This window comes from Orcinus orca, chromosome 3 (assembly GCF_937001465.1).
Source record: "Orcinus orca chromosome 3, mOrcOrc1.1, whole genome shotgun sequence".
Taxonomy (NCBI): Eukaryota; Metazoa; Chordata; class Mammalia; order Artiodactyla; family Delphinidae; genus Orcinus; species Orcinus orca.
The window spans coordinates 11,845,903-11,914,110 of NC_064561.1; the positions used below are offsets into that span (position 1 = coordinate 11,845,903).

The 68,208-nt window shown below is 55.9% G+C and overlaps 3 protein-coding genes and 1 non-coding gene across 12 annotated transcripts; 1 reads left to right on the forward strand and 3 right to left on the reverse strand.

The window, feature by feature from the left end:
* Positions 1–2,150: 2,150 nt before the first annotated feature.
* Positions 2,151–9,618, reverse strand: ARRDC2 (arrestin domain containing 2). 4 transcript variants are annotated; one of them, XM_004277556.3, is made up of 8 exons: positions 8,948–9,609; positions 5,701–5,767; positions 5,323–5,470; positions 4,690–4,792; positions 4,345–4,601; positions 4,035–4,197; positions 3,610–3,767; positions 2,151–3,329 (listed from the first exon to the last, which is right to left on the reverse strand). In XM_004277556.3, the coding sequence occupies exons 1-8, from the start codon at positions 9,207–9,209 to the stop codon at positions 3,276–3,278; spliced, it is 1,212 nt and encodes a 403-aa protein (XP_004277604.1). In that variant the 5' UTR covers positions 9,210–9,609; the 3' UTR covers positions 2,151–3,275. The 4 variants fall into 4 exon arrangements, with proteins under 4 accessions (XP_004277604.1, XP_049563486.1, XP_033257352.1 ...); XM_049707529.1 differs by lacking the exon at positions 8,948–9,609 and adding an exon at positions 5,859–8,931; XM_033401461.2 differs by having other exon boundaries at positions 4,035–4,601; positions 8,948–9,618.
* A 1,267-nt stretch (positions 9,619–10,885) lies between these two features.
* KCNN1 (potassium calcium-activated channel subfamily N member 1) lies at positions 10,886–42,699 on the reverse strand. Of its 3 annotated transcripts, XM_049707528.1 has the most exons (10): positions 42,577–42,699; positions 40,717–40,836; positions 29,930–30,412; positions 29,163–29,258; positions 26,479–26,897; positions 23,509–23,650; positions 19,482–19,592; positions 18,785–18,912; positions 14,210–14,279; positions 10,886–11,491 (listed from the first exon to the last, which is right to left on the reverse strand). In XM_049707528.1, exons 3-10 carry the CDS (start codon positions 30,329–30,331, stop codon positions 11,237–11,239), a joined length of 1,623 nt encoding a protein of 540 aa, XP_049563485.1. In that variant the 5' UTR covers positions 30,332–30,412; positions 40,717–40,836; positions 42,577–42,699; the 3' UTR covers positions 10,886–11,236. The 3 variants fall into 3 exon arrangements, 2 of the variants coding, with proteins under 2 accessions (XP_049563485.1, XP_049563484.1); XM_049707527.1 differs by lacking the exons at positions 40,717–40,836; positions 42,577–42,699 and adding an exon at positions 34,798–37,326; XR_007476323.1 differs by lacking the exons at positions 40,717–40,836; positions 42,577–42,699 and adding an exon at positions 34,798–37,326 and having other exon boundaries at positions 11,353–11,491; positions 18,810–18,912.
* Positions 21,073–21,145, forward strand: TRNAD-GUC (transfer RNA aspartic acid (anticodon GUC)). Its single transcript has one exon. It is a non-coding gene; the product is annotated as a tRNA-Asp (tRNA).
* A 6,761-nt stretch (positions 42,700–49,460) lies between the features above and the next one.
* On the reverse strand, positions 49,461–58,924 carry CCDC124 (coiled-coil domain containing 124). Of its 4 annotated transcripts, none has more exons than XM_004277559.3 (5): positions 58,844–58,924; positions 54,701–54,870; positions 50,689–50,878; positions 50,027–50,141; positions 49,461–49,910 (listed from the first exon to the last, which is right to left on the reverse strand). In XM_004277559.3, exons 2-5 carry the CDS (start codon positions 54,857–54,859, stop codon positions 49,703–49,705), a joined length of 672 nt encoding a protein of 223 aa, XP_004277607.1. In that variant the 5' UTR covers positions 54,860–54,870; positions 58,844–58,924; the 3' UTR covers positions 49,461–49,702. The 4 variants fall into 4 exon arrangements, with proteins under 4 accessions (XP_004277607.1, XP_033257356.1, XP_033257354.1 ...); XM_033401465.2 differs by lacking the exon at positions 58,844–58,924 and adding an exon at positions 58,571–58,755; XM_033401463.2 differs by lacking the exon at positions 58,844–58,924 and adding an exon at positions 55,905–56,085.
* Between the last annotated feature and the right edge of the window lie 9,284 nt (positions 58,925–68,208).

A 68,208-nucleotide genomic window follows, 5' to 3' on the forward strand; every position in this document is an offset into this window, starting at 1 on the left:
GAGTAGCAGCCAGGGATGGAGGGGGAGCTGGAGGGAGAGGTGGGTGGGTGGTCTTAGGGGACCAAGGAGGGGAGGGATTTTATCTTAGAAGAACATTTGGCCACCCTTCTCTACACTCTGTGGGCCCCTCTCTATGTTCAGGGAGTTCCCCAAATTCTGGGCTGCCTGGGCCAGCTCCATCCTGGTGGTCATTTATCTGAACCAGAAAAATCTGCCTCCTTTAGGGATCAGGTTCCAGACAGTTGCAGACACAGGAGTCCTGGGGTCATGAGGTGGCTTGTCCTCCCAAGCCCCCTGGGGGAACCTTTCATAGAACTGTACCCACACCCGCTAATGCAATAAACACCTAAGACTCTTCTCAGTTTGGGAACATGGATCTGGAAACTGGGATCTGTGTCTCCCACAATCCAGCTGAGGGGAAACTCAGCCCCTCCTGAGGCTGCCGTCTTGGATCTGGGTGACTGTGTTAAGGGAACATCTCCTCTCTGCTGCCAGGCCCCAAGGAACCCCAAGTCTGACAAGCTCCAAGCTTGATGGCAGACCAGCGGCCCAGGGTGGATGGAACTAGGAGGGCTGGGTGAACCCCACGACTAGGAATCACTGGGAATCAGCGCCCAAATTTAGACTGGTGGAGAGGAGGTGCTCCAGAGTCTCAGATGGAGAAACTGAGGCTCAGAAACAAGTGACCGGCCCATCATCACACGGAGAGCAAACCCTGACCCCAGAGCTCCCAGTGTCCACCCCTTGTCTCTGCCCGTCAGCCCTGCCCATGGCCACTCTGGGCTGCTAGTTAATTTTCACTACCTTGGGCAGGCTGGTGGGCACAGCCAGGGCTCTCAGAGGGTGGTCTAATTGGGCCCCGCCCGTATGGGGTGTGGCCTAGGGTCTGGGGTGGAGCCCAGGCTGTCAGGGAGTGTCACGTGGGTGTCACATGGCCTGTAGGGTATGGATTCCAGAGTTCCAGGGGCAGTTTTTTGTTGTTGTTGTTTTCTTGCGGTACGCGGGCCTCGGGCCTCTCACTGTTGTGGCCTCTCCCGTTGCGGAGCACAGGCTCCGGATGCTCAGGCTCAGCGGCCATGGCTCACGGGCCCAGCCGCCCCGCGGCACGCGGGATCCTCCCAGACCAGGACACGAACGCGCGTCCCCTGCATCGGCAGGCGGACTCTCAACCACTGCGCCACCAGGGAAGCCCCAGGGGCAGTTTTGAGTGGCAGCTCCATCAGTCCTTACTGTGAGACCCTGGGCGAGTTACCTCATTCCGTTAGACTCACTTTCCCCACCTGCAACTCCAGAAAAATGACAACCTCCACACCGCTAGGGCTGCCTTAAAGTGCTGTGAGTATTCAAACCAACCCTCGTATGAGCACGACCACAGCAGCGTGAGCCACAACCACTAGGAGGTGGGAACGACCCAAATGTCCATCAACAGGGTGTGAGTGGATAAATAAAATGTCGTTCGTCTACACAGTGGAATATTCTTTGGCCATAAAAAGGACTGAAGCACTGCGTCATGCTGCAACAAAAGGGGTTGAACCTCCAAACATGCTAAGCGAAAGAAGCCAGACGCAAAAGGCCGCGTATCCTACGATGCCATCTACACGAAATGTCCAGAACAGGCAAATCCAGAGACAGAAAGCCGATTAGTGGCTGCCTGGCGCTAAGGGAGGGGGAATAGGGGCTGCTCATGGGGACAGGATCTCCTTAGCAGCTGATGACAATGTTCTAGAACTAGCTAGAGGTGATGGTGGCCCAACACTGGAAAGGGATGCCAAGGAATTATACACTTTCCAATGGTGTATGAATTGAACCACAGTAAAAGCAAAACCAGCCCGGACTGCATAGATAGGCAGGCTCCTCCTGCCTTTGGCACCCCTCTGCCCCCTCATCTCCATTCTGTGGGGACAGATGAGGCCTCTGCCTGCCCTCCACCGTCCACGGTCCCAGCCTCTGCTACTGCACGAGGTGAAAGCATCCGGCGCCAGCCCGAGCTGTCTCCCTATGTGTCCCCGGGTCTCACCTTCACCTTCTGGACAATGGGCCCCTCAACCCTCCTCAGCCTGGAATTCCATCTGAGATCCAGACTCAAGATGGTGGACAAGGCCACCCCAGGTTCCTTGGCACCTGAGGGCAATAAACCACTAAGCACAGTCTCTTCCTCCGTGCTTTTATTTTTAAAAAATAGTTGTACAAAAGAGAACAATTTAAGGCTTAACGGAAATGCAGAGTCCCAGGCGAGGGTCCTGCCTCAGCCTGGGCTGGGACTCTGCACTTGGGGGCTTGTCCAGCTGCCCCATTATGTTTTGTCCCTCCAGGACACAGGGGGTGCCCAGAAGAAGCACACTGGCCCTGCTGTGTCACCCCAGGCTGACCTCTGTCCCCGCAGCCTGGTTTAATGCTCTGCTGTCCCCGTCTTGAAATTCTGAATTATTGAACAAGGGGCCCCACATCTTCATTTTGCAAGTGATGGAGCTGGTCTTGTCTGTCCCACTCCGAACCTGGGTTTCTCGGGCCATACAATACCCAGACAGCTCTCACGTCCTGGAGTGTGTGGAGGGGCCCCCAGGAAGCCTAGCCTGGGCCAGGAATCTCTGGCTTTCAAAGGTTTCAAAGGCTGGAGTCGCTGCCCTTGTTGCCCTGTTGCCCCACACAGCTCTGATAACCTGCTTCCCTGAATGCCTCATTCCTGGGCCCTCTCGCCTGCCGGACCTTGCAGTGTGGCCTCGACAGAGGCACTTGCTCTCTGAGCCCCAGTTCTAAGATGAAGGGGGCAGTCTCCACACATCACTCGGCTCTGACCTTCTTCGACTTTTCCTTCCCCTTGCTTGCCTGCCCTCTGAGCTCTTATTCATGCACCAAAGCCTCAGCTAAAATGCTCCTTCCTCCAGGAAGCCTTCCTGCTCCCCCTTTGGACTCTCCCAGCTCTTGGTCCCTTCCTCTGGTCCTGTGGGCCTGGAAGTATTTATGTCTGGCTCTGTCTCTCCCAGACTGGAGGCTTCTGGGGGACCACAGGCTGGCAAAGACAGGTTGAACAGTCTCTCAGATCTTATGGTGGGCATTTGATACCTTAAGAGAACCAGTCCAGAGATGTCAGACTCCAGACTGGCTCTTCCTCTGCTCTGTGTGATGCTGGAATGGCCCTGCCCCATTCTGAGACTCGGTTTCCCCAACTTCAGTGCAGTCAGGCTGGTCTGTTCTTGACCCAGCCACTCCTCACTCATGTCCACGCTGATGGAAGCATGTGTACAACCTCATCCCTTGAAGTTTCCACTTGCCACTCAGCAGGTCATGCAGCGGGGCCTCACGGCCTCTGAGGGTGGGTTTGGATCCTCCTGCGGGGGGGGGTGGGGAGGAAACGATCCCATCAAGTCTCAGGAGGCCCTGGAGGCTCAGAAACACCCCTCCCCACCCTCCTCATCTCCACTCCCACACTTGGCCCGGGGGTGACACCCAGGAACAGACTAAGGTGCAAGGCGGGTTCAGGCCCTCGCACCTGTATGGGGATGTATAGGAGTTCCATCATTACTTAAAACTCATCTGTGGCTCTCTACCCTCATCTTGGCTCCCAGGGCCTGGAGAGCCACAGGGGCTTCTTGAACCCCCCAAGCTCACCTCAGAGTACAGGGGTGGCGGGCGGTAGCGGAACTCCTGGATGTAGGCAAAGAAGGGGCCTTCAGCACCCATGTCAGGGTCCTGCAGTAGTCGCAAGGGGCTCTGCTCCACGGCCGCCACCTCCTCATTGGCCACCACATCCGAGTACTCGGGAGGTGCTGGAATCGACAGACAGGGTGGTGAGGCTGGTAGAGGAGGCGGGCAGCCCCAGAATTGGGGACAATGGCTGGGAGCTGGCTTGTGCCAGTTCCGGGGCTGCTGAGCTGTGTGCCCTTGGACTGGGATCCTGGGGGAATTCATACTCCCAACATGACTGTTACTGAGCACTTTTACAGATGGGGGCATCGAGGCTGGGGGAGGGAGAGTCAGCCGGGCACCTGCCTCTCTGCCCACCCATGCCCCTCACAGCAGGATGGAGAGCTCACCTTCAGGTCGCTCTGGCAGGACGCCCAGTCCCCAGTCCAGCAGGAAGCTGGCATGGCTGCCCACGCTGGACGAGCGGCTGCCGAAAGGATGCAGAGGAATGGTGCCGATGACCAGCGGCAGCTCCAGGAGCAGCTTGGATGAGCCCGGGATGTCCACGCAGACCTGGAGGAAGGAGCCATGATAGAGGGTGCCCAGGCAGCCTCGGCCACACACTCCTTCTATGGCAGGAGGTCTTGGTGGGGGGCGGGGGGAACCCCAGCCTGGAGGACAGAGCAGACGCAGCCACCCCAGCCCCCGAGGATACTCTACCTTGAGGGTGTAGTCCACATGTAGCACGCGGCAGTGCAGAATAGAAGGACCCACAGGAGGGATCCGCAGCGCCCGGCCCTGCCACAGTGCCCGCCGCCCAGGGCCCACAGGCTCTCCTGAGAGACTAGCCACCACTGCTCGTTTCTGTTTGCGGGCACCTCGCGCCATGAAGGTCTGTGTCTGGACCACGGCCGCCCGTGGCAGTACTGGGCGCGTGGAGCCGTTGTCGATCTCGGCAAAGACGGGGATCACCTCACCTGTAGGGTGGGACAGCAGGGCCTCAGTTTCCCCACCTGCAACCCTGACAGGGACCTTCTTCCCAATCCAGCCCCTCCCACCTGCTACCTGGTGTGTAGCCCTTGCGGTCGATCTTGGCTGAGAGAGAGACAAGACCACGGTTACTGTACCAGGATCGGGCGATCTTCTCCCGAGCTCCCGCTTGAGGGGCCTTGTGGGGTGGATGGAAAGGACATAACATGCATCCCATTGTGCCAACCACAGACCCCCTGAAGCCTCTAAACCACCCTCAGCTGAAGGAGGATTTGGGGCAGGGCCTAGTATCCTGGTTTCCTTTTAACAATCTAGAAACTATTTGTAAAATGGATCCAGGAATATGACTCATCTCGTTAAACTGAAAACGAAGTGAACAAGCCAAGCACTTAGGGCGTAATGAGCGCTTAGTAAGCCATTATTATTGCAAGCTCTGACTGAGTCCCGTTTCATGGGGGAGGCACAGGAGGCTCAGAGAAGGTGAGACACTCAGCCAGAAACACACAGCCAACTGGTGCTCCTGGGACTTGCACCTGGCTCCACTGGACTCCACAGGCATTCCCATGCCTACCTCCCCCACTGCCTCCCTCCCTGCCAGGGCTCAGCTGTGACCCCCACTTTGAGAAGGGAGTGAGGAGCCAGTCACCAAATAGCCAGGACCCTGCCTGTGATGCTCCCATCCTACCTTCCCCAAGGGCAGCAACTCACCAGCAGAGCTGGTGTGTTGATGTCCACAGGCTCGATAACAGTAAACACTTTCCTTGCCCGGCGGGCAGGGACCCAGGGCCGGTGCAGGGTGGCTTTGATGCAGTATCGGACACTGCCGTGTTTGCCTTCAAATGAAGTCACTAGCGTCCTGGGGGTGGAGGGAAGTGGCTTCAGTGGGTGAGATCCACAGACTCCCGGGTGGGAGATTCCCAAAGACTTACGGGGATGAGAGACACGAGGCACTCCTGGGCACCCCCCCCCCCCCGGAGACAATCTTGCGGCTCGGGGGTCCCCAGATACCGAGCAGTGGAGTCCCAAACCTGGAAGGGGCTGCAGACTTAGGGACTCCCCTGCAATCCTCCACCCCATTTGACTTACGGTGGCAGCTGGAAGCTGAATGGGAACTCATGGCGTCCAGGAGGCAGCGTTGTGATCCCTCCGGTGTCTGCAGGTAGGAGCAAGAAGGGGAGGCTCAGTGGCTGTGAGGGGCTCCCGGAGCCCGCAGCACGCGCCGTGCAGGGGTCCCCAGGTGGTACCTGGCGCGAGTAGTGTGGCATGGTGGCTCACAACCTCCACGCGCTCGCTGTAGCTCTGCGTGTACGCGGTGCTCGAGCCCGCGCTGCGCGACTCGGTCCAGTGTACGTGGGCGCGACCCCGCGCGCGCAGCTTCAGGGCACCCACGCGCGCCGGGCCCGCCAGCTCCAGCAGCACCCGGCCGGCCACCGCCTGGCCGCCGCTGAACACGGGCTCGGCGCCTGCGTTCGCACCATCCAGTTGCACCACGAAGGCCTTCACCTTGTCGAACAGCATCGCGGCTGGGATACGAACTCGCGGCGCACGGTCCCTGGCTTCGAACCCGCGACCCGGAGGCGCGAGATGCGGACGCTGCAGCCTGAGAACGCAAACCCACCAAGCGCGCGCAGGCGCACTCGCTGATCGAGCCAGAATCTCCTCACTGCCTGCGCCGGCGCCGCATTTATACGGCAGGGAGGGGCGGAGCGAGACGCAGGTCCCGCCCCCGGAGAGGAATACACCAATGGCGCGGCGAAAGGCGTGGCCCCGCCCACGCGTGGAGCAAAATAACAAACGCCCCGGCTCGCGACCCGCTGCCCTCTACCCTAGTGGACCCTGGTGTGAGGCTGAAGCACTGCGGGACAGAGCAAGTATCTCAGACTCCGGGGGTCAAGAGGAAGAACTGAGGCCTGGAGGACTCGGGCCTGAGGTCACCCAGCAAGATCATACTGCCGTCGGTTTAATCATCAACCGGCCGCCAATTGCAGACGTGACTCGATGCACGTCCAGCCCGATCTGGAGGGGTGTGTTAACAGCCAGGCCCCAATCGAGGCCCTGAAAGCCTAGGACTAACTACCTCGGGCCTCAGTCTCCCCCGCTCTGTGCAATGGGGGAGGGAGGAAGAAGTGGATGGGGCCTCCCTCCACTCGGGCGCCTACTGCCCCCTCCTCTGATTTGAAACCCGCTCAGCTGGCTGACCCGGGCTAGTGACAACCACTTGGAACCTGAGTTTCCACGTTTGTAGAGCCAGAAGAAAATCATTCCCGACCTCAGAGGGTTGTGCATGAATCACGGTGTAGCCCCTACTCGACCCCTCCCAGAGCCTCTCTCCCGAGTCATCAGCCCGCTCCTGACACACTGCCACTCGGCTGCGCCTCAGCGCTTTGGCCGCGACGTTCCTTTCCAAACTTTCAGCACCTGCCCTCCCTCCTCCGCCTCCGCAAACTCCTACTTGTCCTCTAGGCCTAGCTCTTCCCCTCACAGACAGAGCCGAGTACCGGGGAAGCTCACGGAATCCCCTGATTCAAGGCTGCGGTGTGCCTTTGGGGCGGTAACCCGTCTCTGGACCTCAGTCTCCTCGGAGAAGAACCACATACACGGTTTCCTAGTTGGGAGCTCACTGATCGCGATTTGCGGAGCGCCTGCGCCCTCTGGTGACAGAGGGACGCACTGCTGCTTGAACCCACCCCCTAGTTTGGCCATCCCCTTTGAGTCTGGCTCAGGCCACACCGGGACCCCCTGAGGCCAAGGCACACCCAGCGGGCCGGCGGCCATAAACGGACACAACCAATCAGTGATAGGGGTAAGGGCAGGCCGGAAGAGAGGGGTAGAGGCTGTCCACTCAGTGATCACCCTGGGGGGGGTACCCGGAGGAGGGGGCTCTGGGGCTGAAATAAGGGACCGGGACCTTCTCCCAGGGCCAAATAGAGCCTAGAAAGAGGACAAGAGGCTATAAGCCCAGGAGGAGGTGGGGAATGGAGTGACCCTGGGGGGATGGGAAGGCTCTTTCTTTTGGGTTTTTCGTTTTGTTTTTTCTTTTGGCCAAACCAAACTCAGCTCGAGGGATCTTAGTTCCCCAACCAGGATGGAACCCGCGCCCCCTGCAGTGGAAGCCCAGAGTCTTAACCACTGGACGGCCAGGGTAGTCCCAGGAAGGCTCATTCTGAGCCAGTGCCCTCAGTCCGCTTCACAGATGGGTCCCCAGAGGCCCAGAGAGGGGCAGGGCCTCACTAGAGGTCACACAGCAACTCCACAAGCTTCACCCCTCCAGTATCTTAAGGAAGCTACCAGTGAGTGGGACCAGGAGGACTGTAGGGTGAGACCAGCCCCAATTTCCCTCGAGTCACAGGGAAAGGGAAATGACTACAGGGCCCCTTCCTGCTTCACCCCTTGCCGGCTATGCCTCGGTTTCCACAGCTGCTCAGGCAAGAGTCCCCACACCTGGGGGCCGTTGGGACAAGTTTGCAAGCCTGTAGGCAAAGCATCTAGTGTGTGCACTGATGGAAAAAAAGGGGGCTGCGGGTGGGGAGCCAGGTTCGAGCTGCTTCCTGCTTCCGCCCATCTTGCAGATGGGTATGGTGAGGTCTGCCTTCCCCAAGAGGAGGTGGCCAGGGCAGCCCAGAGAGGCCAACACCCTCCTCAGCCACATAGCACGGTGCTGGGGCACAGACTTACTCTTTCTGTTGGCCCTGTTCTGCTCCCGACTGGCTGTATGGCCTGAGGGTGGGGGACTGAGGTTCAGAGCAAGGTAGGGACATGCCCAACACCTAAGACTCCCAGCCTGATGTGACCCCACCCCAAGTCTTCTCCCTGCCTGGGATGCAGTCCCACCCGCTCACCTGCAAACACCACCAGAACCCCCAACCCAGCGAACAACCCTTCCTGTAAAAACTGGTAAGGGGCACTGGCAGGGAGTGAGACAGGGGCCTTCTCTGGGAATCAGAGACACCAGGCCTGGGGCTAACGTGGCATCCTAGGGTCCAGAGAGGAGGAACTCCCAGTTCCACCAAGGGATTCCCCCAGACTCCATATGGGGGGGTCTCCCCCACAGCATAGCCTCTAGGTCGAGGGCGTCCCGGCTCTGGAGGCGGGGGGGCGCGCCCAGACCCTAGGAGGAGTTCCTGGAAAAGAGGGTTTTGGAGGGGGGTAAGTAGGTGGGTGTCCCACCCTGTAGGAGGGTCCACAACCTGAGGAGGAGGTCTCCACATCTTGAGAAGGGTCACCCGACCACACAGCCTCTAAGTTGAAAGGCTGGCTTTGGAGAGGGGCGCCCAGACCTGGGTAGAGGGTCCCGGGGGATCCTGGCTCGGGGTGGGGGGGATGAGCGGCTCACCTAGGAGCAGCAGCTGCCGCCGCCGCCGCAGGTATGTCTCGGCGGCCGCGTAGTCGCTGGACACCGCATTTACACCCACGCTTCGGCCCTCGAGCCAGTGGGTGACCGCCCCGCCGTGCGCCGCCACCTCGAGAGCTGTCACCCGCAGCGGTGACGCTGCCTCTAGCAGCACCCGGCCGCACAGGCGCTCCCCGCCGCGGTACGCGCCGCACGGGTCCCGCGCCAGCTCCAGCGCGAAGCTGCGCACGCCCCCCGGGCGCATGGCTCGGGCCGGGGCGCACGGCTGGTCTGCCGCACCCGGCGCGGGCCCGCCGGGCACCCGGCGACCAGGCGCACAGCTGGGGCGCGTCTGCAGACCTCCCTGGTCTCAGCGTTGGTCTTCGCCGCACCGGGCGCCCCCCCGATCGTTCTCTTGCTTCTGCGAACTTTGTGCGGGCGCCGCCGTACCCGGCCGGCGCGTAGTTGGCGGACTTCCTGGTCCTCCGCGTCGGCTCCCGTGACGCGCTCGGGCCTCCGGGGACGTGCCGCCCGCGTGTCCGTGCGGCTGACTTTGCTACCCCCAGGGCGGGGCGGGCCCTGTTTTTTTGAGTCAGAGGCGGGCGGGGGCGGCTGTGGCTGGCGCGGAGCGGAGGCAGCCACCGGGCTCTGTGTTGTGGACTCATTCGTCCCCTACACGGCACCTTTGGACCGGGCGCCGCCCCAGCCTCCATCTGGTTGTTCCGCAAACACACCAAGCTCGGGTCTTGCTTCTTAGCCTTTGCACTGGCTGTCGCTGCTAGGAACGCCCTTCCCCAGATCTGCTCTCCACCCACCCACGCCCAAATGTCACCAGAGTCATGCTCTGGACTTATTTCTTTACGGCTCTGGTCGCTGTGTTTGTGACCGCTGTGTGTTTACTATGCCTCCTCCGTCAGACTGGGTGCTCCCAAGGGTGAACACTGTGCCCTATTTTTGGCATCCAATCTTACAGAAGAGGAAACTGAGGCCCCCAGAGGGGCAGCCACCGCCTAGAGGCATCCACCGGTGTCAGAGTCAGGACTCGAACTCACATCTGACCACAGCCCACTGACACCTCCCCAGACCCTTCTTGCTCTTGTGCCCCACCTATCACTTCCAGCCAGGTGGCCCATGGCCTTATCGGAGGCTGCCAGAGCCTGGGCTCTCAGCTGGACCCAGATTAGCCTCCCTCTCCACCCAGGGCCCAGCATCTGCCTGCCTCCCCAACCTGACTCCAGCACTCCGAGCCCAAGGCCTGGAGGGACCCTTTGATTCTACTTATGTCTAGAACCTTCCCCTCCATCCTGCCCCAGAGGGGCCCCTCAAACGCCAGGATCACACCACTCCCCTCCCCACGGAGTGCCCTCCACCAAGTCCATTCTTCCCTTTGGCCTATGGACCCCTGAGTTTAAATCCTGGCTCACCCCTCCCTCCTCACTCTGTAGCCCCAGGCAGGTGGCTTGACTCCTCTGAGTCTCCCCATCCTACCCTGCTCAGGTTCTGGTGAAGAGTCAATGTGATAATTTACATTACATTGCCTGTATACAGCAGGTGCTCAATCCATGTCTGCCGAAGACTGAATGGCCCTCCTCACTCATGTCACTTCCCCCACTGGACCATGACCCACAGCTCCGCTGGCCCCTAGTGGGTGCTCCAGCAAAACCAGCTGGAAGGAAGTCCTGACTCTCTGCTGCCTCCTGTAGGCCAGGGCTGGGCCATGCTCTCTGCAGGGTCCCTCAATCGGTGTCAGGTGGGACCGGCGCAGATGTCCTCAGGGAGGTGTCTCTGATTGAGTTCAGGCCCGGGAGACAACCTGCCTAGGATGGGGATGGGGATGGGCTCACCTTGACCCCCACATCTGGTCTGGAACCCCAGGGCCGGGTATCTACTCCCCATGTTGTGATTATGAGTGTCCCCCAGCCACGCACAACAGGCAGCAAGTGGGTGGGTCCTGCTTTATTTGGAACTGGCAAGGACCCCTCTCCTGGCTGCTCCGCACCCACCGGGAGCCTGGGGAGAGCCGGGGGTTGGGGGCGGCAGAGGACCAGAGGAAGCTCCAGGCTCTCCCAGCTCCAATCAGGGAGGAAGCCAGTGGTGGCCCGCCCCTGCCCTTGCCTGCCGTATGGCCCTGCCCTCTGCCCGGACAGTCTGGCGGGCCCCAGTCCAATCAGCCCAACTCGGTTTCAGCTCCTTGAACTCCAAGAGGCGCCACTGTACAGGGCTTCTTGGCTGGCGTGGAGGTGGCGGCCACACGATGGCCAAGATTGAGGAGTCTGGTGGCAGGCAGAGCCGTCACCCGCAGTCTGAAGGGGCCGTGGGTGGCCGCCGGTGTGGGGGACTCCGAGCCACCGGGTCCAGTGGGCCGGAGCCAGGCCGGGGAGGCAGGGGTGGTGGAGGCAGGCGTATGGCTTGGGCGATGAGGCCCGGCAGGGCCTGCAGGGAGACGCCCAATGCATCCAGGCGGCTTTCAAGGGCAGCCAGGCGGGCCTCAAGCTCCTCGTGCTGGGCGTGCAGCTCGGACATGAGGTTGTACATGACATTCTGGGTCTGTCAGAGACAGGGAGGGTGGGAGAGAGGAGAGGCCAGGTGAGAGAGAGGGAGGGGTGGTTGCAGAGAGATGGCAGACCAGCCCCGGTTGGGTGGCGGCCCAAGTGAGAAGCAACTGAGAGCGCACCCCCAAACCAGCCAAAGGCATCTTGCTGGGCCCCAGGGAGCGGTGGGAGGATAGGCGAGGGGAGCGGAGACACAGGTCTTGAGTGCGAGGCACAGAGCCAGCAGACCAGGGGAAGGTCAAGGGAGGTCTTGGGGCCCAGCGGATGTGACCAGAGTTGCCATGAGGGGATGAACTAGCTGCATGGCCTGTGAGCCAGAGGGTGGTCTTGGGTGATTCTGGACTGGTGTTGCTCCAGGCTGGGGACACGGTCGAGGGGGAGGAGGCTCGGTTGTGAACTATCCCCTGCTTTCCACATTCGACTGGGGAGGGGATAGAAGTCTGGGTGGGGGGAGAGGTGACCACCCCAAGAATCTGACCCTATCACAGACCGGGCAACACAACAGCCACAACAATTACATTACAGCAGGTCGTGGGGCATCCCTGCCACCTCGACTGCTCCCCACAACCCAGCAAGCAGGGGCTGGTTCTGCCACAGTCCAGATGGGCCCGGGAGTTGCAGTGGGTAGGCGGGACACGCAGAACAGCCCTAGTTGCAAATGCAGCTCTAACCACCAGGTGGCGCTAGATCACCGTTCCGAGTCTCAGCCCAGCTCCGCGCAGTCTAGACGCCCAGACAGACCGCAGCTCACCGCCCGTCCTGGGCCTCAGATGCGAGGGCTGAAGGGGCTGCGCCACACCCTACCCCACCCCAACCTCTCGATCTGTGTGAGGGAGACAGGTCATCCACCCCACAGCTCCTTCTTTGCGCACTGTACTTGCAGCCTCTCCCTTCCAGTCCGAAAGCCTTTACCTGAGCCCTGCCTTCCACCCTTTCCTGTTACTGGTAGGCCAACCCCATCCAAGGATGAACAAATGCCTCTGCCCGCTTCCCCCCACCCCACCCCCGTAGGGCTGCAGACCCTCACCCCAGCCCGCCTCAAGGGGTCACACAGTCCCCCGGGGCCAGAGAGTAACATCTGGAGGCATCCAGCCCTTGGATGGTTCTTTTTTGGCCCTCTCTGAGGTTTAAACTTTTATTAGAATATACATTTTGTTTTTGTTGGAGAGATACAAATTAAATCAGCAACCTTGGAAAGCATTAAAATTTAATATTGGAAAACATTTTAACCTCGTTAAATTAAAAAAAATTAGAAACCCTCTAATCCAATCCAGTGAAAGGCTTATTTCGAAGCCTTCATTAAATGTATTTGGAGCGGAGTATACTGCTGTAATTAGAAGGTTTAAATAACTTTTATAAATTCACATTTTAATCATCTGTACTAATGAAGGAAGTGTGATATGGATAATCCAAACTATAATATCTAGTACCTGAATTTTTCAAAGGCATTCGATATGTATTTGGAGCTGTAATCTCATATGACATCAAATTAGTTGGCCAAGGATTTCTACATGCTCTTAGGATTATGTTCTTTCTACTACCGATTGAATTATTTCTTCAGGGTTCTAGAATATGTTTTTTCCTCTGTAATGTTCCCTTTCAAATTAAGTTTATGTGGGTTAGTATTAAATTATTATTATTTTTTTTATTTTTTGGCCACTCTGTGCAGCATGAGGGATCTCAGTTCCCCAACCAGGGATTGAACCCCTGCCCCCTGCAGAGTCCTAACCACTGTACCTCCAGGGAAGTCCCCCGTTAGTATTTAATTAAATTGCATTGGAGCCAATTTGCAAAGTTCACACATGAACTATTTATGAAAGGGCAAAAGGGAGTTCAGAAGAGTGTGACAAATATTCTAAGAGCTTGCCCAACTGAAGTTGAGTCAGTTGACATATCTTCTAATGGATGAATAAAAAGCGGGAAATTGGATGGGACCTGACATTAGAACCAACAAATAGATCCATTTATAACACACACCGATCTTACAGAACTCTTGCAATCAACGTTAATTTCCTGAAAGATGTTTAATTGCTATACAAATAAGCTTTCTCCTGATGCTATAATTTGAATTTATAGCCCTAGCAAAAGAAATTTGTTTTTCTCTTAGATTTTAGAGCTTGTATGTAGATGACATTTATAAATACGAAAGTACCACTTCACCAATTTAGCCCACTAATTACATATTCTTATTAAAACTTTTTATTAGCTATGAATTAAAAATATAAAATAGATGCCAAAAAAAAAAAAAAGGCTGACAAAAATTGGGACTTCCCTGGTGGTCCAGTGGTTAAGACTCCACACTTCCACTGCAGGGGACATGTGTTCGAACCCTGGTCAGGGAACTAAGATCCCACATGCCGCATGGCGTGGCCAAGAAATTAAAAAAAAAAAAAAGGCTGATAAAACAGCCGCCAATATTAAAAAGTAAAGATTTTACACACAGATGTAGATTTCTGGCATCACTCTAACAACTGAAGCCTCTGGTCACAGTGGACCCCTGCAGACAGGGCTCTTATTCCCTGGTGGCTGGTCCCTGCCTGCCCTGCATCACTTGCCTGGGTCACCTGTCTATACTATGGGCACCAGCCCTGTCCCTCCCTCCCTGGCAGGAGCTGGGCCTTGTCCTTTACGGAACATCCCTCATCCTCCTCTGAGGGCCTAACCAACTCCTTCTGGACCAGGGGGCTGCCCCACCTCTCCCTGCCCTGCTCACCTTGGCCAGGTCTGCGAGCGTGTTGGTCTGGTCATTCAGCTTCCCTTGCTCAATCTTCACACTCCGGAGCCTGTGGGACAGGTGGGAAGGTGGGGTTGTGCAGAGGCTGCAGTGGGGTCAGGGTTCCTCCATGCACCCACCCCACCCAGAGTCACCTTGTGGGATATGCAGTGGGGGGTGAGGGGCAAGTTGGAGGTTAGCCCCCTTGCAGCCCATTCCCTCCTGGCATGCAGGGGGCAGCAGGGCCTGGAGGGCGGTTCAGCTACCACCCACAGTGCCCACATGCACTAACCCCCAGGAAGAGACTTACTTCTGAGCTCTGGCAGGACCCAGCGGAGCAGGGAGAAACCACAAGGCAATTTTAATCTCAGCACACCTGGGCAGCCCATGCCCAACCCTCCCACGTGCGCCACCCCAGGGCCAGGCTGGGGGCCCTGGACGGCGGAGGGGCTGCTGCCCTTGCTCTAGGGAGAGGTCCAGCCTCTGAGGGGGTGGTACCAGCCCTCAGGGATGCATCCTCCCTCTGCCCCCTCCCTCCAGCAGCTGCCTCCGGCCCTGCAGCCCCACTGTATGCCTGCCTGTGCCAAGCTCCTGGCCCTGGAGGGGACATTTAGTCCAGAAAACTATGTCCATACCATTTCCCAAAGGGGAAGTCAAGGCTCAGAGGGGCAAAGCCGGTGCCCACTGGCATCCTAGCAGGATTTGCACCTGAGTCTGCCACTCAGCCTCTGAGACCTTGGCCCCCTGGACAGCTGCCTATGGGGCTGGTGGGGGGGTGTTGTCCTCACCCCTTCTCTCCACCCCTTCTGTAGCTAAACCAGCCCAGGGAGACCTTTCCAGGTAGGACTCTCCTTTCCTCCTCACTAGTCCAAACTCAACCCTTGCACACCCACATGTGATAGATGCTCGGAGAGGCCCCTTGGGGCCCGCCTATGCTGGGTGTTGCCAGGACGCCTGAGAGGACCCAGCCCTCGGTCTGGAGAAGTGGAGGTGGATACAGACACCCCTAGCCCTGGAAGTTGGCAGGGACTTGCTAAGGAGCCACTGACATGCCTGCCCTGGGCAAGTCATTCCTGGCATCTCTGGAACCTTCCTGTTACAGGTTGAATGGTGTCCCCCCAGAAGATATATTGAAGTCCTAACCCCCAGAACCTCAGAACGTGACCTTCTTTGGAAATAGGGTCTTTCCAAATTTAACTAGGTTAAGATAACTGGTGTCCTTATAAAAAGGGGGAAATTTGGACAGACACATACAGAGGGAGGACAATGTGAAGATACAGGGAGAACATCATATGAAGATGGGGGACTGGAGCAATGCTTCTATAAGCCAAGGAGCATCTGAGGCTACCAAAAGCTAGGAGAGAGGCCTGGAACAGATCTTCCCCTGATGCCTTCAGAGGGAGAACGGCCCTGCCGACACCTTGATTTTGGACTTCTGGCCTCCAGAGCAGTGAGATCATAAATTCTGTTTTAAACCACCCAGTTTGTGGTACTTTTGTTAAAGTAGCCCTAGGAAATGTGTACGCTTCCCAAACCTATGCTGTGTTCCTCAGTTTGTCCTCTCCAAGACCACTGTTTCCTTTTCACTGGCTGCTCATACTGCATTCCCATCATGGGGACTCTCCAGCTCAAGAAGATGCCGTGGCTCCCTCATACCTGCAGGTGGTACCTCTGGTCTCCCTGGCACTGTGCTCATTCCCACCTCCCCGCCTTTGCCCAAACTGTGCACACTCCCTGGTATGCCTGCCCGCCTCTCGGTTTCCTACCCAAATCCCATCCACCCTTCAGGTCCTAGTTCAAACTTGCTTGATTTCACCAGCTGTTCTCATAAGGCCACTGTTTTTTTGGAGGTGTTCAGGGGGACCTAAGGGTGAGCGAGATAGTCCTTCCCCAGAACAAAGGGACAAAGGTCACTCACAGAGCAGGTGCCTTCTCCACAGACCTAACTCTCCTCAATTCCTACCCTCCGACTTCTCCCAAAGAACCTTCTGGGACATCCCTTGGGGCAAGGTCCAGAGCAGAGCCATGTCTGTGTCCCCCATGCCTGGCACACCAGCTGGTGCAGGAAATGTTTGTGGAATGACCAAATGAACATATCGAGGGTGGTAATAACAACAACAACAACAGTTCCCATTTTCAGAAAATACTGTGTGACAGGCAGGTGCAGACAAATCATCTGGTCACCCCAATTGTTTGATCCACACTCCATTCCTGGAGAAGAGGCATGTCACCATTGTCTCCACTTTACAGATAAGAAAACGAAGCTTGGACTACTATAGTCACTTGCTTAGGCCCCACAGTTAGGTGGCAGAGACTAGATTGGGACCCAGTGGTCAGTAAACAACTGTTGAAGGGTCAACAAGGAGGGCCTTGGGGTCTTATGAGGAAATAGGACTAACACCTGGGCACAGTGAAGTCAAGCAGGTGGGGCACCAACTCCCCTCCCTGCTTCACAGGTGATAGGTGAAGCAGAGGTTGGGGGTACCATGTGTTACTGACTGCTTGCTCTATGCCAGGAGCTATGCCAGGCATTTCTGCACATCACTCCATTTAGACCTCCCCACAGTCCCATGAAATAGGGACTGTTATCATGAGAAATTAATCCAATCATAACAGTAAACACAATAAATGTAAATGGACTAAACTCTCTAGCTAAAAGACAAGGATGCTAGGGGCTCAAGGAGATTTTAGAGTGATGAATCTGTTCATTATCTTGACTGTGAGGCTAGTTTCATGGATGTATACATATGTTAACACTGATCAAACTGTACACTCTAAATAGCTGCAGTTGACTGTATGTCGATTATACCTTAATAAAGCTATTCTTTTAAAAGAAGCAAAATTATTAAATAGGATTAAAAAATTAAAGTCAAGCTGACTGAGCTTCCTCTCCCATGGCCTGATCTCGCTATGGTCACACTCCATTACCCTCTTGTGCCCCAGGAGCTGACCGTCCCAGCCACACCCTGGGGTCTCCCCACAATAAGCTTCCTGGCTCTACCGCTCACACCAGGGTTCTCTGTGCTGCCTCTCATCTCTGTTCCCTATGGGTGACTTGGTTGCCTTCCTGTTGTACTAGTTCAGACCCTAACATTGTTTGCCTCGCTTTCTGGTTCATCAGCCCCTGAGTCTGGCCTGAGAGTTCTTGGGGCAGGGATCCATCTGATTTTCCTAGGGAAGCCCAATTGTGAATGAGGTTTTCCAGGATGTAAGAGCTGGGAATGCATGGGCCCATTCTGAAAAGTGCTTAAAAACACGTTGTTTTCTATTTTAAATCAGCTACTATGTGACTCAACTGTAATTTACACGTGAGTGCCCAATCCCACAAGATTTGGAACTGTTTAAATTCTAGACTGTGTACTGTCCCATACATCCTATATGTAGCTACTGAGCATTGAAATGTGGCTGGTCTGAATAAAAACGGGCTGTAAGTGTAAAATACATACCGGACTGCAAAGATTTAGTATAAAAAACTTTCTAAAATAACTAATTAATGATTTTTATATTAATCACATATTAAAATGATAACATTTTGGATATATTAGATTGAATAAATATATTAAAATTAATTTCAACTTTTAAATTATGTATGTGGTTCACATATTTCTTGTGGACAGTGATTGGCATACTATGGTCTATAGGCCAAATCTGGACAGCTGTTTGCTTTGGAAAATAAAGCTTTATCAGAGCATAATTACACCCACTCATCCTTGCTGTCTTCCTGCTACAACAGCAGAGTTGAGTAGCTGTGACAGAGACATTTTGGCTCACAAAGACTGAAATAATTAATATCTGGCCCTTTACAGAAAGTCTGCCAACTCTGGCTGCACATTGGACTCACCTGAGGAACTTAAACTTGAGCTCAGGCTGTATCCCAGACTCTACTGTAACTGGTGTTGGGTATGGCCTGTGGGATTTTATTTTATTTTTTAAAAATTTTCAGCCACACTGTGCGGCTTCTGAGATCTTAGTTCCCCAACCAGGAATCAAACCAGCACCCTCAGCAGTGAAAGCATGGAGTCCTAACCACTGGACCACCAGGGAATTCCCAGCCTGTGGGATTTTAAAAAGCACCCCCATGTGACTCCAATGAGCAGCCAAGATGAGAACCACTTGATTAAATAATTCTCAGGAAAAAGGGACAACAGAGAAAATTAAGTAATCTCTAATTATCCCACATGATCACATGAATCAGGCCACAGATTTAATTCTGAGCTTCCTGGCAGCCAAAGCAAAAAGGGGAAATTGCTTCAGTGTCCAAGGGGAGAGTCATTTTGGCTATTTCAGAGAATAAAATATGCTACCTGCCACTATGTTGGGTGGTTTGCAGGATTTATCAGAGGTGACTGTTCTGGACAAGTGCTGGGTCCATCACCTGCCTCCCTCCGACCAACCCACTATCCCACCCAGCACAGAAGCTGCAGGCCCCAACCAACTGACCACCTGGCATGGGAATGGCCATGATGTGGCCATGACGAGCTGTCTGGCCTAGTCTGCAGCCTCCTCCCCGGGGGCCAGGGCTGCCTCCGTGCCAGGTGGACACAGAAATGCAAGTGGGAAAGGTGTTGGACTTACTGATGGATGGCTTGGAGGAACTTACGCTGGTGTTTCCGAACCTGGGCGTGGTCTGGCTTTTTCACCAGCCTGGTGTGTTTGTAGATGAGCCACGTCTCCCTGAGAACGTTAGCAGCGGCGTTTTTTACCTGAGGCCAGAGAAAGAACAGTTCCTTAGAGTAGCACAAAACTATGGAAGGCTCTGGAAACCTCCAGAAACTCCTGGAAATGCCCCTCTGGGGTCCTGGGACTGTAGGTCAGGACCATGTTTACACATCCACATCTGTGCTGTGTGTGTGCACGCGTGTGTCTGCCTAACACACATCACTCACCATGGGCCAGACCCTTTCTATACAACTTGCAAATGTTAACTCAGTCAATCTACACACGCCGGTATCTCTCTCATTTTATATGTGAGGAAACAGAGGCACAGAGAAGCTGACCTGCTGAGTTCATCTGGCTTATAAATTGCATCTGGTTGCCTCACCACGAATCCCTGACTCTTGCTGAGGGGTCCGTGACTGGGCTGTGACTGGGCACAGAAGTGGACACCTGTGCACAGCTTAACGGTGTTCACATGGTGGTACAGCCCAGGGCAGTCTGGGCACACACAGGCAGCGCGGCATGACCCGTGGGCATGTGTGCAGAAGTAAGGTGAGGAGGGTCTGCCCTTGAGGACCAGAAGGCGAAGTGGCTGTGATGGGGCTGGCGTCCTTACCCGCTTGGTGAGCTGAGTGTCCATCATGAAGTTGTGCACGTGTTTCTCCGCCTTGGTGAGCTCCAGCTTCCGGGCCACCACGGCCACCACGAGCGCCGTGCAGCCAGCCCCCTGCATGAAGAGGGCGAGGGGGCATGTCAGGGTCCACCTCGTATGGGTTGCAAGTAGGATACCCTCCTTCCTCCAGGAAGCCCTCCTGGTTCCTCCCCCTCACATTTGCCCTCCAAACCTGCAGGGTTGGCAAATCCCATCTTCTGAGTTCACTGACTCCCAACCCCACTAGCTTAATATCCATCAAACGCAGTGAGCCTGTGCCATAAATTAGTTCATTTGATCCCCAACAACCGCGGGAGGTAGGACCGCTCTTATCCCCATTGGGCAGAGGGGGAAAGTGAGGCGCGGAGATAAGAAAAAGCACAAGGAACAGGCAGGATCTGCATGTACATTTGGGGCTGAGGCGCACGGAGGTGGGAGGATTGGGAAGCATTTCCATCCAGGCTTTGGGGTCTGGATGATGGGGACAGAGACCCGGCTGACATGTTGCTGACCAGTCATGGGGGCGGATTCTGCTGGTAGGGTCAGAAGGGTGGCGAGAAAGAAGGGTCAGGCCAGCTGCCTGCGGTGGGGCATTTGCAGGAGGAAAGAGGCAAAGTATTGGACCCAGGATGCGGGGAAGTAAAGGGAGGGGACATCTCCCCCGTGATGGGTTCCCCGCTCTAGCAACCACCCTCCCTAGTATGTTCTGAATGGCAGCCAGTCCCCCAGCTAGGGAAAGAGGCCAGAGAGGACTTGCTTGTCCACTTAGGGGCCACTTGAGAGACAGAAGGGCAGGAGCGAGGACCCGAGGGGGAGGGCAAGGCTGAGAGGTAGGGGTGGGGGGCAGTGAAAAGTGATGCAGAAGGAGGGCGGGAAGGGGGACCTTCTGCCACTGAGAATCAGGAGACAGGGAGCCCAGGACATCCAGGTGTCATCAGCCCCAGGAGTGGTGTGGAGCAGGTGGCAGGGGCCAATGAGGGGGCCAGAAGGTGGCTCCCCACCTGCGCTGGAGGCGGTCTTTGGCACCGCATCCACCTGCTGCTTCCTCCTGCAGCTACTGCATACAGGATGGAAGGAAGGAAGAGACCTGGGCTCAGCCTCTGAGGGCCAGGGGACTGGCTAGTTTTTCTTCCGAATGGAAGGAAACATTTATGGGGAAGGGTGGGCACCAAGTCGCCCCCTGAGGAGACCCCATCATGCGTTCCTGGCCAGGACGAAGGTCTTGGGAAGACTCAGGAGTCTGTGTTCAAGAAAAGCCCTGTCAACTGGGGCAAAGAAACATAACTGGAAACCTCCATGTAGAATACTATGCCCCCAGGAAAAGGACCAGCCAATGACTCCGCACAATAGCATGGATGCCACGTCCGGCAAAAGACACGGAGTTCAGAGGCCATGCTGGGATGCCTTGAAGTTCAAGAGTGAGCAAATGTGGCTATCGGAAGGGGGTGAGTCCGTGGGGCAGAGACTGGGGGGGGACACACTTGGGCAAGGGTAGAAGAGGAGAGGTCTAACAGAAGAATTTGAAGGTGGCTTAAAAGACCAATGTGTGGGGAATTCCCTGGTGGTCCAGTGGTTAGGACTCTGCGCTGTCACTGCCGAGGGCCCGGGTTCGACCCTTGGTCAGGGAACTAAGATGCCACAAGCCATGCGGTGTGGCCAAAAAAAGAGAGAGAGAGAGAGAAAGAAAGACCAATGTGTGGCTTCATGTGATACCTGGCTGTGTGGTGACAGAGAAAAGCAAAAAACATCCCTGGGTGTAAACATTCCTGCACGTGCCGGGGGCGAGGGTCTGGAATGAGCCACAGGGTAAACATGGAACTAATTTTCTGGAAGGAGCCTCATCCCAGAGAAGAGAACCTGGCTTTTCTGTTTCGCTGCGGGTTCTCTGGGTTTAAAGCCATCATCTTATCTGAGAGCTCTTCTTTTTTCGTTTGCAAAGTTCATTTGCCGGGGATGGGGGTAGGGGAGTGGATTGTGGCCGATCTTTAGTTTTTTTCCCCTTCCAATCTCACAAAATAATGTAAGCAAACAGGCATAATGCCTTTTAACTGAGAGAGGGTCTAGGTCAGCTTGTCCAGGAGAAGCGAGGCCCCGGTGGGGGCCAGAGGAGGACGTGGACCCCCAGCTTGTGTCCAAAGAGGAGGGGACAAGAGGTGAAGAGGGGAGAGAGCCACGGGCCTCGGGAGATGGTGACAACAGGGTCAGTCTACATTCAGTGAAGGGGGCTGGGAGGACCCAATGGAAAGACAGCGCTTCCCTCTGCAGGAGGAAAGGAAACCATGGTGGGGATGGCCTAGTACTTTTCTTTTTTTTTTTTTGCGGTACGTAGGGCTCTCACTGTTGCAGCCTCTCCCGTCGCGGAGCACAGGCTCCGGACGCGCAGGCTCAGCGGCCATGGCTCACGGGCCCAGCCGCTCCGCGGCATGCGGGATCCTCCCGGACCGGGGCACGAACCTGTGTCCCCTGCATGGGCAGGCGGACTCTCAACCACTGCGCCACCAGGGAAGCCCAGCATAGTACTTTTGCAAGAACAAAAGCATCTCTCTATGAAGAAAAGGAAGTGGCCTGGGGCGGACCCTGGGGGGAATCAGGTTGGTTGACTTCCTTTGGATTGTGGGTGTTCATTGGTTTTTTTCACAAATTGAAACCAAGCAGGGCCCTGTGGGGCTCCTGGGCAACAGAAGCCTTTGGAACAGTTGCTAATCAGGGAAGGGAGGGGAAGGGATGCAGAGACAAGGGAGGAGCAGCCAAGAAACCATAGTGCAGCCTTCGGGCAGGTCCTGGCTCCACCTTAAAGGATGCACATGAGAATATCTTTGAGCTCTTCTGCAGAACTAAGGCCCCCAGCAAATGGAAGATGAACTATTTGATGAAGCAGTCTTCATTCCAGAGAGAAGGTCGTAAGTTTGATAACCTCAAGAACCACAGAAGCTCATCAGCAGATCACCTAAGGTCAGATTAAAGGAATGCAGGCCCTGCACACACTCTGGGCCTTATCAGCAGCTCCGTCCATGAACCATCATATAAAACTCCTTACCAAATCCTCCCAGGTTGGGACACACAGTTTTGCGGGGCATGAGCCTGCTGTGTCCCCCTTTGCCTGGCAAAGCAATACAGCTCCTTTTTCCTACTTCACCCCAAACTCTGACTCCAGGATTTGATTCAGTACCAGTGCACAGAGGCTGAGTTTTCGGCATCAAGATGAACATGCTAGTTGGGGGCTGGGGAGAGAGGGGTTCCCTACTGTACGTCGAACAGTTCATAATTCAAAACATGGAAGAGCACTTGTGGAGATGCAAGAAACTTGGAGAGAAAGAAGGTTCCAGAAGGAAGGGATGGGCAGGGAACCTAATGATCAGATCAGGGTAAAGGGAAGGCACCAGACGCCAAAGTTTGCCCATACAAGCAGGTGGACTTGAGAAGTCTTTAGGGAAGAAGTGGTGCTGCCTGGGCCCACAGGAGTCACAAGAGATAAACCTTATACCCAGGGGCTCAGTGGGGTGCTCAGGACACCCCGGTAGTCAGGAAATGATGGAGAATTGGGCTGTGACGGCAGGGCTCAGAGGGTATTAACTGGGTATCCGAGGCATTCATGACTCTAGGCATTTCCTGTAAATGAACAGACTCAGTCCTTGCAACAAGCAGAGGGAGTGGCGGAAACCGAGGCACAGAAGCATCAAGCCTGCTGCCCTGGATCCAAGGGCTGTGAATTGAGCAGGCTGTGGAGCATAAAGGGGCAAAAATGACTCTTGGTTCAGAGTGGACCACAGCATCTGGACTGGAGAATACAGTGGAAGCTACCTATCTAGGGCTGGAAGAACCCAAGAGGAGATGTCCCCGGGAAGCCTGAGGGTGTCTTCTGTGTCCCATCAGAGGGAAGGAGCAGGGTGGCGGAGGGGTGGGCTGACACAGGGAGGATCTCTGAACAGGTCCACCTTGAGACGGCGTGGGCTCCCCATCAGTGGGCATGTGCAAGGGCCCTCGCCCTTACCATGATGCCAGTGAGCAGGCACACGCCCTTCCCGCAGTAAGTGTGGGGCACCATGTCGCCGTAGCCGATGGAGAGGAAGGTGATGGAGATGAGCCACATGGCCCCCAGGAAGTTGCTGGTCACTTCCTGCTTGTCGTGATACCTGGGGGTTGGGGGGAGCCAGGGAGGGCCCAGTCAATCCACACTGGTCCCTCTGCTTTCATCACACCCCCAGGAAGGCAGGGCCCTGGGTCTACCTGGCTGCATGGGGGCCTTGACTGCAGGGAGCTGATCACTCTGGAGGCTCAAAGTGTCCAGGGCACCACTATAGGGCAGGGTGGGGGGATGGTTAGTGCCAGGGGCAGCCCTGTGGTCCTCCTGAGGGTACCACAGGGCAGAGGGCAACCACTCCTTCCCAGCATCCCTTCCAACCTTCTTTCACCTGACCCCCAAGCTGCTGGTTATTGGGCAGAGAGGGGTCCACAGGTGGGTGACGCACATGAGCGTGCGCACATGAGGGGGCATGCACATGTGTTCACGCGTGTGCACACAATCCCCCTCCCAAAGACAGACACACAGACAGAGGCGAACACGGGTGGCCACGGGCACCAGAAGCGGCAGGAAGTAGAGGCGAGGATTCAGGTCAGACACTAGGAAGAACTTCCCCAGCCAGCAAGGTCCCAAGGAGGGAGGAGGACCCTACGGGGAGACAGGACCACACCCTGGGGCTTGGGAGTATTAGGAAAGTCAATCTGTGGAGGGCAGTTGCGCCAGCCTTGGGCCTGGGGCTCTCCTGGCAGTCAGGAGGGAAGGGGCAGCTTGCATGGCACTGGGGAGAGGCCTGGAACTCAACTTTTGTTATTCAGGGGGACAGACCCCAAGGCTTTGCAAGGACATGGTTTTGTCCCAATCCCAGGCTGTGTGGCCTGGGACCCTGGCCACACAGGCTATGAACTGTTTCTACCTATGGTTAGCCCAGGCTGGGGGACTAAGGGATTGGTTCTCTGGGTCTGGGGATGGCTCAAGGTTCTGCTCCAGCTCAGCCCCCTACCTGCAAAGCCCCTTCAGCTCTGGGAGGTCAGGAAGCCCTTTCCAGCTGACCCCCTCCTTCCTAGGCCGCAGGGGCAGGGCAGGGGGAGCTGGCGGATAGGGCTGTCCCAGGCAGATGGGGCTGGGGTCAGGGGCTCAAGATAAGGAGGAGATGGAAACCCAAAAGGTGGGAAGGAGGGTTGGAGGCCTTCCCAGCAGGTCTGGGCTTTGAGAGTCCCTGCCCCCCTGGAGGGTCGGGTGCCATTCCAGGCCCCTTCAGCCTGGACTTCCAGGCTGCTTGCTGGACAAGGGGGACCAGGGACTGAACCCCATCTTTCACGGAGGTATGTGAGCCCCAAGCGGCACCCGCTTCCCCCTCTCAGGAGACCAGGGCTCCACACCCAGGAGGCAGGAGGAGTGGGGGACCCATCAGCCATCGGGGGAGGCTCCAGGCCCAGCTGGAGCTATGGTGGGTGCTACAGGACCACCCAGGACCAGGGAGTGGGGGGCATGCAGGAGGTGGGGTGGGACAGAGCCACAGGGGTGGAGCGAGGCAGGCGAGAGGGCGTCAAGCGGTGTCAGAGGGCTCAGAATTTAGGATTGGCTGCCCCCCCGGGCCCTGCCCTATTCCCCACCCTTACCAGGCACCCCTGCAGTGACCCAGCCTGGACCCCAGGGATGCCCGATGCAAGGCACCTTCTCCCACTCCCCAGATCTCAGTCCTGAGGTCTGTGGGAACTGGCACGGGGGCACATTAGGGGTCCAAGGAGTCCCTGTGTGACCCTCAGACAGTAAACCTTGATGACAGGAAGAGCTAGGCCCTCACCCCCATCAGCCCGACATCAGGCTGAGGCAGGGGTCATGGAGGGGGCGCTTGAAGGGGTGAGGACTGGGGATCTGGGGGCAGGTCCAGCCCAGGAACCTCCCAGGAAGCCCAGTCCCAGCCCCAGCTAGGCACAAGGCAGGAGAGACCCCTTCCCAGACAAGGCACCCCCATGCCCTGAGAGGTAGTCGGGTGGATGGCCCCGCACCTTCCAAGGCTGTTCAGAACAGACCCCTTACGGGGGTCTTAAAAGCTTGGATGGGTTTCTCGTTCACCCCAGACCCACTTAACTCTCCAAAGGAGCTGTCTGAACCCCTGGGGCCAGCTGCCCCGACAAGGCACCAGAGCTAAGTACGCTCTTCTCCCCCCTTCTCCCCGCCACTGCCCCGCCTTGGTGACAAGGACCCGAGGGATGCCGTGTGCACACAGCCCAAGAGCGGCCTGCCTCCCGCTATCCTGGGCTTGACCAGACCCACCTGCCTGGCAGCACTGGGACAGTCTCTCCGCGGGGCCCTGTGGGCTCGGGGCAGGGCCCAGCCACTTGCCTCACCTCCCCACTCCCTCCCCTGGTGGCAGCGGATCTTAAATTCCTGGCGGGCAGGGCAGCTGGCAGCTCTGCACACATAGCTCAGCTGAGGGTAGGACTCACATGTTTTCCCTACAGTCCGGTGGGGCGGGCAGAGGGGAGAAGGAGAGCAGGTTAAATTGTGGGGGGGACAGGTGGATGAGGGGAGGCCCTGTTCCTGCTGCCTCTGCCACCCTGGGCCAGAGGTTGGGCCAGGGGAGGGGCCCCTGGGGGAGGGGGAGGAGGAAGAGGGATGGGGTCCTAGAGGGGTGCGGGGTAGGTGCTGGAGGGGAGTGGGGACACAGGGCTGGAGTCCCAGGGATGAGGGAGCTGCACTTGAGGGACTGTCACTGAGGCCAGGAACTGGGTATGGGGGGGGGGCGGTCACCAGGGTCAGAATCATGGAGATGGAGTGATGGCTGGGGGGAGGCCTTGGATGTCTGAAGTCGTGGGTAGGCATGGGGTTCACCAGGGTCAGAAGTCAGGGGGACAGAGTGACGGCTGGGAGAGCCCTGGGGTCACTAAAGTCGTGGGTGGGCATGAGGGTCAGTGGGATCAGGGGTCAGGGGCGCACCTCTCACAGACCCGCACGGTCCAGGCGGCGATGATCCAGGAGGAGATGCTGAAGACAAGGAGCACGGTGCCCGGGCAGATGGTCATGAGCGTCTTCATGACGAAGCGCGTGTTGAAGGTGATCTTGTTGAGGGCGCCGATGCTGCGGCTGGAGGCGTCCGTGAAGATCCTGCTGTGCAGCAACATGACGCGGCCCAGCAGGTAGAGACGCAGGAACATGGGCACAGACAGCAGCACGTCCACGTCGGCCTCGGCCGCTGCCGGCGCGTACGTGAAGGCTAGCCGCGCTGTCCACGTGAAGCGGTAGTGGCCGGGCACCGGGTGGATGGCGCACACGGCCAGCTCCAGGGAGATGAGGAAGACGCGCTCGCACGTCATGGCGATGCGCCAGTCGTCTGCCCCGTTGTCCACCATGAACAGCTGCGGAGGTCAGGCGGGCGGGATGAGGCGGGCCTCGGACACGAGGCCAGGCCCCGGAGCAAGATCCCAGCCGAAAACCCCGTCGGCTTTTACAAGAAACACGGCCTCAAGAGCAAAACTCCCTAGTTCTCAGGGTCGGCCACAATTCAAGCTAAATGTGGCACAGATGTTTCCCCAAAAGTCAAACACAGAGTTACCAATGACCCGGCCACCTCATATAGGCGAGAGAGATGAAAATGGTCGTTCAGACACGTCCTTGTGTGCACGCAATCACAGCAGCAGTGTTCATGGGCACCCAAAGTGGAAACAACCCAAGTGTCCATCAGTGGATGAATGGATAAACAAAATGTGGTCCTTCCACACAATGCAACATTACTCAGCCATAAAGAGGAAGGAAGCATTGACACATGCTACAATGTGGATGAACCTTGAACACATCAAGCTGAGTGAGAGAAGGCAGTCACAAAAGGCCACCACTCGGGGCCAACGAGGCAATGTTGCCACCACAGTGGGCCTCGAAGTTGGGGCGTCGAGCCAAGGAAGACCACACTCCAGCCTTCAAATCTAACGGGATTTGCCTGGCTAGGTCTGAGAGAAGTGTAGGACCTGCCACCCCTTTCTTCTTTCATATTTCTCCCTTCTGGAATGGGAATGTCTATCCTATGCTTATTCCACCATTGTATTTTGGAAGCACACAACTTGTCTAGTCACAGTTGGAGGAAAATTTTGTCTCAGGAGGAACAGTACCTCGAATCTCACCCATGTCTGATTTAGATGATATTTAAATGAGCCTTTGGACTTAGAGTTGACGCTGGAATGAGTTAAGACTTTGGGGGCTGCTGGGATGGGATGAGTGCATTTTGCATGGGAAAAGGACAAAGATTTGCAAGGTGGGCCAGAGGGTGGAGTGTTATGGACTGAACTTTGTCCCCTCAAAATTCATCCGTTGAAGCCCTAGCCCCCAGTATGACTGTATTTGGAAATAGGGCCTTTAAAGACATAATTAAGATTAAATGAGGTCATAGGAGTGGGGTCCCAATCCTACAGGACTGGTGTCATTTTATAAGAAGAGGAAGAGATACCAGGGATGTGTGAGCACAGAGCAAAGGCCATGTGAGGACACAATGAGAAGGTGGCCGTCTGCAAGCCAAGGAGAGAGCCTCAGGAGAAACCAACCCTGCCAGCACCTGATCTTGGACTTCCAGCCTCCAGAACTGTGAGAGAATACATTTCTGTTGTTTAAGCCACTCGGCTGTGGTGCTACAAACACACAGTGCTTCCTTCTTTTTTCATTTGGCTGAATAGTATTCCATTGTACGGATGGACCACATTCTGTTTATCCATACATCAGTCAGTGGACATGTGGGTTGTTTCCTCTTTTTGGCGATTGTGAATAATGCTGCTATGAACATACATGTACAAGTTTTTGTGCGGATGTAGGTTGTTGTGTCTCTTGGGTGTGTAACTAGGAGGGGAATTGCTGGGTCATATGGTAACTCCATGTTTATCTGTTTAAGGAACTGCCAGACTGTTGTCCACAGCTGTATCTTCAGAACTGCTTCCTTTAGTTCAGGGGTCACTGTCCCCCTCCCCCCAACCCCCAGCCAGATCAGGGACCCCTCCTGTGTGCCAGACCCTGGGTGTCCCCTGACAGGTCTGCATACAGTGCAACGCAGGCAGGATTTTCCTACACCCATCTCCTGCCATACTGTGGCTCCTTGAGGTCAGGGGTCAAAGGCCAGACTCAAGAGCCACATCTGACACCTTTTGGTGTCCCCAGGCCTTGGTGCCAGCCTGCTGTGGTAACGCCTGCCTGACAAGCCCTGAACTGGGCTCTCCAGGAGCCTGACCAGGTTTTGATCAACCCCTGAAATAGGAGAATAAACTCTCTGGCACAAGATAAATCTTTCAAAAACAGGGTCCGATGGACTAGGAAAAGGAGCCTGGTGCTACAAACACTGGACCCCATGGCTGCAAAACCTCAGAAGACCCAGGGCTGTGAAAACAACCCACGTGCACCAGAACCCCAGCCCACCTCCTGCTCCCCCAATGTTGGTGTTCTTTACCAAAGAATCAATGAAAATTAAAATGAAGATATGCATTCCAAGGAAATTTAGAGTGATCTAAACAGTGTGTCTCCACAGAAGTCCTTTTTTTTTTTTTTTTTTTACTATAAAGAGGCTACTGATACTTTTATGTCTTAGAGGGCTGGGTTCCCAGGTGGCTGGGGGGAGGGGAGCTGCCCCAACCCCACTGGGCACTGACCTGGATCTCCCGGGCGTGGTAGAGGACGACCAGGCCCAGCAGGATGATGGTGGAGAGGCTGATGAGGCATTTGAGTGCAAATGAGTACAGGGACTCCTGGACAAAGAGAGAGGGCAGAACAGACACTGTCAAGGCAGGCAGCCCTCCTGACCCCCCACCTGGTCACTTCACTCAGAAAGTGAAGCTCCGGTCCTCACTCCTCAGGCCTGGGCTGAGAGCAAGGCGGGCCCAGCACTTCGGCTTATAAGGCCTGGCTTCACATGGGTACAGCACTCTACAGTTTACAAAAACTGACCTCATGCAGACGTAGCACTTCCCGGTTTACAGGCTGACATGGCTCTCATCTCCCTCTGTCCTCACATCCACTTGGGGACCCATGTAACCTGGTCCTGACCGCTCTTGAAAAAGGGAAAGCTCTTTCCCTGCTCCTCGTGCAGCCCTTCTCTGGGGCTCCCCCCTCCCCCCGCTTGACCTTGGGAGGCAGCCCCATCCCCACCTTCAGCCAAGGTGCAGCCCCTTGTTGCAGGGCAGAGGAAACGGGCTGGAGGCTTCTGGGCCCACCTGCAGCCTTCCTGCTGCCCCCACGGGGTGGACACAACAGGAGGCCCAGGGGCCCCCACCTTCCCACCTCCAGGGACCCCTCAGCATCCCCCACCCCCCTCTCCCAGGGCTGATGTGGCCCCCCACCCCGTGCCCAAGGGGTCTCAGGGAGCCCAGTGGGACCGGCAGGGCCTCCCTGGGGTGCCAGGGGGAAGGGCCACACCTACCTTGCTGTAGACCCCCCAGGACAGCTCCGTCTCTGTCACCATGACAACAATGCCGAACATGCCGAAGATGAGAGCGTAGTCACTGAGACGCTTCCGCTTCTCAAAGAGCGCCCGCCGGTGGCCCAGACGGTGGCCCACGCTGGGGGGCTTTCCCGAGCCCCTCTGCCTACCCGCCTCATCCTCCTCCTCATCTTCCTCTTCTTCCTGGTCCTGGGGCTGCCCCCGGGGGCTGCCGGGCGAGGGCTGGGCCGGCTCACTCTTGGCTACCACCACCTGGATGCCTGGGCCATTTGGAGGCTGAGGCGGGTGGCCGGCCTCGGGGTCCGGAGGGTCTCGGCCCAGGGCACCCAGCCCGCCACCCAGTGGCCGTCCCCCGAAGCCATTGTGTCTGTGGCTGTTCATGACTATGTGGGTGCTGGGGTTGGGCTTGCTGCCGGCCGCCCGGGGCCCGGCATGGCTCAGCAACTGGGCTCCCGCGCTGACCTGCAGGGCATGGGGGACACGGTCGTGTCAGGGCCTCAGCAACGGACCAGAGGGCTACGGACCCCACCCCAGCACATCCTGAGGCTGGAGAGGCCAGGAACCGACTGCGGCTGACACGTGGATTGGCCACTCCAGAAACCTGCCTATGTCCCTCCTCTGCTCCAAACATCCCCATGGCTCTCCAGTGCCATTGTATAAAAACTCAACTTCTCACTGTGTCCAGGAGGCCTCTGTGGTCTGGCTCCCGCCCACCTTATCCTTCTCACTTTCCCCAGAGTCACTCCCTTCCAGCCACGGTGGCCTACCCATTACCAGATCCCGGCAAGCTTGGTCCTGCCTCAGGGCCTTTGCACCTGCTGTGCCCTCTGCCTGGAACACCCTCCTACCAGACCTTTGCCCACTGACTTTTCTGTGTCTCCAGGTACCTCGAACAATGCCTAGCATTCAATAAACACTTCTGAATGCCTCAAGATGGAATCCGCTGGCTGGTTTGCCTGGGAGGACTAGAGGCCGTGTAAATGAGCAGCTGGGAGGCGGTTCCAATCCAGGCTTGTCTCCTTCTGACCTTCAGGCTCTTGGACAAGTTAATCTCGCTCTACTCCAGTTCCTCCCGTAGAGCCGTCCAAAGGCCTGAACACACTTACATAGTCACGGGATACGGCCAGGGGGAAACTGGGGACCACGGCCATGGCTATGAGACTCTCAGCTCCCTCCTGCTTAGATGGAGGGAGGTCTGTGATCTCCAAACACATTCCAGGACCAAAACAGCAATCCAGGATTTAACTCTAAGATCCCAGAATTGATGCTACAGGGTCTTGGGAGACGTGCTTGGCCCGGTCCTGTGACCTCGGGCCAGACTCAGTTTCCCCACCAAGGAAACTGGCTACCAAGGAGGAGACTGTCTGATCTGCCCCCTGCTCCTGCACAGGGCAGTGTCCCCTGGCGTCACATGAAAGGGCAAGGACCTTGAAGACGATGACACGCACATGATGAGGCTGCCTGGAGTCCAATCTCCTGGGTCCCAACTTGCCAGATCCTCCCCTGCCACCCCCACCACCAGCCCACTCTCTCACTCCCCACCCCTGCAGGCACCCCCTGCTGCCACCACAGCCTGCATTTACTGAACACCTACTACACGCCAGGCTCTGTCCTTTGCACAGATTTTTCTCCTTAATCCTCACAACACCCCCAAGAAGAGGGTCCTGGGATTTGGCCAGTTGTATAGATGGGGAAACTGAGGTACCATGTGGTGAAGGGACCATCTCCTTACAAGGCAGATTCTGAACCAGGCTGCCTTGTGGGATTCTCCCAAGAAGCCACACAGTGGTGGGCTGTGGGCCAAGTGTTGTCCCCTTGGAAAAGGCCAAGCTGGCATGTGCTGGGGGCCCAGGAAAGGGGGCTGCGTGCACAGACAGGACACCTCCCTGGCCCTGAAGCCATGTTCCTGGGGGTGACAGGCTCAGAAAGTGTCACATCAGGACCTGCCAAGATGAGCCATGTTGCCAGGCGGGACAGGGGTGACCTTGGCCAGGGCACTACCGCATGCATTGCAGAACCACCTGTGCCTGTGTCCGTGCCCCGCCCCAGGCAGTATCTGTCCCACTCACTACACGTCTCCAGACGAGGGTGCCAGCACACAGTAGGAACACAAGAAACATGAGTCTTAGAATGTATCCCACTTCCATCCATGTCACCTGTGACTTGATGCGTCAGTTTATAAGAGCTGGCCCCATGTGGTCCCAGGACATCACAGATTATATGGGCTCATCTCCTGCAGGGCCAGCACTTCACAGTTTATAAGGCTGACCTTGGCCCTGATCTCTCTCTTCGTTCTCACAAGCACTCAGGTGCCACTCTCCTCTGGGCTAGAGCCCCTGCTTGCCACCTGAAGGGCTGTCGCCTGCTAGGCAGGGCTAAGAGCTTGCCACCAGGACACACACAGCGGCCCCAGACCCTGCCCTCGCCCAAGACACAAGGAAACCTCAGGCACCCCTCCCATCTTCCCTCCTGAAGGTGCAGAAGGCTCCTGCCCAGGGCTTGGGGAGCAAAGGCAGGAGAGGTGGTGGCCTGGCAGTCAGGACCGGAAGCGGGTGGGAGCGGTGCAAACGACCTTCCAAAATGCACCGATGAAGATGCAATTTGGGGATGTGACTCAGCCGCCCAACACACAGGCCAAATTCGGCCGTGTTTCCGCCATGCTCCTCCTTGCCTGGCAGCCGTGTCCTAACGTGTCCTGGGCAGGGAGGGGGTGGGGTAGGGCATGTGAACAGGCGGCAGGTGGCTTCTGGGAGGGCCTTCTTAGTGCCCATGTTGTTAATGCGGACCTATTGCTTACTGCGGGCCGAGACCTTGATGAGAATTACCACATTTAATCCCTATTGCCACTCAGCAAGGCAGGTGGCATTCTTACTCCCATTCTACAGAGGGGAGACAAGGCTCAGAGAGGTTCAGCACTTTGCCCAAGGTCACACAGCCAGGAAAGGCAGGGACTAAGTTAGTGCAGTCTGGGGGCAGTGGATGGCAGGATCTGCCTGGGTCCCTCTTGATGAGTGGCTGTTTGGAAAGGGAGCCAGCCTGGCCCTGTCCTTGAGGGGCCACAGAGCTCAGAACACAGGCATGGTGACTGTTCCACCCCTCCCACGACCTCATAGGAAATGGAAGGACAGAGTGGCCTGCCTGCGATCCCACAGGAGAAGGGGGCAGCCCGTTTCTAAAGACTGGGTGGGACCCTAGGGCCCTGGGGACAAGAGACCCCACCCCTCCCCAGATTCACCTTCCCCTCCCTCAATGCAATCTGGGCCTAAAGCTGGGGTCCCCGGGACCCTCAGAGATTTCCCAAAGAACCAGAAGTCCCTGTGACACCCCAGCCAAGGTTTGGATGTCCATGAAAGGGTGTGTTTTTCTGAGTGAAGGCCCTGGGTTCTCCAAGGAGTTCCTCTAAAAAGCAACAAACATCCTATGGGCTGCATTTCGTTTTGAGGGTTCCTGGAATTCCCCAAATTGTCTGGGGCACAGGACCTCTGTTCCTTGAATTCTGGGGTGAGGGGATGAGCAAAACCCCGCCTTCGTGTCCCATCCCACGAGATGCTGTGGGAAACCTGTAGGCCGAGCAGGGCCGGGGGGACCCAGGAGGGCTCTTGAGGTGTGGGCGAAGGTGTGCAGAGCGCAGGGAGCAAGGAGGCCGACTCCTCCGAACTGTCCCACCCAACAGGAAGAGAAAGAAAATGGCCAGACCCGAAAGGCCCTCGAGTGAACTCTTTTACAAATGACGGGTTGATTGCAGAGGGACCTTTGGGTGTCCCAGCCAGGACGAAGTCACTGCCACTTCCTCATTTACCTCTTTAGTAAAGGGGCGTCTCGGTGCCACCCCAGCAGGGTCAGTGGCCACAATGGAGTGAGATCTCATGTGGAAAATGCTTAGCACTCAGCCATGGGTACACCTGTTGTGGTGACACTACCGAACACTGTGATCTGTCCTTCAGAGCTGGACCAGGAGAACGTGACCCCTGCCCATCAGTCTCCAAGGCAGAGCCTCCCTGGGGCAAATGCCCACCCCATTGCTCCCAGGAATCATGGCCAGAGCAGCACATGGTAGAACCTTCCAGGATATGTGGGTGAATTGTGGGTTGCGTGTCCCTGCGGAGGGTGGGGTAGGACCCTCGGACACACCTCCACCAGCACTCTTGGGGCCACAGCTCTGCAGGGTGGACAGGATCTGTTCGTCCTTCCAACCCCATGGGCTGCCCGACAGTGGGTGCAGCAAGTCGTTGGCTGACTGCCCCATCCCTTAGGCATTCCCCCCATCACCACCCGTCAGGAACCTGCCAGCAGCCAACAGGGTGCAATTAGCCTGCCCTAGCCTGCTGTCCCCAGTGCCCTCCACTCTGATGCATCTCCGTTAGCATCTCTGGCTCACCCCCAGCCTTCAGCACTCACATATGTGGCCCCACCCTCCAGGACAGCCCAAGCAGTGCACTGTGCTGGGTACCCAACCTCTGTCCAGGGAGAGCTGGGGCACCCGGCTTTCCGACCCCTGCCGTGCTGCCCCTAATGGCTGGATACAGGGGCCAGTGGTGAGGGTCTCCTTCCTCCCATTACCATGTCAGTCCTGGGTCACTGCCTCCACCCCGAGAGCTCCCCCACCGTATCTATGGAGTTTAGAGACTCACTGCTCTGCCCCCGCCGAAGTGAACCCAGTACCCTCCCCCTCCAGGATGGGGGTCCGTGAATCTTTACTCACTCGGGCAGTGCACATACACACATTCCCCCCGTCGCCGTATCCCCTGGGCTGCGGACCCCACGGAAACCCTCCTAGCCCCTGCCCCAAACCGCATCTCACTCCGGGACATGCCGCCCTGGGTGCCCCTGCCCATCCCACTCAGTACCTGCGGGACTCGTCTTGGGCAGGCGGACGAGGCTGGAGGGGAGAGGGTCCCGCGCGGCCGCGGACCCCCAGGCAGGGGCCGGGGACGGGGTCGCGGGCGGGGCGGCCAGCAGCGGGCGGGCGCGAGGCCCCGGGGCGGTGGGGCCGGGGGCGGTGGCAGCGTGCGCATCCCCCGCCGCCCTGCCCACGGGCCCGGCCGGGGGTCGAGCGCCCGCCCGGGCAGGGAGAGGAGGGGGCGGTGCGACGCCGGCGGCGCAGCCGATTGGCCGATCCCGGGTTGGCACCGCCCCCGGCGACCCCGCAAGCCCCGCCTCTATTTAAAGATCCCTCATTTCCCCGCTTCCCCCTTCGCTCCCCAGCGAGCTGCTGCTCCTCAAACTCACCCTTGCCCCGCGCCGTGGAGAGGACCTTAGCGAAGCGAAAACTCCCGACCTCGAAAGCCTTTGAGAACTAACCACTCCTTTATCAAAATCAGGTCCCCAAACTCCAGCCACCTCTCAACATTTGCGCGCCTGGGGGCTGATCACACCACGCACTTGCTGAGGGGACAACTTTGCAAAGTGACTGGACATCTCCCTCCTGAAATGACCTCATCAAAGTCCTCTCCGTGTGGGGGAGTCTTGGGGTGGGAAGCAGGATGTTGGCAAGTAGAAGATGCCTCGGAGTTGGGTATGGGGGCTTCCAGGGGTGGAGGGGGGTGCCTGCTGGGGCAAAGGTAATCTTCTTTGGAAGGAGAGAGCCCACTCAGACTTAGCCCCCTCCCCCAGTCCTAACTCCCCAAACCAATGCCAGGATGGCAGAACAGCAGGAGACTATTTTGGGGGTCCCGCAAATAGTGTCCCTTTCCCCTGGCACTGAGGATGGCCTTGGGCAACATTCATTCAATGTTAATGGCAGCTCAGAGGAGCCGTGGGGACTGGAAGGTGGGGAGCCCTTACCTCCTCCTTTTCCAGGCAGCCTCACTACCTCAGCCTCACCCTGTCCCCACCCTGTCACCTGGGTGACTGAGTCTGGCTCTGTCCTCCCCAGCCCAGGGGCTCCTGGGGGCAGCAGCTTCCCCCCATCTCTCTCCCAGCCCCCCATCTGTTTTATTCCTGGCCCTGAGCTTTGGACCAGGTCAGGAACATCTGATTGCTCATCACTGCCTGAGGGCAGCTGATCTGTTTTGTTTCTTCTGCGGTACCCAGAAAATAGCTGAGCTGAATGAATAAATGAGCGGACAGCTGCTTGGGCAGGGGGTAGTGTCCTGGGGCAGTGATGGTGGTGAGGCTGAGCACAGCCAGGTGATGGCCAGGGGTCAGCAGATGGGACTCCTGTTCCCTCCTCTCGAGAGCCTGTTCTTTAGCCCAGGCTGTCGGGGACACCCTGAAGAAGGCCTAGCCATGGTGACAGTGCACAGGTCTGTAATAGGTGGGAAGTAGAGGCCTGGGGACCACCCTGCTGTATCCACAGGGGATTCAGGAGTGGGGTTGTGGGAACCCGAAAGGGATGCATTCTCAACCCTGCTCCAGCCTGCATCCCACTCACCCACTCACCAGCCCCCCATCCCAGGCCTCCTCAGACTCCCCTCAGCTCATTCCAGGCCTTTGCACTTGCTGTTCCCTTGCCTGAGCCACTGGGGGCTCTTTCTAAAGCACAGCAGTGATGGAGCCACCCACATCTCTCTCAGGGTCTGGCACACATCCCTGTGCCGCATGCAATGCCCTGTCCCCTGACAGCCTGAGCCTGCCCCCGTATGGGTTCCTGCCCCACGAGAAGCATGCTCACCGTGCCTACGGGTGTCCCTGCAGCATCTGATGCTTTCTGAATTCAAGTCCAACAGGTAAACATCCAGAAATTCACAAAAGCATCGGCCACAGCCCCCAGAGGCTTCTCCAGCCCTCCCACCCTGCCCAGGCCCTGTAGGCTCTGCATCCACCTTCTCTCCCTGGAAACATCCCTATTTCCCTTTTGGGCTCACCTGCCCTGAGGAATCAGGGACCTTCTTCAAGGAGCTGACAGTCAATCTGGTGACCGTCTCCTCCTGCCCAAGTTGGCCATGCTATCTGCTTGAATCTCAGCCCTCTGAGACAAGGCTGGCATTGGTGGACAAAGGTAGGGGGTGGATGAAAGTGAAGCTCTGGGTGGGATATACCCGAGTCTCCATTCCAGACAGCCTCTCAACAGCCCACAGTCGGCTGGAAGGGACCTGAGGAACATGCAAATGAACTTCAGCTGGGAGGCCCTCAGGACTCAGCCCCAGAAAATGACCTACAGACTGGTGAGGGGGTGGAGGCTAAACACAGAGCCCCTCCTCCAGGGGCCCAAGGGCTGGGCCACAAGTTCAGGGCAGTTGCCATGGGTCTGGGTGCAGGAGACCTGGGAGAACCTCCCAGGAACTGAAGGACCCAGAGGCAGTGGCCTGAGAAGGGGCAGACTGGCCACCTGCCCCCTCACCCCCAAGCTGCGCATTCACAGAAATCTCAGACCCATCCTGGGTCTAACCAATGACTGCCTGGAAGGAGGCAGGACACCCCTGAGTCCCCTGTGAGTGGGGAAGGTATTCACTCACTCTCATTCATTCATTCATCCACCCATTCATTCACATACCCACTGAGCTCCTTCTCTAAGTCTGGCGCTGGGGATGCAGAGTCTGAGACAGATACAAACCTGCTCCTCTTTGAGCTGATCTTCTAGAGAAAGGGAACAAACCTCTCCACGTAAAGGACTACTAAGGCTTCCACACAAAAGCATTGGAAAAGGATCCCATGAAGTTGAGAAAAATAGGAATGGGGATGGGGAGCCTTTAACTACAATGGTCAGGGAAGGCCTCTCGGAAAAGAGAACATTTGAAAGGGGCCAAGGGGCCACCCCGGAAGAGCTGGAAAAGGGTACACCTGGCAGAGGGCACTGCAAGGGCAAAGGTACTGAGGTGAGACAGAGGAGGGTGTGCTGGAGGAAGAGAAGGGAGACCAGTGGGGCTGGAGAGAAGGAGTAAACAGGGTGGGGCGAGTCCCAGAGGCGGGCAGGGGTCCCACTCACAGGGCTGTGTGTGGGAGGGCTCTGAGCAGAGCGGAACTCCTGGAGGGTTAAGCCCCCTAGTGTCCTGTGAACTATGAGGGCAGGAAGGTCGGGGGCGGGGCGGGGGCAGCTGGGGCAGGCATCACAGAGGGCTTGTTCCTGGGTTCTCCAGTACAGGGACCTGGAGAAGCTTCATTTATTCTATCGGCATTTATTGAGCACCTCCTGTAGGCAGGGTTTGCACCCCAAGCGGGGGACACTTGTGGACAAAGTCACACAAAATCCCCCAAACTCACGGTTTCGGGCCAGTGGGCAAGATAAGACCTTGAATCAATAAATATATACAACTGGCCCCTGCAGATGGTTCACAGCGGAAATGAGGCCAGGGAGGGGTGGAAAGGGACTGTGCCTGGCATCCCCTGGTCCTCGCCACGGGCAGCCCAGTGAGGAGCCCTCAGTTCCTACCCTGAAGGAGGAGGTGGGAGCCTGGGGGTGACATGCAGGCAGGGAATCGGCTTTGTCATTAGCACGGAGTTCCCGCAAGCAGCCGAGGTCTGGGAGACCCTGCCACATCCACCAGGGGACCTGCCCTGGGGCTGTCTTGTTCATTCAGCTGGCAGCGGCGTCGCTGCTCCAGACACTTAACTTCTCCTCCCTCCCTCCTCACTCTCGATCTGGAAGGCTCCAGACTGACTCTTCCCCCCCAGAGTCCCCCACATCCAATGGGACCCCAGGCCTGTCCACCTAAATTCGCTCCAGGCCACCCCTCTGTCCCCATCCCTACAGCCCCTGCCTTGGCATAAGCCCTGGAGCAAAGGCTCGATCGTCAAGCACAGCGCCCTGCTGCATGGCTGTTCTGGTTTGAACAGTATCTCTCCCAGATTCCAGTTCATCCAGGACCGCAGAATGTGACCTTATTTCGCCACGTTATTGGTCTTTGAAAGATGTAGTTAAATTAAGGTGAGGTCATACTGGATTAGGGTGGGTGCTAATCCGATGACTGGTGTTCTTACAAGAAGACCACATGAGAAGACACAGACACACACACAGGGCAGAAGACCACATGAAGACAGAGGCAGAGACTGGAGTGATGCAGCCACAATCCAAGGAACATCTGGTGCCACCAGAGGCTGGAAGAGGCTTCTCCCAGAGCCTTCAGAGGGAGTGTGGCCCCACCAACACCTGGATTTCAGACTGCTGGCCTCCGAAATGTGAGAGAATGTATTCCTGCTGTCTTAAGCCACCCAGGTTGTAGTCATTTATTACAGCAGCCCCTGGAAACTCATACAGTGGTTGTGGACAACAGACTGTCCCTCTCTGAGCCTCAGTTTCCTCAGCAGGGCAACGAGGACCCGCCAAGGGCAGGGGGAGGGGCCAGGGAGCTAATCCCCATTAAACGTGCCAGGCATACTGTGATGGCTGACTGGATGCTCCCAGTTGCTACTGGCCTGATCATGACCTGGACCATTTCAAAAGCTCCTTCCTGACCGCTCGGGCTCCAGTCCAGTCTCTGCTAGGCCCCCACAGGGATCTTTCCTTGCTAAAATATGATCATGTTGCTGCTAATTCCTAGTGCTCAGTGGCTCCCCGTGGCCTGCACGGCATCTGTATGGATAGATCCGTGGCATGGCTCCAATTGGCCACTGGCAAACTCCTATTCACCCTTCAAGACCCAGCTCAAACAGCAAGAACACCTCCTCCAGGATGCCTTCCTAGATTTCCCCAGGCACAGTGAATCCCTCCTTCCCTCCCCATGGTCCCTCAGCATGAGGCAGAAACCTGGCCACAAACAGTTCATCCTCCATGGCCAGCTCAGTCCCAGAATCTGCCCACTCTTCTCTATCCCTGAGACCCCACCCTGGTCCTGGCCCAGCTGACTACTCAGATGCCCTTTTGGCCTCCCCTCTGGCCTTCTGTCACTTCCACTCCTGCCCCCAATAGTCCCTGTTCTCCACGGAAGCCACAGGGGCTTTTGAGAATCATAAATCAGACTATGTCTCTCCCCTGCTCACACACCCTCCATGGCTCCCCAGTGTTTTGCATTCCACTCCTTCACCTCAGCCCCTTCCTGCAGACACCCCTGCCCTCACTTTCCTCCTTGCTCATTCTGTTCCAGCCACACCAGCCTCCTCACTGTTCCTCAGACATGCCAAGCTTCTTTCCACCTCAGGACCTTTGCACATGCTGTTCACTCTGCCTGGTATGCCAGCTCTTGCCTGCCTGGCTACTCCTCCTCTTTCAGGTCTTAGCTCATGGTCAGCTCCCTGGAGAGGTCCCTCTGCCCAGCTACAGGAGCCTCCCCTATGCCCCAGTCATTCTCTAATACATCTCCATGTTTTATTTTCCTCCCAGCACATATCACAAGGGCATATTTGGCCCTGCCTCAGTCCTTGCTGTGTTCCCAGTGCCCAGTCCCGGGCCCGGCATACCATAACTGCTTAGTCTTTGTTGCTTGACTAAATGATCCCACACATCTGGGACTGGCACTTCTGTCCTCTTCACATAGGCAGCTCACTGCCGACGCCAGAATGTCCATCAACATTTGCAGGAGAAAGAAGCAGCAAAGGAGCTGCTCCCCAAGGGTTGTCCCCAGGGAGTGAGGCCACGGGATCTGGGGGGTGGGGACCGTGGGGGTTAGGGTCCCTCCAACCCAGTTCAACTCCCTCCTTCTGGCTGTGTGACTCTGGGTGGATCACCGAGCCTCTCTGAGCAGGTTCCCCACCACCAGTGATCAAAGAAAGTGGACAGTGATTCTCCAGGGGGCTCTAGAATGCATAGTCATAATAATAATAATTATTATTAAATTATTAGTATTGTTTCAAAGGTTGGCACTTTTTTCTTACATCACCAGTTTTTCTATCCAACTCCTGGTCCCCTGCCCCCGACCCCCAAATGTGACCTGAGTTTGCGATTCACTCACCCTCCCTCGGGTGCAGGGGTCTTCCTGATGAGGCACCACCAAACGGCCTGTCCCCTTCAGTCCCGCTGGGCTACCACTTGGCTGGCAGGGGGTTGTGGCCGCTTTTCTTTCCCCCTTGACCTGTAAGGACCAGACATGGGTTGTGGGGTGGAGCAGGGCCCCAGGAGGGCAGGGGACGGACAGCTCCCAGACGGCCATGGTCTTTAGAACAGATCTACACTCTGACAAGCTGGGTTACCTTGTAAGTTTTAGGGAAACTCAGGGTCAGTGGCGTTGTCTGTCCAGTGGAGCCCTGTTTCCTCCCGCATGCCCCTTGGTGAACCCCGGCTGATACATTCCCCCCAGGCCCCCTCCCTGGAGGCCCCCCTCCTTCCCCTGACACTGAATCTGCCTTTCCTCATGCAGCTCCCTGTCTTCTTCCTCTCCCCCCCTCGCCCCCACCAATTCCTTCACCACAGGGAGAGCTGGGTGGGTGAGGCTAAGATGGGCTGGTGTGAGGATAAAGGAGTCAGGAACCTCTGGCTTGCCTGGCTCTATTCTTGGCCGCCCCTAAGTCCTCCCCTTTCTGCAGCTGCCCTGGGAACTGTAGCTCCCTCACAGTATTCGCTGTCTATACAGGGCTGTCTCCAGAATCCCCATATGACCACAGTGCCCGTCTTGCCCTGGAGGAGAGGGCAGAAGGGGACACAGGGCAGCCCCATGGTGCAGAGGGGTGGGGGAGACCCCAGAATGGGACTGAAGGGAAAACTCAGCTGGCTGTGAACATCACAGCTGTCCTTTCTTTTGCCAGCGTCTGGGGTGGGAGCCAATGGCCGCCTGCATGGCTCAGGGGCTGCCTGTTCTAGCCAGGGGGACTTTGGAGTTGACTCTGGCCCTGGTAGGGCAGGGGGAGGGTAGAAGGTCAACCAGCAGATGGGTGAATCAGACTGGACATTATTCTACGGGCTCACGATGCTCGGCCTGCCCATCTGGAATCCCCCCCACGTCCCAGGGATTTCCTTCAAGGTCTTGGGCTGGCTTGGGGAGAGGGGCTAGGGGGCACGAGGGACCTCGGAGCCAAAAGGAGGGAGCCAGGTGGTGGTGGTGGGGCTTCCCCATTCACTCCTGTCTGGGCCTCTAGCAGGGCGGAGAGACTTGGGGAGAGTGAGAGAAACCCTCCTCCAGTTCCAGGGTCCCCAGACAGGGCCCTCACACCTGTGGTTAAATGCAGGGAGCGGAGGACCCTAGAGCTGACACCATCCGCTGGGTTCTGAGGTTAGTGAGCCACAAACCCGGCTCTGCTCCTGCCCAGCTGCATGACCTTGGCTAAGTGCTAACCCTCCCTGGGCCTCTCTCCCTGTCAATGGGGGTGGGGGTAGGAGAAGAAGCTTAGGGAAGAGAGAAGAGCGTGAGCTCCAAAGGGCAGGCGCTCAAACGCACAGTAGGCTGGCAGGAGGGGGTTCCCTTCCACTCTGCAGCAAGGCCGGCCGGGGGAATCCCTGCCACACACTGGGAGAGAAAGGCCTGGGGGGGAGGGGGAGGTAATGGGGAGGGGCAGTGGGACCAGTCCTCCCCCCACCACACACACACACACGGAGGGCGGCGCGGGAGGGTGCCCATGTCTCCACCCTCTCCTCCGTGGGAGGATGTCTCCGCATCCCAAATTCCGGGAGCCAGAGCCCCCTTCTCCAGGGGTTGGGGGCCCTGGAGCTGACTCGGGGCTTGGTGTTGGGGGAGAATGGAAGGGGTTTCCTTCCCTCCCGCAGCTCCCCCTTTGAATTCCCCGACTCGGGCAAACCCAGACCTATACTCCCACCGAGGAGAAGGGGAGCGCCGCTGAGACCTCCACCCTGTAAACCCACCCCCCTACTGCCTACTCACCGGCCGGAGTCGGCCGCAGCAGCTGGAGCCCCCGCGCCTGGCCCGAGCGCGAAGACAAGTGCACCGCCGGGCAAGGGCGTGTGAGCCGGGAGGGTGTGCGCGCGCCGCCGCAGAGCTGACCCCCTCCCCGCCGTTCTGGGCCCCGCCCTGCCGCCCGGGGAGGGGGCGCCGACCGCGCAGAGGGAGAGGCAGCCGGAGGCTGCCACCGCGCGACCCCCTCCCCCGCCACGCTGCTCTAGAAGTGGGGGGCGGGAATCCCCGTTCTGGTCTCGCGCAAGCCCCCTCCTCGCAGGGGCGTGCCAGCAAATCTCCTAGGATGCTCAAAGAGCCGGGAGGACCCTCTGCCGCCGCTACCCCGCGGCGCTCATTTCATAGATGGGGAAACTGAGACCCAGACTGGGGGAGCCTCTGGCCAAGGCCCAGAGACCCAGCAGCACAGAATACGGCTGCCCCCTCACTCTGGGGGCCTCTCCCGGGGTCCGGGGAAGGAGCAGAGGCCAGGGAGACAGAAGAAGGCAATTAACCTCCCCCCACACACATACCCTGAGTGGGCCTGGAGTTACAGGGGGAACCCGGGGGTTTCGAGCAGCTGGTGATATTGCCCGGACTGGAAGGTCCCAGTGAGGGAGGAGGGACCCGGGGTGGTCAGAAAACAAACCACAGAAAACTTCTCCGTGTTATTGTTGCATAGTGATATCCTGATATTCGCCCTCTTCCCGCACGATTCCGGGACCCCACCGAACATGAACCGCAGAGGCCTGGATGGCAGGGTTTGTGAAGGTCACTCTGCCAAATTAGAACAATGCGGCTCCCGAGGTCTGGGTCACTAGGGGATGGGACACTGAGTCTAGGGCTCAGCCCTCCAGTGACCTTGGCTCTGCCCAGGCCCCTCTCCGAGTCTATTTCTCGGAGTCTCTGGATTGGACAGCGCCCACCTCTGGGGTCCCTACAGCTCTCGGGAGTCTGTAGGGCTGCCGGCTACGTCTTCCTGGTCTCCTCCAGCTCTCCCCCTTACCTCGAGGAAGCGCGGCGCCCTCTCAGACCACTGTCTTCTCCCTCTTCGCCTTCTGCCCCCGTTGCTCCGCCCGCCCCGTCTCTGAAACAGCCCCCACCCCCTTCTGCCTTGGCCTGGGGTGAGGGGGCTTTCCTCTTGGGAGCCAGAAGGCTTCTACAAGCCTCCATCCTTTTTTTTGTTGTTGTTGTTTTCCCCTCTTTTCTTCCATTCATTCTAAAAATAGCCCTCCCCCTTCCCCACCCCTAGCATCTCGTGAAAGGTAATGCTCTCCCGGGCGGGGTCCTGAGGCGGGGATTCCGCGGTGCGGGCTGGGCTGGGGGAGGCGGACCGCGGGGCGGATGCGGGGGCGACTGGGAACGCTTTCTCCCCCCTCCCATTATGTGTGTAAGCCGCGCTCAGAGGGAGCCGCCAGCGTGACCGTGACCATGTGTGGAGGGAAAGAGAACAAAGCGGCAGGGGCCCTCTGGGGTCTGCATTGTGGAGGCAGAGAGGGGGAGGGCTGCGGGAACAGCGGGGACTCGACAGAGGAGGGGCCTCACCCAACACCTCCCTGGGGGTGGCTTCCAGCCCTTGGTGGGATGCTGAGGCCCGTGTGAGGGAGAGTCGCGAGCCAGTGGTGGCAGGGCACGCATCATTTGGGGTGTCCCCCGCCCTTGAACACCCACAATTGCCCCGTGGGTCCCCCAGAACGTCCCCTCCCAGTCCCGCAGCTCATGTGTCCCCAGTGTCTCCCCACAGTCCCTTCTCTGTGATGCAGCCACAGAATTCCATCCTCACCCATGTGACTGACTGGTCATGTCCTGCCCCACATTACAGGCAATCTCCTGCTTGAACCAAGAGGAGGATCCTGACTCAGCCCGCTCCTGAAAAGGCCACGTGGTCCGGCCCCCACGTGGGGGCCCTTTACCCCAGCCTTTCAGCTGTCACCCTGTCCAGCCTCGGGGGCGTTTGCATCTGCTGTTCCTTCTTCCAGGATCACCCTTTCCTGGCTCTCCTCACCTCTTATTGTCTTTCAGAAGCCCGGTCCAATGTCACCTCCTGCCTAGAGTCATTCTTATCTGGCAACATCATCCTAGGTTACTGTCCTCATTCCTGGTGGGAGCGGGTCTGTTCACTTATTCACCTTCTGTTTCCCCCAGGGGAATGGGGGCCCCCGGTGCAACTTGGGCCTGGCTGATGAGAGGAGGGGGCCAACTCTGATCCAGCACCACCCCAGGAGCTACCCAGCTTCAAATAAAGGGATGGCATCACCCTCTGTCCAGTGAGCTGCCCCAGAAAGCACCCCTAGGACATGGCACAAAAGATGCAGGGCCTGATTCTGCAGGGGCACCGCCTAGGACATTGAAACTAAAAGCACAATCAGGGGCTCAAATGTTCCCCATCTGAGGACTGCTTAGCCCATTACCAGAATAACATGCCCCTGGGAAAAATGATCCATGGGGCCGAGTTTCTGGCCTGTTAAGCAGAAGCCAGGCGGGAGGTGCGGTGGGAAATAAATATGAAGAGCAAAGATGAGAAGTGGGGAGAGGGGGAGGCAGTGAGGGGCAGCCCAGCTCCAGGGGCTCTCAGGGGCTGACCTTTCCCCGTTATTAGCTTTCCCATAATGTTTTATGGTCTTATACTTTTTGAAACCAAAGGGGAGGATAAAAGGAAAATTGCTTTGCTGCTGGAGGGTACAAAAGCTCGGAGAGGGTGTGTGGCCCTAAGGGATGGAAAATGCAGCTGTCTGTGTTGAAAAATCAAGTACTCCCCCAGTACTTGCCTCTATAAAATTACCCTCCAATGTTTTTCCGAGTATCTACTATATGCTTATGTGCCCAGAGATTGAGGGGGAGTCTGGAGTAGGAGCTTCTTGGGTCACAGGCTGAGAGTAAGGAGCCCAGGAAGTTCAGGGAGAAGGCGGTGATGGCAGCTGGCATGGGCGGGGACATTATGTCACCTCAGCAGGGCCAGGCCCCAAGGCAGAGGGTTTGGAGGGGCTATGGGGGGCGGGGGGGGGGAGAGAGAGAGAGAGAGAGAGAGAGCACTAGTGCCCGCAGGAGGACCTGAAGGTGCTGTGGGAGACGTGCCTTTGAGCATTTCACTGCCTGGCCAGGACTCCACCTCAAGGTGGTGTTCGAAGCCAGGAGGATGGGAGATGGCATGGGAGGGCACCAGTATGCAGGGCTGTGGGGCACCAGGGAGGTGAGAGACAAAGGCATCATCTGAGAGGTCCCAGTGGCTTTCAAAAAGGCTCAAGGGACAGGCTGTGGGGGGGGGGGCGGGGGAGGGCAGTGAGGAGAGGGAAGTGGTCCGACCAAGATTAGGGCTGCCAGTAAAAACAGTGCACGGAATGAGACATACTTAAAAATTATTCATTGCTTAACTGAAAGTCAAGTTTAACTGGTGTGTCCTGTACCTTTTTTTTTTTCTAAATCTGGAAATCTTAGACTTGGATTTCCTGGCTCAGCAAACCTGGGGTTTGCTTTGTCCTGAAGGTGTCCGTCCTCTCCCCCAGTCACCTCTACACCCCACCGTGTTCCCTTCAATAAGCTTCTCTTTGTTTCCCTCATACTGTCCGTGTCCTTTAACTGCTCCCCAACTTCCTCCTCCGTTCCTTCCTTTTCCTCTATTGTCCCCCTCCCTCTACTCTCTCCCTCATCACCCCCTCCTCCGATCTCCTCCGGTACCCCTCTCCCCACCACCCCCACCCTTTCCCGTTTCCCCCTACCTTCTTGGGCACCCACTCCGCCTCCTCTTTCCACCACAATCCTCCCCTATCCCACAGCCCCTCCCTCCACGCTCACCCCCTTCCCTAGCGCCCACCTTCTCCAGTCCTCCCCACACACCGCCCCCACCATCGATCCCTCAGGCGCACGAAGGGAAACCCCAGCCGCAGGCGCGGAGCCCCACGCAGGCGCAGAGCCGCCCGGCTTCCCCAAGGCTGCCGCCGCCCCCGCACTGCGGCGGGCGCGCCCGGTTGCCAAGGCGACGGCGAGGGCCGGAGCGGGAACCTGGGGAAGACCCCGCGCTCGCTCCCTCCCCAACCCAAGCCTCAGCGAAACCCACTCCAGTTTGATCCAGTTTCCCCGCCCCGCCCCCAGTGCGCACTGCGGCAGGTGAGGATTCCCTGGCCCACAGGGCGGGGGTCGGGCGAGGGTCCACGCATGCGTGCCGGGCGCGGCTTTCCCGCCTCGACTCGCGCACGACGGGAAAGCCCTGGCGCCTTTGAGACAACCCCCGCGCAGGCGCAGTGAGTGTCCGGCGTCCCCGTGGCGCCGCCTGGTCGTCAAGGCAACGCGCGCGAGGAGGGCTGGGAGCGCACGGAACTCCCGTCTCACGCCCCCTCCCGCGCACTGCGGCGAAGCCGGGGATTCCCTGCTGCCTGCACGCATGCGCGAGCCTGGGATTCCGCGGGGATGAGGCCAGAAAGCGACAGAAGAGGATTTTCTTTGAAACAGAACAGTCGTTATTACCGTCGTCTTTATGTGTGAGGAATGAAGGCGGCCCTCTCAGCAGCTGTCCTAAGTTTTACCTTCATTCTCTGGCCTACCAGCCGTCCCCCTACAAGTCCCCAGCAGAGCTTGCCACGCGCAGCTCCGGTGCTCTTCCTACTCTCTGCTCACACACCTGCCATGGCTCCCCGTCGCCCTGGGGCGAAGTCCCATTCATCGCCCCATTCTTCAGCGTGGTGTCCAAGGCCGTGCACGCTCCGCTGGCTTCTTCCCTCCAGTTAATCACCATTGGTCCCCGATCTTCCCTAATCGCCGGCCACAAATACCCCAACGTGGCCATGCAGGAGGTTCCTTTGCCAAGCTCTTCTTCATCTGCCCTTCCTAGGTACCATCTCGTTGATTCTCGAGATGGCCTAGGATTAGATACTATTTCAGTCCTGTTTTATATAGGCAGAAACAGGCTCAGACCCATTAAGGCCCTGGCCTAAGGCCCCCAGAGGTAAGAGGGGGAGCTCAAATGGCTCCACTTGTGGGGAGCCATCTGGGCTCCTCCACCCGTTATTCGGCTGACACCTCAAGCCCCAATTCCGGGCCCCACCTCCACACCGCTGGCTCACCAACAGCCTGGGTGCTTCCTGGCTATGTGACACAGGCAGATGACTTAGTTTTCCCATCTAGAAATAAGATCAATATAACACAGGGCTGTCCCCGGGGCTCCATTAAATGACATTACCATGTGCTAGGCCAGGGCCCAGCATCCAGTGGATGCTTCTCACAGCATCTCACAGTGGATACTTCTCACAGTCCTCTCTGGGGAGGATTCAGCTCGTTGGCACCCCCTGTAGGGCTCCTTCTGTCTGTCTCACTTCCCTCAACCTCCAAGGGGTCTTCCTGGGGTCCATCCTAGATCCCTCACATGCCCCCTAGTCCTTGTCTCAGAGTTGGTTCCTGGGGAAATCCCCAAACTAAGCCAGCGCTCAATATATGTTGGTTCGGGCTTCCCTGGTGGCGCAGTGGTTGAGAGTCCGCCTGCTGATGCAGGGGACGTGGGTTCGTGCCCCGGTGTAGGAAGATCCCACATGCCGCGGAGCGGCTGGGCCTGTGAGCCATGGCCGCGAAGCCTGCGTGTCCGGAGCCTGTGCTCCACAGCGGTAGAGGCCACGACAGTGAGGGGCCCACGTACCGCAAAAAAAAAAAAAAAAAAATATATATATATATATATATATATATATGTTGGTTAGTTTTTATGTCAGCTACCATTGTTTCAGGTACCTGCCATACTGCACTTCAGCTGTACCCAATTATTAATGGCACACCCCCCCGCCCGCCCTTGAACAGGAGTTGTGACCTCCAGGCCTTTGCATGTGTGGTTCCTTCAGCCTTTTCTGTCCCTTGTCTGTGTGGAAAACTCCCATCCTTCAAGGCCCTCCCTCCATGAAGACTTTTACCTCCCTACTTCTGGGCAGAGCCTGGCTCCCTTAGGCTCAGCCGTGATCCCACAGAGTTGGGGACATCTGTGAGGATCTGCATCCGAGACTTGACACCTGGGAGAATAGAGTTCTTGGCATAGGCCTGAGAGGGAACAAGTCTGCTGTGTTGGAGAAGTTGGGAACAAGGAGATAGTGGGGACAGAGCTGGGGGGCTGGTGGAGAGTGAGGGGGATAGGGGCCAGAGGTGCAGGGGCAGGCTTGTGAGTGCAGGGAGGGTGTCACTTGGATGGGAGCCCATAGCAGTGACCTGGTAAATGCGTGGACCCCGCCCCAGACACTTGGGCCCATCTCCCAGCTACCCTTCCTCCCTACTGACTCCCTGAGGCCAACTAAGCTGTAGGAAGCCAGAACTAAGTTGAGCTCTCACCCAGCCCTTCCCAGATATTCGGCCTCCGATGGGATACTCCTTTCTACCCGGATCCACCTGCCCACTCCAGCCTCCAGGCCCTTGCCTGCCCAGTGCCCTGCCTCTGCGACGGAAACTGACTCATCTTCCACTAAGGCCTGCTCTAAAGAAATCCTCCATCAGGAAGCCTGCCCTGTTATTCCAAATGCCTCCCGTGTTGGAATAACAGCAGAACAGCCTGCATCTCCTGACCCCAAGCACAGTATGTGACCTGGCTGCTGACTCTGAACCAGAATCTCAGGGTGCCAACAACTCGCCTCCAGCTCTCCTCTGGTTCTGCCTCTGAAGTGCTGTGTGACCTGGAGCCAGTGCCTTAACCTCTCTGTGCTACCCCTAGCAAGGCTTCCAGGGGATGATGGTACAGATCTCTCACTGAATAACTGGCGCAGCCGGGAGCCGAGCACAGCTCTCAGCTAGCCTGCTAGGACAGGAGCGCGGTTGGGGGCCCCTGTCTTCTCTGGCTGTGGCCTGTGCATTCCACCTCATTCCAGCCCTTCTTTCCCACCACCCACCCAGTCACGTAGACTTCAAGTGCACACTCTGCCTCACCGACTGCCTTTATTGGGCACTCAGCCCCAGGGCATTGGCGCTTGCGGGAAGGGCGAGGGGTGTCACTGGAGCAGGGACCCTCGGGCGGGAGGTGTGGCCAGTGATGCCTCCTGGCCCCCAGGACACGCGCTGTGGCCCCCAGACATCTCTGTAACCCTCGGAGCTGACCCAGCGGAAGGGCGTGTGGGGTCGTGACCCTGGCCGCCACGGGGCGTCTCCCGCAGTTCCAGGCTCACTTGGGGGTGTTGAAGGGCACGGCGCGCTGATTCATGGGGTTGTCCGGCGAACGCAGCCACTCCTTCTTGAGCATCTGCTTCAGCTGTGACAGCCGCATGTTGGGGTTTTCTTGCTTGAGCCGCGGCAGCTGCGCCTCCTCGAAGGCAGTGAATGCCGCCCGCATTCTGCGCTCAGGGTGTCTGTCTGCCGCCTCCTCCGCCACGCTGGTAAAGGCGCAGGCGTCAAGGGGGGCTGGGGCGTGGCCCGCCCCGCCCCCAGAGTCTCAAGCTCCCCTCTGGGCCCCAAGCCCCACCCCAAAGACCTAGGCCCTGCCCCGTACCTGAGCACTGCGATGGCATCCTCGATGGTGCGCGCCTCCACGCTGCCCTCCTCCAGCAAGCGGCGGTTCACATTCTCCTCCAACGGCACTTCCAAGTGGCTCTTGGCTTTCTCGGCTGGGGGCGGTAGCGACCGGGGGACAGAGACATACCAGAAACAGAGAGAAATAAGCAGAGACGCAGAGTTCCATGGAGATGAGAGACACCATAGGGGAAGAAGTAGGGGAGAAAGGGAGGGAGGCAGGCAGGCAGAGAAGGATGCGGGAGAATGGAAACGCAACTTGAGCTCCCCGCCCAGTCCTACCTTCGCGATGGGCCAGTCTTGCCCGCCCAGTCCCCAAACTAACTTCCCGGCAGCCCACCACTCAGGAGGCACCTCATACGTGGCTGCTGTCTCCTCACCTCGGGGCACCACATCAGCTGTGGGGACCCCGGGGAGCACAGGCCAGGGTCAGGTGCAGAGTAATTACACACCTGTGTGCCTATGGCGTCCGTGCTCAGAGCCAGGCCTGCCGAGACACCGCCCACCCACCCTTCACCTTGCAGAGCCCAGGCAGCTTCTCTGGAGGTGGGGAGTGGGGTCTGGACTCAGTCCAGGGGGTAGGCCCACTGCCTACTGTTTATCAGGTAAAAGGGCAGCTCCAGAGTGGGCCGAGGCCCTCACCTGGGTCCGGGGCTTCCTTGTGCTGATAGTCTCGGCGGAGCGTCTCCTCAATCTGGGCGCGGGTGACCTTGCTGGAGGTGGCCACTCGCGGGGCCTTGATGCCCTTAAGCCTTGAGTCCTCCTCCTCCAGCAGCCGCTGTGCCTCCTTCTTGCGCTCCAGCTGCTCCAGGCGCCGCTTCTCCTTCTCCTCCTGGGGGATTGGGAGTCAGGAGTGGACCCCGTCCCACTGGCATGGGGTCCAGTTTCCATCTCAACCAGTGTGGATGGAGGCCTTGCTGTGTGCTAGACCCCATGATGGGCGTAGGGGACACGGATGGGAGCACGATGAGCCTACCTGGGGGCTCCCATCCTATATGACTAGGGAACAACAGGGAACCTTGGCCAAGGCAGTGGGTGGGTGGCTCCTGAAGAAAAAGTGACACCTGGGCTGGAGGAGGAGCCAGCCAGGAAAAGAGCTGGGGAAGAGGAGAGTCCTTAGTGGTGGGAATGGTGGGTGCAAAGGTCCTGAGGCAGGAACCACCTAGCATGACAGAGGAACAGCACAGAGGCTGGTGTGGCTGGAGGGAGGAGGGGAAGTTTGGAGGACAAAGACGTGGGGAGGGCAGAGGTGGTACCATGGGGAGCCTCAAGGGCATGGGGAGGGGTTTGTACTGGATTCCAAAGGTGACAGGAGCCACTGGGGTCTGGACCCATTTGCCAGCTGGGACAGCGCTTCTGGCTTTATAGCCAGGAGACCTTGGGAGGCACCATCGAAGTGTTCCCAGCTGAGCGTCACAGGGGCTGGGACTGATCCCACCTTGGCTCCCCAGGGAGGCCTGGATGCCAGCTGGTCAAGGGGACATGTGGCCTGTAGGACTTGTCCTTGGTCACTGCCCCTCCACTACTACAGGGACAGAGCGAGGTTCTGGTTCCTTTGTAGTGCAGTGTGGCTGTGTGGCCGTAGGCTTGGAATATTCTGCCGCCTCCCGCCCAGCACTCCCAAAGGGCCCTGCACTGCAGGCACTCCCACCTGCCCACTCACTGCCTGCAACTCTGCCATCTGTCCGCCAGGCCTCAGGGACAGTCCCTACAGCTGCAGTGTCCCCCGTGACAGGGCTAACTGCCCCAGAAAAAGAGGTTCCTGAGGACACGTACTGGGCCTCTGACCTCCAACCTGCCTGCCTGATAGGAAAAAAGCCGGGGGGGGTTGGGGGGACAGGGAGGGTGGTGGTTAAAGATCAAGGCTGTTTGGGCACAGCTGCGAGGATCCCATGTCTGTGGTCAGACACCTGGGGTAGGGCCATCGTGCTCTGAGTCTCAGTTTCCCCATCGGTCAGAGGTAATGTCCTCCTGAGGCTCCCCGACCACTGCATGGTGCGTGTACAGCCCACATTCACCCTGTCCACAGCACGGCCTTGCCTCAGGGCCTTTGCACTAGCTGTTCTGCCCTGCTGGAGCACCACTGCCAGCTTCCTTTCCTGATTAACTCTGGCTCATCCTGAGCTCCTGGCTCTCTGTCCTTCTGCTCTACCACATGGCTCTTTCCTGTGTTCCACAAAGCCCTGTTTTCTAGTCTTCCGGTTATCTGGTTAGTCCCTGAGGCAGGAGGCAGGCCCTGGCCCAGCACACAGTAGGTGCTTAAGTAGTGTGCTGGATGAATGAGTGAATGAATTCCAGAAGGCTCCAATCTCAGGAAGGACATGCAGAATGGGGCCATTAGTCTCTAGGGACATGGGACTGAGGCGGGAACATGAGCGGTTATACTTTGATGTTCGGCAGACTTTTTTGAAAAAGACGCTCGCAGTTTTTTATAAAGGCCAGTTAGCAATTGGCAGCATCTGGTGATGGGTGAAGGATGAGGCTGCGGCAGAATATTCTGCAGCCATCAAGAATGAGCCTCATAAGTAACTGAGATGGAACCCAGAGAGTCAGGTGCTCATTGCCGAGTTGCTTAATATGGAACAAATGGAAACGAAATGCCAACCTCTGGGCGGGGCGATGAATTACGGCCCAGCCCAAGGCTGACGGCTGGCGGCTGGCAGAAATCTGGCTGTGTGACCCCATTTAACGGAGGGCATGGCCTTTAGGGTATGGCATTGGGTGAGAAGAGCCTTTGGTGTCACATGGGCGGGAGATGCTCGTTTTCTTTTAGTGTTTTGGAACAAACGTGGATTTGTTTCTTTTTCATAAAAACAGTATCTTTTTAAAGCAGCTGTCACGTAAGGAAAGAAAGAGGGACCGGGTGTGCTGTGTAGACTGTGGGCCCCCCTCACCCATCAGCAGGAAGAGGGATAAACAAAACCCAGAAAACCACCCCATGGGGAAGGAGAACCATCAATGGCTCCAGGTAAGACACTCGGTGTGTGTGGGGGGGGGGGCCCTGGTGGTCTAGTGGTTAGGATTTGGCGCTTTCACTGCTGTGGCCCAGGTTCAATCCCTGCAGCACGGCCGAAAAAAAAAAAAGGAAAACACTCAGGCGGGGGGACTGCCTGGGAGGGGCATGGGGGCTGGGAATGTTCTAGAGAGCAGGGGTTGGCAAACTCTGGCCCTCCACCTGTTTTGGTAAAGTTTTAGCCTATTTGCATACGGCGGCTTTGTGCTACAGTGACAGGGTCGAGTAGCTTTGAGAGCCTGTCTGGCCCCTATTGCCTGTCTGACCTCTGCCCTGTGCGTTCTTCCAGGTGTGTGCTACACAGGGGAGTGGACAGGCAAATGCTCCCTGGGCCACACCCCTGGGGCATGGACGCTTGCAAGGCTATTAGTCAAACCTCATCACAAACCAGAAGGCAGATCCCTGGCTTCAGCTAGCGCCAGCCTGGCTCCAGCCCGGCTCCAGCCCCTCCTCACAGCCCTGTGACCTGGACTTCCTGTCTTGTCTGTGCCTCAGTTTCCTCATTTAGAGGATGGGGATGACACCGAGGCCCAAGATGCAGGCCTGGAGAGGGCTCCTGGGGCCCTGGGCTGGGCTGCTGCCACTCCCGGACCGTGGAAAGGTCTCTGGCTTTTCTGTCTAGATAATGGATCCTTGGCAGACATTAGTTTTCCTTTGGGGTTTTCAACTTTCCTATATTGTCAAAATGTTGACAGTCAAAAAGGAAATTTAAAGACCTCCATGGACCCAGTGCAACACTGAGGGCGCTGAGGGGAGGGAACCAGTGATATTCAATTCCGACTAAAAACAAGGCAGGATCCAGCCCTGCACAGAAAGACAATGGGAAAAACTGACAAAAGTGCCCAGGCGCCCCCTGAACTGGGCATGCAGGGATGGTGTGTCACCACTGCTATTCCAGAACCTTTAACAGTCCCAGCTGGAGCCTATCACCAGCCCAGGGGACTAGAAGAGGCTAAGAATGGTTTCTGGTGCCACCTACTGGGCCAAGAGGGTCAGCATCAGCCCTGAACCACTCCAGACACCAATTAAGCACCCGCTCACTGTGTGTGTGGCACTGCGGGCCCCCGCAGGAGACGGCCAACCATCCTGGCCCTCTTTTGTGTTCTTATAAACACCTGGAAATGCCTCCAGGCCCCAGGTCAGCAGGTCTGAAACAGGATCTATCAGCATGTGTCAGCCTCAGCACTGCTGACGTCAGGCCGGCTCACTCTGCTGTGGGGCCATCCTGTGCACTGCCAGGTGTTGAGCAGTATCCTGGGCCTCTGCCCACCAGATGCCAGTAGCACCCTCCGGCTGCCAGTTGTGACAACCAAAAATGTCTCCAGATGTTGCCAAGTGTCCCCTGGGTGCGGAATCGCTCCAGAGTGAGGTTGTGCCAGTCTAGACCAGCCCTGGTATCACACGAAGGAGAGAGACAAGCTCGTGGAGGGCTTGCCATTTCCTAAACGTGCCAAGTCCTGGCCACCCCAGGGCTTTTGCACGAGACTTTGCCTCTGTTTCTGTCTCCCTTCTTGCCCTTGCTCCATGTCCAATGACTCCTCACCCTTCAGGCCAAAGACCCAGGGGCCTCTCACCGCCTTCTACTGTGTTGACCGCCCACCTTGCCCATGGGTGGGGCGTGGGAGCCCAGGGCCCACCCACCTTGCGCTGCTCCTTCCTCATGACGTGTTTGTCCTCATCCTTCCAGTAGGCATCCTCCAACTCCTTCTGCTTCTTGGCATCAGCTGCTGCCTTGGCCTCAGCCCTCCGTGCCCGGGCCGCTGCCGATTTAGTGTTCTCGCCCTGGAACTTCTTGGGCATCCCTCAGAACGCTGTGAGTGGAGGGCAGGGACCAGTGACTCTGGGGCATCCACCCTTGGCAGCCCCAGACTCACACCTGTGCAGCTACGACCCCCTTGGGGCCTCAGTAGCTCTGTCTATAAAACAAGGGCTTTGGATTTATTAATCTCTCTTTAAAAAAAAAAATCTACTGAGGTGAATTTTACATAATACAAAATGAACCATCTTAAAGTGCACAGTTCAGTGGTATTTAGCACATTTACAATGTTGTGCAACCGTCCCCTCTATCTAGCTCCAGAACATTTCCATCACCCCCAGAGGAGACCCGTCCCCATGAGCAGTCACTCCCCCACCTCCCTCCCCCAGCAACCACTCATCTAATTTCTGTCTCTGTTGATTTCCCTATTCTGGACTTCTTTCACTCAGCATCATGTTTTCGAGGTTCATCCATGTTTGAACATCTGTCAGTGCTTCATTCCTTTTTATGTCTGAATAATATTCCATTGTACAGATGGGCCACATTTTGTTTATCCATCTGTCCATGATGGACACGTGGGTTGTTTCTACTTTTCAGCTCTTACAAGTCATGTTGCTCTAGATCCCTGCGGGCCAGTCTGTGTGTGGACCCTCCCACTCTGCCGGCTATGAGGCCTCAGTGTCCCGGCCCCACAGCCCTGAGGCCGAATCCCCCTCGCCCTGGGTAAGCAGCTGCCATGAACTGTTCCCAGTGATCCAGCCCAGGCTCACACAGCCAGGAGATTTTAGAACAATCGTAAAGCTGTTGTCCAGCTGGTCTGTGTGAGTCCCATACTGGGTGCTGGGGAAATGATGACACCAAATGGGAGGTGCCACCCTCCCCACACCCAGTCCCCTACTAAGCATTTTATATGGCCCAACTACATTGAATGCTCTCAAAGCCTTAAACACAGGGACTGTCCTTATTCCCTTTCGAAGGTGGGGAAGTCAAGGTATCTGGCTAAGTTGCACAGGGCTGAGCCTGGAGTCTCACCTCTAAAGCCTGCCTTTCAGGTGAGGAAGGGAAGACAAGAAATTAAGATCACCCCACCTCCAGAGTGCTGACTGAGGACACAAGCACTGTGTGGTCAGGGCAAGCCTTCAGCTCTCCAGGCCTCAGTTTTCCTCATCTGGGAAATGGGCTGATGTCCATCACTCCTGGTTGTCCTCTCCCCACTGAGAATCTCCAGCTCAGTCCCTTGCTGAACCTTGGAGAAGTAGGCCCAGCATCGAGAATGATGGGGAAGGAATGTGGGGGCCATCCTGACTCAGGACCACCAGGCAACCCCCCACCACCAACCTCCTAGCTGTGTGGCTTATGGGGGAGGGGGCTCCCATCATCTGAGAAGTAGGGTTGATTCCAGTCCCTCCCTGCACAGGATGCAAGAGCTGCCATGGCAGGGCTGGATACGCCAGCCTGATCCTGTACTTCTCCCAGCTGCTCCTGGGCCCCCTGAATCAAGCATTCATTACTGAGCATCTACAATGTACCCAACAGAAAACCTCACCTGGATTCCCCAGAAGAGCACTAAGAAGTGGGTGGGGGTCACAGTCTAAGTGTCAGGTGAGGAAACTCCCCACATGCCACCTCTCCCTCCATCTCCCCCTCACTCTCTCAGCAGCAGCCACACCAACCTCCTTGCCTTTTTTCAAGCCTACAATGCATGTTCCCACCTCAGGGCCTTTGCACTTGCCCTGCCCACCACTTTTGCTCCTCTTTTTACCCAGTTAATTCCTATTTAAACTTCAGGGCTCAGCTCAGGTGTTGCCACCTCCAGGAAGCCTTCCCTGACACACCCCCTGACTCTCAGACCATAAACTTCTCTCTGAGGTACTTGTTTAGGTTGCTATCTATGTTCATTTACAGGATTATTTGACAAATGTCCATCTTCCCCACCAGGCTGGGAGCTCTATGAGGGCAGGGCTGGGACTGCTTCAGTCAGTGCCCTGCAGAGTAGGGGCTCAAAAAATGTTTTGCGCAAATGAATGAACAAGCATCTATTTCCAGGGTTCCCTCAGTATTTACTTCACACTCTGTGTTGTGTCCAAACTCAGCTTCTCACTTCTCTTCCCACTCACTTCCCTCTCCAGCCTCTGAGCCTTTGCTCTTGCTATGCCTTCACCCGACACACCCTCCTCTGTCCCTTCTTCCTGTGAAAACCTGCCCACTCACAGAGACTCAGCCCCAGCATCTCCTCCTCCTCGTGTTGCTTAAGACCCCCAATTCCATCCCAAAGCCTGACAGGGCTTTTCTGACCCCCTCTTCAGGCCAGGACTGAATATTTATGTCCCTCCAAAATTTATATGTCGAAGCCCTAACCCTCAATATGACTGTATTTAGAGACAGGGCTGGGACTTCCCTGGTGGCGCAGTGGTTAAGAATCCGCCTGCCAATGCGGGGACACGGGTTCGATCCCTGGTCCGGGAAGATCCCTCTTAGATGCTGCAGAGCAACTAAGCCTGTGCACCACAGCTACTGAGCCTGTGCTCTAGAGCCCGCGAGCCACAACTACTGAGCCCGCGCACCACAACTACTGAAGCCTGTGCGCCTAATGCCTGTGCTCCACAAGAGGCCACCACAATGAGAAGCCCGCACACCGCAACGAACAGTAGCCCCCGCTCGCCACAACTAGAGAAAGCTCACGCACAGCAACAAAGACCCAATGCAGCCAAAATATAAATTAACTAATTAAAAAAAATGGTACGTTATCCTTTAAAAAAAAAGAGAGAGAGAGACAGGGCCGGTGAGGAGGTGATAAAGGTTAAATGAGGTCTTAAGAGTGGAGCCCTAATCTAGTAGAGCTGCTGTCCCTATAAGAAGAGAAAAAGTCACCAGAGCTTGCTCTCTCCACCATGTGAGGACACAGTGAGAAGGTGCGCATCTGCAAGTCTGGAGGAAAGCCTGCATCTGGAACCAAACTGGCTGGCACCCTGATCTTAGACTTCCCAGCCTCCACAATTGTGAGCAAATAAATCTGTTGTTTAAGCCACCCAGTCAGTGGTATTTTGTTATGGCAGCCAGAGCTAATACAGACAGCTTTTCTCCTCTGTTTGATAAACACTCACACAACAGACACTTTGTCATTCAGTAAACACGCACTGTACACCTAGTATGTGTGGGATGCTGGGGAAAGAGGCAGTGCTGATGGGCTTCCTGACAGAATGGGACTCCCAGGCTTGTTGGGAGATAGATAATAAGAGTGGTAACTCCAGATCAGAGCTGTAATGGGGCCATATGGACGCTGAGGAAGTCGGGAGGGGGCTTCTGACCCAGCCTGGGGAGGGATGGGGAGGGGGTGTCAAAGGGCTTCCTGGAGGAGACATCAAAGGAAAGACTTAAGGGAGTGGGGAGATCCAAGCCCCCAGGGCTGTGGGGGAGGCAGGCTGGGAAGGGGATTTGTATTTCAGGGTATGGGAAGGTGCACAGGGCGTCAGAGCCCTCTGGGGTTGGTAAAGAGGTGAACTGGAGGATTGAGACAGAAGCATGGAGCTCAAACAGGGGGTCTAAGGAGTGGCTTTGGCTAAGCAGTGGGTACACTTAGGGGGGAATCAAGACCTTCGTGGTTGATTGGATGTGAAAGTAAGAAAGAGAATAAAAGATGAAACTCAACGCTGCCTCCTCCGAGAAGTCCTCCCGCTACCCCTTCTAGGCTCCCCCAGCCCGTCGTCCCTCTCCCCAGCCCTGATCCCATTGCAAGAGGCCAGGGACGTCCGTACCCAGCTCTGTCACCCCCAGGCCTGTAAGCTGCCCAGGAGCAGGACCGGAGATAGGTGGCCTCGAGCACGACGCTGTCCCTCTGGGTCTCAATCGTCCGCTCCGGGAAATGGGCATAGCCCCTGCGGGAGCCCTGGAGACGCTGGTCAAAAGCGCCTCCGTCTCCGAGCACCCCATCTCCAGCCCTCCCGGGGAGGTGGTCCCAGGCCCAGCAGCCCCGCTGGGCCCACCCGCACCCCGCCCCCCGGCTCCGCCCGCGCCGCTGCCGCTCCTACCTCCTTCCCCCGGCGCCGGCCCGGTCGCACCTCCGTGACGTCACCTCAGGGCTTGCGCGCTGGGCCCCAGGGGGCGCGTGCTGATTACGTCTCGGCTCCGTCGCCATCTTGGTAGAGGAGATGCTGGTTTGGTCTCCAAGCCAAGGGCGTTAGCCGTTTCTTTTTGTCTTCAAGAAGAGAATATTTTATAAACCCTCATCCCTTGCGCTCACTTCATATGTTAGCTAGTCAGGAGAGGAGAGCAGAAACTACAATCTGGACCATTGTCTCTACAAAGATGGCCGTTGCCCAGATGAAAAATGGAGTCCTCGGTTTCACATGTGGGTCTGGCGGCGTCAGTCAGGAGTTGCTTGGCCGCCAGGGCGCGCCAGAACCCGCGGTCCGCGAGTGGTGAGTAGACGCGCTTCGCCTGAGGAACACTCAGGCCCTTCGCCATCGCTTTGTGCTTTGAAGACGCTCTTCTAGTACACATTCTCTGCCTCCCTCATGCGAAGTTGAAGTGGGAGGGAGCAGGAGAAAGGGACAGAGAAGTTAAAACACTCCGCGCTGTCCAGGTGGGGAAACAGGCTCAGAGAGGAATTGAATTTGACCAAAGTGCAATCGAAGGACTCAGAATCCGTCCTCCTGGATTGCTATCCACCCGCGCACACACCTTGCTCTTTGGGTCCCCACTGCCCTGCAGGACTCACCCCACCTTCCCATCTCATCTCCCTCCTCTTCTCCACTCTCTCTCAGCTCCAGCCACACCAGCCTCCTTTCTCCCAATTGCCAGACACAGTCCTGCCTCAGGGAATTTGCCTGTGGCAGGTTTATGCACGGACGACTCCTTCACTCCTTTCAGGCCTTGGCTCAAATATCCCTTCCTGAGAAAGACCTCCCTGACCTCCCCAAGGACCAATAGTTGGTGCCCCGTCCCCAGCCCTCTTTATTGGCTTCATAGCATCAACTTGCTTTGTTGGTTTACCTGTTTATTTTCAGTCTCCCCTATGGCTGTGATGTCTGGAGGATGGAACCCCTTCACCTGGAATATTTGTCAGCAAGAAGAAGGGGCTCAGCATAAACATTTATTGTTGTTCAGTACGGGGTTGGGGGTGAAAGTGCCAAAGGCAACACCTAGTTAAGCTTCTACTGGTAAAGATCCAGGTTTTAAAAAGAAAAAAAAAATTTTTTTTTTTTAATTTAAAAAACGAGCCAGGCTTGTCACATCTTCCTGAGGGCGGGAGCCTCTTGTGTCTGTTGACATATCTGAGGGGTGCAGGTCAAGTGAATCGTTCCAGAACAAGTTAAGTCTTCTACAAGGAGGTTTCTGCCACCTCCCAGGCCACAGGGCACGGCTCGCATTCCTGAGAACTGTTGACTTCTATTGCTGTGACATTCTATAGCTCTTAGAGGCGCACATTCTCTAGTAAGTATTGAGGGTCTACTCTGCGCCTGTGCTAGGAGCGCAGCAGTGAATGAGACAGACACAGTCCCTGGTCTCCTGGGGCTCACAGTCAGGAAATCATACAAAAAATTATGATCCTAACCTTGGCCGGAAGATGTGCGCCGTATTGAGAGTGGGCTATAGAAGCCTGCAGGAGATTTTATGTGACACACACGGTTTTATCTGATACAATGATAAATTTTATTTCTCTATTATATATTTGTATATTCATATACCCCTGTATGCCTAAATACACACATAGAGAGCTATATTAACATACTGCACTGCAAATTGTTACATGAATAATGTGCACAATGAGGAAAATTCAAATTTGGGTCTTTTTTTCCCTGTAAAGTGGCTGTTACTTCATGTTAAGATGCACAGACATTGCCTTTTGTCCCCCAAATATTGTTAACTCTTATGCTTTTTGAAATGTTCCCAACTTGTTTTTTGAAAAGGTTCCTTACTTTTGAAAAAAATTAAGTCCCTCATAACCATTGTTTATTGCCGGGAAAATATTTCTCGTCTTTATGACTTAAACCTTTTCTCCAGCAACTATCATGATTTTACCTTTCCCAAATTCAGTCTCCAAATTCAGAATAAGACAACTCTGAAGATGTCTTTTATGCCTCAACTCTCGTTGGGCATCCTGAGATTGCCGTTGGTTAACACAGATATTTGTTCCTTCACCTATAGAAGCAAGGACAAAAGTATCATCAAGTTTGTCTAGAATTCTTGGGGACTTGGTGGCCCGGTGGTTAAGAATCCGTCTTCCAATGCAGGGGACGCAGGTACGATCCCTGGTTGGGGAGCTAAGATCCCACAGGCCGCAGGGCAACTAAGCCTGTGCACCACAACTAGAGAGGAGCCCGTGCAGGGCAACTAAGCCTGTGCTGCAACTACTGAGCCTGTGCACCAGAACTACAGAGAAGCCCCCCACAATTAGAGAGAAGCCTGTGCGCTGCAACGAAAGATCCCACATGCCGAAACTAGGACCCGACGCAGCCATAAATAAATAAATAAATATTAAAAAAAAAGTTTGTGTAGAATTCTCCAAATTTTAGTTAACTCCAAACTGTTAGGAGAGCTTTTTCATTTACCAAATTTAGGATTTTTTTTTTAAAAAGTGACAAAAAGAGAGCCATATTCCTCTGTTGGTTATACTGATGTAAAATTTGCTAAGGTAAGTATCTTTCAATGATTGTATACTTTTCAGGTTACAAGAAGCATGGCCATGCAGAAGCACAAAGATTGCTACGAAAAGCAACTGCAAAAGTATTTGTTTCTTGGATTCTAGATCCACAGATTCTTTTCTTTTTGTTCAGTGAAAGGGATGGAGAGGCAGTAGGGATCTTGACTCAGTCACATGGGAGTCGTCCAGCACCATTGTTTATTTCAATCTTTCATTGGATTCAGTAGCCAGGATTCAGTAACCTTGTGTAAGAACTAGGGCAGCAGCAACAGAATTTGTGGAAGCTTCAGTGACTGGGTTCTGGGGTCTCTGCTCAACTAATTGGACCCCATGCCTGTCTGCAGACTGCGCTTCAGATAGAAAACACTCAGCATTCTCAGCTCCTGCGAGATATTCCTGTTTTCCCTTTCACGTGTCACTCTCCATCACCGTAACACTCTAAACCCTGCCACCCTCCTTTCCTCCTCAAAGAAGGGGAATCCACAGTTGCCTCCCCATGTTAAAGAATTATCCCAACTCAGGACACCCCTGGTGGTCCAGTGGTACAGAATCCGCCTTTCAGGGCAGGGGACGTGGGTTCGATCCCTGGGCGGGGAACTAAGATCCCACATGCTGTGGGGCAATTAAGCCCGTGCGCCACAACTACTGAGCCTGAGCGCCTCAACTAGAGAGAGAAAACACGCATGCCACAACTAGAGAGAAGCCCATGCTCCACAATGAAGATCCCGCGTGCCACAACAAAGACCTGATGCAACCAAAAAATAAAAAATAAAAGAATTATCCTGACTCAGGGGTGATCTTATAGAGCTGTGCTGTCCATTAGAAATAAAGGTAAGGTGGGCCACTGATTGGGTCTAATACTTCCTAGGCACCACATTAAAAAAGAAAAGAAACAGGTGGAATTCATTTCCTGATAAATTTCACTTAGCCCAATGGAGCCAGGATATTGTGACTTCAACAACTAATGGAATTCTAAAACAAGACATAGCAAAGATCTCAGAAGTCTCCCATCTTCCAAGGTCTAAACTTGCCGATAGCCTTGTTGGCACTAAAAATCAAACACCTCAAGTTATCTCATTGTGAGTAAATAGTAGTCTGACCTGCATTTGATGGTTCCACTCCCAATCCTGAAGTGTATCACAGGCTGACGTGACTAAATACTGCAGGAGACTCGGAGGTTGCCCACACAGTATCACTGACACGTGCAAGCTGCTTTTCCACATTGTCCACGTAAGCAATCCCAGCATCACCTGAAACCTCAAGAGACAGTGTTCTGAAAAAGTCATCAGAGGAAATCTGCCCTTGAATCTTTTTTTTTTTGCGGTACGCGGGCCTCTTACTGTTGTGGCCTCTCCCGCTGCGGAGCGCAGGCTCCGGACGTGCAGGCTCAGTGGCCATGGCTCACGGGCCCAGCTGCTCACACGGCATGTGGGGTCTTCCCGGACCGGGGCACGAACCCGTGTCCCCTGCATTGGCAGGCGGACTCTCAACCACTGCGCCACCAGGGAAGCCCGAATCTTTTTTTTTTTTTAATTTATTTTCTGGCCGTGCAGCGCGGCATGCAGGATCTTAGTTCCCCAACCAGGGATCGAACCCGTGCCCCCTGCACTGGGAGCACGGAGTCTTAACCACTGGACTGCCAGGGAAGTCCCTGCCATTGAGTATTGATGGAAAGAGTTTCATCAGGCTCTGTGATCTGTGTTTCCCAATTAAAAACAGTTAGTTCATCTTATCCTGACCCCTGGATATCCCTTCCATTGGGAGACCTTAAACTGAGGATTCTTGGCACGCTCTAGAAACCTACAGCTGCAGTAGATAGACAAGTCCCTGTGAAAATTAACAGAGGGAAATCTCATTTAAAATGGAGTCAGGAAGCCCTGAAGGGGGAGCTCTCCCTCTCACAGATATACCTTCTGTTGCAGCTTACTTTACACTCCTGGGCAGGAAGAAGACTGCTACCCCTACAGGAGAAAGGTTTTTTCTTTGCCCAGCAACAGCGCAGCCAATGAGAAACTACCACAACTCACCACTGTCACCACCCTGAATTCTTGCTTTCCTCCGGTGGACTTTCCTTCATAGCAGCGCCCCCCCCGCCCCACTTCCCACTTTCCTCTGTAAAGAAATGTTCTCCTTTGTTCTCTGGACTTGCACATGATTTGCCGTAGCTTGCATGGGCTGAATTGCAATTCCTCTGCCATTCCCTAGTAAACTCATTTCACTAGTAAAATAACTGGCTATTTTAAAGGTTGACACCCCCTACCCCCCCCACCACATAAAGCATCAGCTGTGGACGACTTCCTCCCAAGATTAATTTTCTGATTCCACAGTCATTTTTTAACTTTGCTTTCCCCCTGTTCATCTTGCGTATTATCGTATGTTGGCACCCTCTATTAAATGGCTGAAAGTTTTCTCAGTATGCTCTTTCTCATCTTCATCCTGGACTAGAGACCTCCTATGGTTTCCTTCTGCCACTTAAACAAGAAAAAATCTCTCTTGTGTGTGTTTCACAGACTGCAGCTACTCTTCTGGATAATAGCTGATTGCTGCGTCTTCATTCCCCACCTGATCCTGCTGACAAAAACGTAATAGCTATGCCTCTAAACAATTCAGAAGATAGATGTTGAGGGTTGACTTGTGTCTCCCCAAACTACCTATTCAAATCCTAGCCCCTGGTACCTGTGAATGCGACCTTATTTGGAAATAGGCTCTTTGCAGATACAATCAAGTTACAATGAGGTCATATTTGATTAATGTGGGCTGTAAGGCAATGATGGTGTCCTTATGAGAAGAGGAAAATTTGGACACAGACGTACAGAGGGAGAAGGCCACGTGAGGACAGAGGCAGAGACTGGAGTGATGCTGCTCTAAGCCAAGGAACTCCAAGGACTGCAGGCAGCCACCAGAAGCCAGGAGAGAGGCACGGAACAGTTTTCTCTCTCAGTCTCCAGAAGGGTCCAACTTGCCGATGCCTTGATTTCAAACTGAGAAAGTCAAAATAAATATCTGTCAGTTTAAGCCACCCAATTTGTGGAACTTTGTTACAGCAGGCTCAGGAAACTAACATAGTAGATTTCCTTCTATAGGCCGCTCCTACTATGTACACTTTCCTCACCTACTTAATCCCAAAAGGCATTTTGTAAAAATTGGATGTTGATCTAAGGTCAACAAAAGGCTTCTGCTGAGGTCATTACAACTGTATCAGCAAACCCAGCCCATCAGGAGTAGAGACAAATATTTGGGTTATCTCACGTATAATAATGTGTTCCTATTAGAGACACCCCATTCTGCTCAGAAAAGCAGAATGTGTTCCCATTCAACCTCTCCTGTTCTGTATTACTGCTTCTTAGGAGGTCCAGCTTCTGCGCTAGAAGTCCCACAAACCCGTTTAAATTCCTTCACCAGTGTCAATTTCTTCGTCGTAGCCAGCCCAGGGCAGTCTACACCACTTCCTGCTACAAACACTTCCTGCTACACAAGATAATACTGCAGGTCAAGCAGAACCGTCTGTGACCAGAAAAAAGAAAAAGCGGCTTGGATCTCTAGAACAGACCCCAGGTTGAATTGGGGGCATGTTTCCTTTGCCTGGATTTGGTCATCTAGGCTCCTGGCTTTGGGTTCCGTAAGGGGAGGCTTTCAAGATTGTCCCCAGTGATCCCCCACCATCTGGTATTTTATGCCTTTGTGTAAATCCCTCCCTTTGGAGCGGGTCGGACTTATTAACTTGCTTTTTTTTTTTTTTTTTTTTTGGCCATACTGCACGGTTTGCAGGATCTTAGTTCCCTCACCAGGGATCGAACCCGGACCCTCTGCAGTGGAAGCGCAGAGTCCTAACCACTGGACCACCAGGGAATTCCCTTACTTGCATTTTTTTTTTTTTTTTTTTTTTTTTTTTGCGGTACGTGGGCCTCTCACTGTTGTGGCCTCTCCCGTTGCGGAGCACAGGCTCTGGACGCACAGGCTCAGCGGGCCTAGCCGCTCCGTGACATGTGGGATCTTCCCGGACCGGGGCACGAACCCGTGTCCCCTGCATCGGCAGGCGGACTCTCAACCACTGCGCCACCAGGGAAGCCCCTTTACTTGCAGTCAATGAATATCACACAGCAAAAGTGATGAGATGTCACTTCCAAGATTACGTTTCGTAGACTATGGGTTCCTATGCCCCCAATTCCTAGCCTCTTTTGCAGTAAGGGTGGCCATGTATGGAAGTATGCTGTAGGGATTTCTAGGAAAGCTTTTTCTATCCTGATAAAAGGGAGATGCATTAAAATATATATATTTATTTATAAATATTTGTTTATTTTTGGCTGCATCGGGTCTTAGTTGTGGCATGTGGGATCTTCATTGCGACACATGGGATCTTTCGTTGTGGCGCCTGGGCTTCTCTCTAGTTGTGGCCCACGGGCTCCAGAGCATGCAGGCTCAGTAGTTGCAGCTTGTGGGCTTAGTTGCTCCACAGCATGTGGGATCTTAGTTCCCCGACCAGGGATCAAACCCACATCCTCTGCATTGGAAGGTGGATTCTTAACCACTGGACCACTAGGGAAGTCCCAGGGAGATGCATTTTTGTCTTGAATGTAAATGTGATACCTGGACGTGCAGCAGCCATTTTGCAATCAGAAGGCAACAAGCCTGGGGATAAAGAGGACACACTAAAGATGGGGCAGCCAAAAAAGAAAAAGTCTGTGGTATCATGGAGTAGGTGAAAGGGCACCTGGAGCTACCTAGTTCTGGATTCTGGACTTCTTGTTACATAATAAAAATACGTCCATGTGTTTAAGAAAAAAAAAGACCAGAACATGCCTTCCATCTTGGGTGTTCTCTCTTGGAACACTTATCCTAGTGGAAGCCAGCTTCTGTGTCATGAGGCAGCCCTGTGGAGCGAGTGAGCATGGAAGTGGATCCTCTAACCCCAGTGGAGCCTTGAACTGACCTCAACCCTGGCTGCAGCCTCTCATAAGAAACCTTAAGCCACAAGTACCCAGTGTGAAACTGAGTAAAGGAAACTTCATTTAAAATGGAGTCAGGAGGCCAGAAGGGGGAGCTCTCATGCACTATCACTTGATGTCAATTACACATCCCAACAGGAAGAGACCTACCTTGCGTTCCCAGCAGGAAAGTGTCTGTCCTTTACTGCCCCAGCAGGAAGAAGGGAGTTTTCGTCTTGCCCAGCAATAGCCCAGCCAGTGGGAACTGTTACAACTTAGCCAACCAGAAGCCAACCATCTCTGCCCTGAACTCTTACTGTCCTCCAATGGACTTTCCTTCAAAGCAACCCCTCTCAACTTCCCCCTTTTCTCTAAACATAACATTCCTGTCCTTTGTTTGCTGGACTTGCCTACAGTTTTTGCTATGGCATGCTTGCCCCGAATTGCAATTCTCTGCTATTCCTGCATAAACCTATTTTGCTGGTAAAATAACTGGCTGTTTTATTTTTTTTTATTTTTTTGTGGTACGCGGGCCTCTCACTGTTGCGGCCTCTCCCGTTGCAGAGCACAGGCTCCGGACGCCCAGGCTCAGCGGCCATGGGTCACGGGCCCAGCCGCTCCGCGGCATGTGGGATCTTCCCGGACCGGGGCACGAACCCGCGTCCCCTGCATCGGCAGGCGGACTCTCAACCACTGCGCCACCAGGGAAGCCCCCGGCTGTTTTATTTTTAAGGTCAATGCCAGCTAAGCCACTCCCAGATTCCTGACCCACAGAAACCGTGAGATAAATGTTGTTTTCTGCTGCTAAGTTTTAGGGTCATTTGTTACGCATCAGTAGATAGCTAATATAGGGCCTGATAAGCTAAAATAGGACTAATATAAGGACTATTAAAGAGGTCTTCCCTGGTGGCGCCGTGGTTGGGAATCCACCTGCCAATGCAGGGGACACGGGTTCGAGCCCTGGTCCAGGAAGATCCCACATGCCGCAGAGCAACTAAGCTTGTGTGCCACAACTACTGAAGCACACGTGGCTAGAGCCCGTGTTCCGCAACAAGAGAAGCCACCGCAATGAGAAGCCCACACACTGCAACGAAGAGTAGCCCCCGCTCGCCACAACTACAGAAAGCCCGCGTGCAGCAACGAAAATGCAACGCAGCCAAAAATAAATTAATTAATTTAAAAAAAGAAGGACTAATAAAGGGTTTGTTTCTGGGTGTTGCTATGGTGCAATTAGCCAACGCAGCCCGTCCAGAGTCTTAAATTCTGCTGCAGAGCCAATTAATTGTCTTGTCAGATGATCCAACAACTGCAACCAAAAGAGCAGGAAGGGTTAACTCCATCCAACAACGTTTTCTGGATAACCTCATGAACAGCAAGATCTCGGCAGGGTGAGGTGCTGGATATCATGGATTACTGTCCCACACCCTGACTTCATGTGGATTAGTCAAAAGGAGGGACTGAGAAAAAAACAGCCTGACTGCTGCTAGCTGGAAGTTGATCTGGCTCTACCAGCTTGGCTATTCAACAACGTTGCAGAACCTCAAGTGAGGCCACTCTGTGAGCAGCAAGATAGAAACAAGAGGCCTGAAATCAAGTCCCACGGCCTGAAGTCTAGTTAATTGTGCTGTGCCAACCTCAGTTTCCTGGTTTGGATAATGTACTCAAGTTACCTGAGATGTTACTATTGGAGGTAGCTGGGGGGTGGGTACTCAACTCTGTACTATTTTGCAACTTGTTGTGACCTGTAGTCATATTAAAGACCTAGACTTAGAGAATGGACTTGAGGACATGGGGGTGGGGGGGAAGGGAGGGCGGCGGGGAGGGG

Excerpts from the sequence above, each read along its gene's own strand:
- ARRDC2 (XM_033401460.2), bottom strand. The coding sequence starts at position 6,132 with ATGCTGTTCGACAAGGTGAAGGCCTTCGTGGTGCAACTGGATGGTGCG. Across the intron at positions 5,471-5,700 it reads TTCAGCTTCCAGCTGCCACC|GACGCTAGTGACTTCATTTG; the intron begins GTAAGTCAAATG and ends CTCCACCCCCAG. Across the intron at positions 4,793-5,322 it reads TCAACACACCAGCTCTGCTG|GCCCCTCAAGCGGGAGCTCG; the intron begins GTGAGTTGCTGC and ends CCACCCCACAAG.
- KCNN1 (XM_049707527.1), bottom strand. The coding sequence starts at position 34,965 with ATGCGCACGCTGCCACCGCCCCCGGCCCCACCGCCCCGGGGCCTCGCG. Across the intron at positions 19,593-23,508 it reads GCCTGCTCACTGGCATCATG|GGGGCTGGCTGCACGGCGCT; the intron begins GTAAGGGCGAGG and ends CTCTTCATGCAG. Across the intron at positions 18,913-19,481 it reads ACACTCAGCTCACCAAGCGG|GTAAAAAACGCCGCTGCTAA; the intron begins GTAAGGACGCCA and ends CTCTGGCCTCAG.
- CCDC124 (XM_004277559.3), bottom strand. The coding sequence starts at position 54,859 with ATGCCCAAGAAGTTCCAGGGCGAGAACACTAAATCGGCAGCGGCCCGG. Across the intron at positions 50,142-50,688 it reads CAAGGAAGCCCCGGACCCAG|CCGAGAAAGCCAAGAGCCAC; the intron begins GTGAGGGCCTCG and ends TACCGCCCCCAG. Across the intron at positions 49,911-50,026 it reads GATGCCATCGCAGTGCTCAG|CGTGGCGGAGGAGGCGGCAG; the intron begins GTACGGGGCAGG and ends CGCCTTTACCAG.